The 72,089-nt window shown below is 39.3% G+C and overlaps 4 protein-coding genes, 1 non-coding gene and 1 pseudogene across 5 annotated transcripts; 3 read left to right on the forward strand and 3 right to left on the reverse strand.

Annotated features, from left to right (window-relative positions):
- The first annotated feature begins 9,730 nt into the window (after positions 1 to 9,730).
- On the forward strand, positions 9,731 to 11,307 carry LOC147525538 (uncharacterized; annotated as a pseudogene).
- Positions 11,308 to 16,681: 5,374 nt separating this feature from the next.
- On the forward strand, positions 16,682 to 17,092 carry LOC147525539 (uncharacterized). The gene has a single exon (XM_086579723.1). It carries the CDS (start codon positions 16,682 to 16,684, stop codon positions 17,090 to 17,092), a length of 411 nt encoding a protein of 136 aa, XP_086435849.1.
- Positions 17,093 to 17,264: 172 nt separating this feature from the next.
- On the reverse strand, positions 17,265 to 17,894 carry LOC147525540 (uncharacterized). Its single transcript, XM_086579729.1, has one exon. The coding sequence runs from the start codon at positions 17,892 to 17,894 to the stop codon at positions 17,265 to 17,267; it is 630 nt and encodes a 209-aa protein (XP_086435855.1).
- Positions 17,895 to 19,643: 1,749 nt separating this feature from the next.
- Positions 19,644 to 22,189, forward strand: LOC147525541 (G-type lectin S-receptor-like serine/threonine-protein kinase LECRK3). The gene is given in 5 exon segments (XM_086579736.1): positions 19,644 to 19,781; positions 20,005 to 21,614; positions 21,650 to 21,824; positions 21,827 to 21,894; positions 21,896 to 22,189. Coding segments are annotated over 5 exon segments (2,256 nt in total). The 3' UTR covers positions 22,161 to 22,189.
- Positions 22,190 to 22,530: 341 nt separating this feature from the next.
- Positions 22,531 to 23,343, reverse strand: POLD4 (polymerase delta 4). The gene is made up of 2 exons (XM_086607926.1): positions 23,031 to 23,343; positions 22,531 to 22,937 (listed from the first exon to the last, which is right to left on the reverse strand). Exons 1-2 carry the CDS (start codon positions 23,206 to 23,208, stop codon positions 22,741 to 22,743), a joined length of 375 nt encoding a protein of 124 aa, XP_086464052.1. The 5' UTR covers positions 23,209 to 23,343; the 3' UTR covers positions 22,531 to 22,740.
- Positions 23,344 to 45,208: 21,865 nt separating this feature from the next.
- Positions 45,209 to 45,312, reverse strand: LOC147525543 (small nucleolar RNA R71). Its single transcript, XR_015206646.1, has one exon. It is a non-coding gene; the product is annotated as a small nucleolar RNA R71 (small nucleolar RNA).
- Between the last annotated feature and the right edge of the window lie 26,777 nt (positions 45,313 to 72,089).

The raw sequence follows: 72,089 nt of genomic DNA on the forward strand, positions 1-72,089 counted from the left end.
AATTAGGCGCTTGGGCAATTAACCAAGATGCTGCCTTATCGGCTAAGGTGAAAGGAAACACCCTCAGTTTAATTTGTTTAGCACCAATCGTATGATGGTGGAATGTAGTAAGGACTTGGTCAATCCTACGCATGTGCTAATAAGGTTTTTCATGGTCTAACCCATGAAAAGCGGGTAACAAATTAAATATATTTGGGGGGATTCGGAAATACCCCACTGGGTCTGCTAGAATGATGCAAGATTTTGGGCTATCGTTCAAGGCTTTGTAAAAGTCAAAGAGAGGAGACTCTCTTTCTTCAGCCATTATTTCAGGTGTAGTGTGTGGTATATTAGCTAGAGGTGTAGTGAGTGGTATACTAGAAAGGCGTGTTTCTTGACGTTGCCGGTTGATTACGTTAGGTGTTTTTCTTTGACCTGACTTTAATCTCATGCAAGGCTAAAACCAATCTTAACTAAACACGACAACATTCAAAACAACCCTGATATAGTAGTATGAACCTCTAACAAGAGATGCGAGGTGTGGAAGAAAGAAGTACTTGAATGCCTCCTTGCTTCGCTTATTAATATCGTCTTGTTTATGCGAACTCAGTGTATATAACAAGTTAGAAACACTTAATAACTTGAAAAAATGAAAGTTTGAACTAACCTGTGGAAATCGGGTGTTTTCAGAGGAGGGCGCGGGGCGCGCTCTGGTTCAGCCTTGGGAGGGCGCGGGTCGCGCTTCGGTCCAGTGATTTGGGCGCGTGTGGTGCTCCAAGTTTGCCTACGAAGGCGGTCGTGCTCCATACTTCACTGATGTCCAGTTATTTGGGCGCGGGGGGCACTCCAATTTAGCCTACCAAGGGCGCGGCCACGCTCCGTGTAATCCAAAGAGGAAAATTTCAGTTCTGAAACAGACAACCACAGTTAGAATCAAACAAGGGTGCAGTGGGTGGGTTTAATGGGACTTTAGAAAAACTAATTATACTAATGAAAACAATTCTAAAGGGAACTAAGATGACAGCGGCGCTATTTGATAACGATAAAAGATAGTTTTACCAAAGTATAAGTGATTAAACTCAACGCAAGTAAAACTAAAACTACTTTTACGTGTGATGTTATCAAAGATTTATACTCTCGATTCTATCGAAATAGAGTTAGAGTAAAAGATTCGTTCTACTTCTAGTTCTTTAGAATTCGCGTTTCCTAAGATTATCAATCTATCCAAAGTTAATGAGAGTATGATGGAATTTTATACTACGATGGAAATTTAACTAACAAGATATGATTTTATACGACTACGGAATACTAAATTGATTCTATGATAAGGAATTAGGGGGGGTTGATTCCAACTTAACTCAACTTAATCAACTAACAAAGAAATGTCGCAATTCAAATCGAAATGCTTTCGCATAACAAATTGGTAATTCTAATCCCTAATTATTCATGGCAATCTCTACTAAATAATAACTAGCATGTGAATCAATCAAACCCATTCTCATGGTGAACTAATTACCATTGGAAATCTCTTTCCGATCTGGTCGTTTTGACATAAGGTAGGGATAATTCGAGGTCTGAGCCGAAAGATACGGTCTTCGAAAGTTTTGCTAACTTTTGTGTGTTGTTTCTGTCCGCATTGATTTTGACTTTTCAGCTTTTCCCGGGCTTTAGAAAGGCTTTTTCTCCTTGAATCTTGGCCTTTAATCACAGAACTTCTTAGCAACCAACCCTTGCTCCTTTATCTCGCCAAAGCGACACATTTCTGCACATAATTGACTTCAATGCCTGAAATACATAAAACACGTAATCAGCATTAACTCTTATTTATTAATCGCATAATTAGTCTAAAAATATTATTGTTAAGGGGTTAAAACTACAGTTTTGGGCTCTTATCAGATATCCCTCAACATCCGCATACAACTCTTCCATATCTGACTGGAGTTTGTTGTTCAGATCCATAGGAGTCTCCACTGGTCGTGCTCCTAGATTACCAGTCTCATCACTGAGCAGATCCAGTACATATTTTCGTTGTGAAAGATGAATTTCACCAGGATACCTTGTGACTTCAATGCCTAAGAAGTACTTCATTTCTCCAAGGACTTTGGTTTGAAAATTCTTTGGGAGATTAATTTTGAGACGAGCAATGCCTTGTTTGTCAGAACCAGAAACAACAATATCATCGACATACACAACTAAGATAATAATGCCTTGCTCGATCTTCCTATAAAATACAGAGTGATCATACTCACATTGAGTCATGCCATTAGCCATTACCACCTGACTGAATTTTGCAAACCAGGCTCTAGGAGATTGCTTGAGCCCATATAGAGACTTCTGTAGCCGACATACTTGCCCCCCTTGAGCCACAAAACCAGGAGGTTGCACCATATAAATTTCTTCTTGTAGGTCACCATGCAAAAATGTATTCTTCACATCTAACTAGTATAGAGGCCAGTTGTGATTGACTGCAAGAAAGATAACAATACGCACAGAGTCTAACTTCGCCACAGGAGAAAAAGTCTCAGAGTAATCAATACCAAATGTCTGAGTAAAATCTTTAGCAACCAGCCGAGCTTTTAAACAAGAGACAGTGCCATCTAGATTGTGTTTGACCGTGGAAACCCACTTACAAGCAACCACTGTCTTCCCAGGAGGAAGAGGAGTAAGCACCCAAGTCTGATTAGAGTACAATCCACTCAACTCCTCCTCCATAGCTTGTCTCCAGCCAGGATGAGATAAAGCATCTCTGTAATTAGTAGACACAGAGACAGAGAGCAACGAGATAGCAAATGCCTTGACAGGCGGTGGTAAATGATCATGAGAGGTAAACTGAGAAATAGAATACTGAGCATACCGACGAGGAAGACATGTGATACTAGGAGGGCGTCCAACTTTCCAGAGAGCAATAGGAATGTCAAGTGCAGAAGGAGAAGTAGGAGGATCAACAGGCAAAGGCGCAGGAGGTGGGGGTAGAGGTGAGCAAGGAGGCGATGGCACATGATCTAGTTTGGCTGCATCGAGTAGGCGTGCGCCGTCAGTTTCTTTTGCAGTAATAGGCGTGCACTCATTAGGTATATGTGCTGAACTAGTGGGCTCTTCTAGTATTGGGCCTGAAAAGTCAACAATGCACTCGTCTAGTACTGAAGTAGGAGATGGCAGTAGGCGTGCGCCCTCAGTTTGTGCTTCAGGAATAGGCACAAGCCCATCAGGCACGACCAAGTTGAAGATTATGAACAAAACATACACACCCAAACACCCTAGGAGTAAAAGAAAAAGATGGTTGACTAGGAAAGAGAACAAACATAAGAGTTTTTCCACCTAACATTGAAGAAGACATACGATTAATCAAATATATGGCAGTAAGGACTGCCTCTGCCCAATAAAACTTTGGAAGATTGCTTTGAAACATTAAACTATGGGCAATTTCAAGAAAAGGACAATTATTTCTCTCAGCAACATACCCCATTTTGTTGTGAAGTGTCAACACAAGAGGTTTGATGAGTAATACAGTTATTAACAAATAAACATTTAAACCGAGCAGAATCATAATCCCTGGCATTATCACTCCTAAAGACTTTCAACTTTGCAGAGTATTGATTAGTGATTTCGGCATAAAATTTCTGGAAAATAGGAAAGACTTGAAAATGATTCTCCATTATATAAACCCAACAAACATGAGAGAAATCATCAATGAAAGTAATAAAATACTTGGCTCCCAAGAAGCCAGTGGTTCTACATGGACCCTAAACATCAGAATGAACTAATTGAAAAGGATCACTTAAACAATTATTTAAACTAGTTTTGTAAGTAGCACGACGATGTTTAGCTAACTCACAAACTTCACACTAAAAATATTGGACACTTGCAGGAATACTAGGGACTAGACAACATAGACTCTTTAGAGGTAGATGACCAAGCCACCTTTGTCATAGAGAAGCAGAGACAGAGACTGTAAGGGCCTGTTTCTGTTGAGGCTGTCCAAAAACACTTTGAAAGTAGTAGATCCCGCCTCACTCAATACCCCCCACCAACTAGTTCCTTTGTCTACAGATCCTGAAAAATAACATGAGTGGAGGAAAACATGACAAAACAATTAAGTGATTGGGTGAGACTATGAACGGATAAGAGATTAAAAGGAAAATTTTGAATAAGCAAAGATAGAGACAAGAGACACATGAGGAGTTAGATGAATGGAGCCTTAACCAATAATCTTAGCTTTGGCACCATTTGCTAATGTAACATATGATACTTTACTGGTGTAATCAATAGTCGAAAACAACTGGGGGTTACCTATCATATGATCAAAAGCTCTTAAGTCAATGACCCAAGAGTTGGTTCCACTAGTATAAAAACATATGTTACCTGATTCGGCTAGAGTTGTTGTGGGGGCATTAGACGAACTCGAAGAACTGGCTGGAATAGCTTGTATCCTTTTCATGAGGGCTACAAGGTCGTCTTGCACCTTTTGGACTGAATATGTATCCCTGTGATAAAAAACTGTGGCATTGTTGGCTTTAGACTGTACTGGTCATCCAAATGCTTCCCAACAAAAATCAAAACCATGATTTGTGCGCCCACAATGATCACATGGTGGCCAACCGCTCATACCACAACCTCGTCCACTCCCCTGGCTTCGACCTCCTCCATGTCCACAACTAGTTCTGCCACCTCTACCTCCACTACCTCGACCAAAGGAAAATGTATTGTTGTTGTTACTTAGAGGAACTAATAAGGTTGCACTGTCAATGGATTTTAAAGGATAATTAATATGAGAAATATGAGAATAAGCTTCAGACAGAGTTGAGAGTTTTGATTTGGCTTGCACCTGAGCCTTCACATTAACAAACTCAGGACGTAGGCCAGATAGAAATTTAGAGACACGAAATTCCTCTCTTTGTTTCCTCAACTGAGTGATATCTGTAGTTAACAGATGATAAATATTGAATTCTTCCCACTTGCTGCGAAGAGATTATAATACTCATAAATAGACATATCTCCTTGATTCAAATCAAATATATCTTCATAGGATATCTGTAGTCAACAGATGATAAATATTGAATTCTTCCCACTTGCTGCGAAGAGAATTATAATATTCAGAAATAGACATATCTCCTTGATTCAAATCAAATATATCTTCATACAACTGAAAGATACGAGATGTATTTTGAGATTGAGAATATGATTATTGTAGATACTCCCAGATTTCCTTAGAAGTTTTAAAAAAATGTACAGTATTGCATACATTTTTTTCCATAGTATTCCACAAAAAATTCTTAACCAAGGCATCATCTTTTGTCCAAGTCACATTTGATTTCTCATCTGTGGTGACAGGTGAATCTGTAAGATGTGTTTCCTTACCTTTGCCAGTAAGGTATACGTTAACTGCTTCTGCCCTTTGAAGGTAATTGGCAACACCCTCCAATTTCACAAAAGTCATACCAACAGAGAAAACATATTGATAAGAGCCCAAAATTATAGTTTTAACCCCTTAATAATATTGCTGTTAGACCAATTATGCGATTAATAATATAGGTTTATCACTAATTACGTGCTTTTGAGTATTTCAGGCTTCGGAGTTGAATAAATGTAAATTCGTTACTAATTAGGCGCTAAAAGGAGTTAAAGTGATTGCTATGAAAGTTCTATGAAGAATGCCAAGTTTCATGGAGAAAAAGCCCTTAAAAAGCCCAAGTCAAAGCTGTTAAGTGAAAGTCAAACTGGATTAGAAAGCTAAAGAAAAGTCAATAGAACTTAAAAAGACCATATCTTTGGGCTCAGACCTTGGATTTGGGCCCATTTTATATCAAAATGACCGGCTCAGAAAGCTCTTTCCAATGGTTCAGACCTTGACTCGATTAGAGTAGTATAAGTTAGTGAAACTATGTGCTAATGTAATACAACTAGAATTGGAAGTCTTAGATTCAACAAATTGGGTTTTGGGCTCGATTTTTCGGCCCAAAACATGGCTCCTCAGCCCATGCACGAATTTGGGGATCTAGCTCTTCTATATCAAGGGACAAAAGCTTAACTCTTAATCTATCTAGATCTAAACCTAGTTCTAGTTCATAAAAATTTAGTTTTGTAATATAGAATTAGTTTTAATTCATTAAATTAGTTTTTATAGATTAATCTAGTTAATTGTCAATTTTATTAGTTGTTAGAACAAGAATGAATATTATTTATTAGCTAGACCTAGATTAGAAAATAAATTAGCTTAGACTCCATTAATTAGTTTTATTATCTTATTTTTAATTTAGTTATTGAATCATTGATAATTCTTTATTAGATTAATAAAAGTCAAGTTATTGTTCTTCATTATGTTTTCTTATTATTCATATATTAATGATAGTCTAATGAATTCTAGCTAAACCTTCATTAGAGGGGTTTGATGAAGCTTGGATGAAGACTTAATGTGTTAGTTAGAATTATTGCATTTAAGAGTTCACTTTAGTAGGTTAGTTGATTCGCCATGAGAATGGGTTGAACTTCCTCACATGCTAATTATTAGTTAGCAGAGATTGCCATGAATAATTAGGATCACAATTAATCTTAATTGGTTATGATTGCAATAATTTACACTAGCATATTAGGAATTTATTTAAGTGAAATCAAATTAAATCCCCCTAATCTCTTCTCCATATTCTTCTCTATATTTTATTCAATTCATATTCAATTGCTTAGTTAAATTATTATAAGTAAATTCATATAATTAGTTTCATAGTGCAAATTCATCTCTATAAATATTGCTCTCACCATTGTTCCCTTGTGTTGATTAATTGATTTCTTTATGTCTTGGTAGTTTAGGAGTGGAACGATTCCGTACTCTATATATTGCATAAATCTATATGTGAGAGTAGAAAATAAATAATTGATACTGTAAGAATAAAGTTAAAGTAATCTAGTTTAGTTTTTATGGGTTATCACATATGTGTTTCCAAACTCATCAGTCTTTGAAACAATTGTTACTTCAGCCATTGTAAAACAAACTTGAATACGAAGAGATAGATAGATAGTTGTGCAGAAGCGAGACAATGAGATTGAAAAGAAAACAAGACTCAAGCTTTATTATTTATAGGTCTTTTGATGGATCTCTAACCAGACGCTCTGATACCATGTTATGAGATGCTAGAAAAATCATAACAACATCATAGTACTAAAGGTCTATATGTATTTGATAAAGAAGAAGATTAATGGAGGCTAGAGAATTAGGGTTGTTCTTATTATCTATATTAACAATACAGAGTAGTGTAGGGCCTGTAGGGCCCCTATCCTACGCTCTAAATCTGTTCTCTCGGCTTATGACGTGGACAATCTAAGTGATAAAGGCCCGTATGCTGATTTACACAGCAACATCCGACCTCGTTGGATTTAATTGGATTTAACTCTCCCGATCGATCGTCTCTCTCTTCAAAATCATTTTAATCCTTTAAAATCATCCGAATTTAACTTTAAAACATTATCTTTAAAATCATCCAAATTAGAAGAATTACAACACTATTTATGTCTTCACTTATGAGAACATGAGGAATCTCAGGTAATCTTTTCATTAATTCATTTGGTGAAGGCGAGGAAGAATCCATGGTTGGAACCTTTTCTCATCTTAGTTTTAATTTCTAACAGTTTCTTTTGTTAATCGAGTGAGCGGAGCGAACGATTTTGGGAGAAGGGGGGGCTATGTGGACAAAAACCAACTTGGTTGGTTTCTGTCTGTCTGTCCTCATCTTCTCTCTCATTTTTTTTTTCGCCCAAATACCTTTCTCTTTCACCCATCTCTCTCCCCCGCATCACCCAACTCTCTCTCTCCCCCGCAGCTCCACTCACTCCCCACTACCACGCAGTATACTAGTACCACTATTAATGATTAGTTGAAGATTATTTGTATCATCATCTCAAACCATACCCAGCTAAAAATAATTTATTTGCTTGTAAGTTTTTTGTTCTATGCAGTCTCGATCTTTTGGAGTCTCTCATCAATTTAATCTAACTCTCCCGACCGTCTCTCTCTTCTTGCTTTCTTTAGCTTTTAGTTGTTGCCGCTCTCTCACACATCTCTACTCATCAGGTAAGACCTTTTCGGTTTACCCCCACAAGTTTGAATTTAAATTATCTTATTATTAATTTGAATTTAAAAGCTTTAGCTATTATATTTTTAATTTAGCTTTTTGGGACTGTCCTTTTTTCCTTTGTTCACCTGTAGTTATACCAAATTAATTTTTAGTTCACTTGTAACCGAATTAATTTTTCACTTTCAACAAACATTAAGATAACGTGTTTTTGTTTCACAACATCTGCCCCAGTAGCCTCTTGTTTTAGTTATGAGATATCTACAGTAATCACGAAGGAAAACTGACAGCTAGATGCTAAAATATCACGAATTGTTCTAAAGTGGATTGCTATAAAGTTTATGCATGAAAATAATAAATCAAATTCACTTGCTATCTGCAAAGGCTTTATCTTATTATTAAATTTTTTTTTAAAAAAAAAAAAACAACCTGAGTAATAGTTGGTTATCCATAATTTAGCTAATGTGGCGTCTACTGTTGTGTCTCAATAGTGGAAGCAAGCAGGGCCTACTTTGATACAACAAACTTTTGTTTTTATATTAAAACCTGCCAGATGCAAATCCTTAAAGCTTTAATATTAACTTTTTATTATTTACAGTAACTTGACAGTTTTGTGCAGTGGATTAGCTAGATATTTGGAGCTCGTTTCACTCTTACATCCAAGTACTTGTAAGAATGATGCTCTGATTGTGTACCTTAATTTGAATTATGTGATGTAAGCTGGACATATTCATGCATTTTATGTTCATGCCTTCTTCTTCACAGCTTCACAAATGGTGGACAGGGGCAAGCGCCCCATGAATCCTTGCGAGGATCTTTCAAACCATGAGAAACATAATTCTGATCCAGTCCAAGATAGGTTGACCCTTCAACCACCACCTGCCTTTCGGGTACTACTTCAACTTCTCACACTTTTCTATTATTTTGTTATGAATTTTACTACCCTTCGTACTTGTGCAATGTCCGTTGCTCCTAATTATTTATTTTTTTGCCTTCTTCTGTATTGCTTAGTATTGACTTAATCTTTTCTGATTTCTCTTTATTAAGCAACCCACCCGACCAAATGTGGATAAGGGCAAGCGCCCAATGCACCCGTCTAAGGAACCTTCAAACCAAAAAAGACGTATTTACATTCCCCCCCAAGATAGGCTGAATCTTTAGCCACCTCGTGCCTTCCAGGTCTTACTTCAGTCACCTCATGACTTACTATCTATAAATCATTGCTTTGATGCATTCCTCTTATTTTATATTTCTTAATTGTTCAGCGCCCAACGGATGACATTCCTCCCTCTCTTCAACCTTCGTTTGGTGCTCAGGTCAGCTTTGTCAATGTGTTTTATTCTACCATCGTCTACAATTATTTCTCCACCAAACTGTATTATAGTGTATATCGTGTTACTATAGAGCTCTTACTTTCTGTCTCATTTTTTTATTGATTTTATTTTTGAAATTTCATATTGTTGTCACTACTCCAACACATTTGTAGCTATTGTTATATATATTTTCATATTGTTTCCTTTGATATAGATATTAACAAAAAGAATGATGGCACGTGTTAGAAGGGAACGAGAAAAACAACTTAAACAAAACAATAACTCGCGTTGTTTTTAAATATTGTGTACATCATAAATCTGCTTATTTAGTTTTGCTATGGTAACTGTGAACGAAGAGAAATCTCTTCAGAATTACTACTGCAGTATTGCATAATGGATAATGATATTAGATCTACACATATCATTAAATTGGGAAATCTCTTTATTTTTGAATCTTACTTATTTGATGTTTATTATTGATGACTACCGCAACAGGCACACTGGAGTAGTGGTATATGGTAATGAGTACTACTTTGGAGGAGGAATTCAAAGCATGCCCCAGTTGGGACGACGCCCTACGGAAATCCAATCCAGGTAGTAGATCTGGGTTTCACACACGTACCAAAAGAACTTTTTGAAGAGTATTTGCAGGAGATCAGCCCACGTTATACTGCTGAGACCTACAGTTTACTCGAGCATAACTGCAATAACTTTAGCTATGAAGTTAACCAGTTTTTAGTTGCCACTGACATTCCAGACTACATCCTACAACTTCCTAATGAAGTCCTTAACAGCCCTATGGGTGCTTTGATTTGTGAGTATTTCTTCTCTTCACACTTTTTTGTTGGATCCTATTGACGTTATCTTATTCATGGATTTGCAATATTATCCTCGTGATGCTTGTATGTGTAACTGGGTGTTGACATCATCAATACTTTATGGGTCTTTTGTTGTTGTTGTGACAACATCCTTTCCCTGATAAACACTCTTCCTTTTCTCACTTTCATGACAATTTTGGGTAGTGACCTCTTATATTTTCTATACAGGAGATGCTATGATATTCGGACTTTAGCCCTTTTTTTCATTAGTTTAAAGAGAAAACTGTAATAAACGATTTTCATATTTTTTATGAATTTTGGGAAAGCATGAGTTTTATACAACTGATTGTGATCTACTTTTGTTTCATTACAGTGCCTATGATTCAAAGAATCGAAACGACTCTCGTGTCAAGTCTTCGTTCCTCAAGCTCCTCAGTTCAGGCCTACGCCCTTGACCCAACCGCGTCCTTTTATGTCTACAACTGTGAATTCAAATGCTGACAAAACCACTACCACGACTAGCACAACTATCATAGAATCCCGGGAAACAAAATCAGGTAGTGTTGCAGAGGTTCCAGTAAAATCTGTTGGGGATTTTGCAAAGGCGTCTGAAAAATTATCTACTTTGAATGACACAAAGACCATTACTAAAAAATCAACAGTAGGGGCACCAAAGAAAAAGGTCGATGGTGTTGCTGGTGACCCTCTTGGAAATGCAAGATCAAAAATTCAGGAATGGTCGAACGTGAGTTTGCTGCAATCATAGCAAGCGGAACACTAAGGGCAAGTGAGGCAGCAGCACTGGCTATTAGGAAAGTCATGGAAAGATACGGTCGGATGAATGCAGGCGTATAGAGTTAGGAGAGTTGAGGGAGAAAAACTCTCAAGGGTTGAGAATTTATTTATTTTATGTATGGATAAATTATGATCCAGAAGAATTGTATTCCCTTCCCGTACTTCAGAAGCAATAGGCTGTAGAACTTTTGGGGAGGGGGGTTACATCCCTTCATATCTATTGTAATTCCAAACTCGATGACACTGTTTCTGACTAATTTATTCCAATTAAATTGGTATTGGTTCCACCTAGTGCCAATGTCAAATATCTCCTGATATTGGTTACAAGAAGTTTCAACCCTCTTTCGTGTCTGGAGGGTAATCTGGTGCTTAACCATGTTATTATGGGATGATAAAAATCCAAAATATTAGTGATACCAAGTAAACATTTTCTTTTCTTAGTCGTTCTAATATTTGCAGCTTGCAAATGCTGAGATAAACTATCACTATCTACAATCCCACAGATGCAATTTTACAGGAAACTTGAGGAGTTTGGCGCTCAACTCTGACTTATCTAGACTTGGGTAATTGGGTTCAGTTTCCATCATATATACTTAAGAGTTAGGAGTCGCGTTTTACTTTCAATAATTGCATGTACAATTGTTCGAGTGTATACGGACCTGAAATGTATATCTATATATTTTTTGGAAATTGAAAGCTTACCCTATTATTTCTGTATGTTATCCTTTTCCTACATGTGGAACGAAAGAATTAATATTCAAAGACAAAATCTTCACTTTAGTCATTAGTAGATGCTATTACTCAACAAATGGATGGACTGTGGCAATGTAGCACATGTAAATATTGGATGGACTGTGGCAATGTAGCACATGCATGTAAATATTTCAAGCCTTGCACCGAAGGCGCAACGAGTTGTCGGGGTAGCATCGCAGGCGCGTCGATGTCTCATGGGCCGTAGTCACGGGCATACCCTAGTCTATTACAGTACACCTCGCTACATATAAATAAGTCTAATACACTAAAATAGGAAACATTCAACACGGTCAGTTCTGACAGACCGAATTGATAGGCGCACGCCTATAACTACCGCACAGATGATAGGTACACGCCTGTATACTTCAACAACTTTCAATTGATTATGAGTACTTGTGAATAATATTTCATATTATGAGTCATATGTTTGTTTTTCGTTTTTTAACATTTGAGTCGTACTTTATGTGATTATTGTACGCCTTCTATGCATTGTTTTCTTGGCAAAACAAGACTAATTCACAAGGGCATCTCCAATGGGGGGTGTAAAATTACACCTCCACATAGGTGCTATTAGGATTTTACAACTCTAATTGCATACTATTGTATAGTTTATAAATATCCACACTCTATACTCCTCAATGAAGAAGTGTAAAAAAATTGGATTTTAAACTCAGACATCACTTAAAGTGACGTCTCTCTTTAATTTAAACTGGGGCGTCACTTAAAGTGACTTAAAGTGACGTCTGAGTTAAAAAATTACAAATTATAATTTTAGAACTAGAAAGAGACGTGACTTAAAGTGACGTCCGAATTTTTTTTTGATCGAACGTTAGTTAAAGTGTCGCCCGAGCTATGTATCTCTGAGCTGAGCCCAGATACAGAACAAGCGTTGGTCGTGATACAAGAGCCGATACAGCAAGTAAGGACTGAGCAACCTGGAGTTGGGCAGTTTATAGCGGAAAGAAATGTGTTTGAGGAGTTAGCGGAACTGGAGGATGATGATTTGTCTGACGCAGAACCGAAACTGTTTGGAGATATGTCAAACTCTACACCGTTGAGAGTGGGTCAGGGAGATACCCCAGTCCAAACCAGAGCACAAAAGAAGAAAAACGTAGAAGAATAACAAAAAACTACACCGGCTAAGAGAGGTAGGGAAAACCCAAAGGGAGGGGAAAGAGGAGAGGGCATTAATAGCTTATTATGTCAATGGTGAAAGTAAGTAGCTGGAATGTTAGGGGACTAAATGACCCGAATAAAGCGAAAACTTTGAATAAGTATATTTTGGAGAACAAGTTAAGTTGTATATGCTTCCTAGAAACAAAGGTCAGGATGGAGAAGCATCAGGAGATAACGGGAAAAGTTTGCCCAACTTGGGGAACTATGCACAATTATGCGAGTAACGAGTATGGGAGAATATGGATTACATGGGATGTAAATTTTCTGGATATTCAGAAAGAGGTGGAAGGAGGGCAATTTATACACTGCAAAGTTACAAGTTTGCAGTATGGGTATTCCTTCTTACTCACTGTTGTGTATGCCAGTAATAAAAGTCATGAAAGGTTAATTTTGTGGGATGAGCTGAAAACCTTGAGTGTAGGTATACAAGGAGCATGGTGTGTCATGGGGGATTTTAATAATGTATTGTTTTCATATGAACGAGTTAGGGACAAAGAGGTACATCCCAGGGAAACAATACCATTTGCATCTTGTTTGAATGTAGCCGGACTGTTTGATCACACAGCTACTGGGTGTTTCTATACATGGAATAGTAGAGGGGCTAGTATCAGGACGTGGTTGAAGATAGATAGATGTTTAGTAAATGCAACTTGGGCTTCTATTCCGTAAGCATCAAAGGTGGAATTTATAACCCAAGGACTATCATACCACTCCCCCATGATCTTGACTTTTGTGAACAATTTCAGGAAGCATCCTCTGTTTAGATTCTGTAACAACTGGACTCTGGACCAGGATTTTGAGCCTTCCTTGAGAGAGTGTTGGGATATAGACGTTCATGGGAGCCCGTCTTTTATGTTAACTAAAAAGCTCAAAAATCTGAAAGGAGTGTTGAAAGGATGGGCGAGACAGTTCAGTAATGATATTCAGAGATTGGTGGTGGACACAAGAGAAGAATTAAAGGTGATTTAAGAACAACTTCACCTGAATCCCCTGGATCACTCCCTCAGTGTACAAGAATTTGCTATGAGGGACAAACTCTGTAAATATTTGAAACTAGAAGAAGCGGAGATGTATCACAAGCCAAACATAGACTGGCTTTGCTTTGGAGATAGATGTAGTAAGTTCTTCTTCAATGTCCTAAAGGAGAAGAAAACCATAAACTACATATGGAATGTAACAGATGCACAAGGAACACAGAGAGAAAGGAAGGACCAAGTGGCAGAGGCATTTCTGAGCTACTACAGAGAATTACTAGGGGTGAGATCGAGAGAAGAATGTGATGCAGAATTTCTGGATAGTTTATAGGTGAATGAAGTAGATTTGGTCACAAGACAAGCTTTAATTGAGCCGATCACTGAAATGGAAATCAAAGAAGCACTATTTGCAATGGAGGATAACAAGGCACCAGGCCCGGATGGCTTTAATGCATGCTTCTTCAAGTCAAGCTGGGAGATTATTGGGGAGGACTTTATAAAAGCCATCCAGCATATTTTTAGGCACAAGCAACTTATGGGAGGTACAAACTCCACTTTTCTCTACCTAATTCCTAAAATGAAAAATGCCTCACATGTTGCTTCATTTAGACCTATTGCATGCTGTAACATTGTGTATAAATGTGTATCAAAAGTACTAACAAACAAAATGAAGAATTGCATTGCGTCTTTGATATCATGTTCTCAGTCTGCATTTGTACCGGGGAGATCTATTCAATATAATTTGTTACTGGCTCATGAACTCCTTAGAGGGTATTCAAGGAAGAAAGGGCAGAAGAGATGTGCAATAAAGCTGGACATCCAGAAAGTGATGATTCAGTATCATGGCAAGCTCTGGAAGCAATCCTGTACAAATTCAAGTTTCCATCTATGTTCATAGAATGGTTACTTATGTGCTATACATCCCCGTATTTCTCGGTCTTGGTTAACGGGTCTCCTGAGGGATACTTCCAGGGTAAACGGGGGCTCAGGCAAGGGGACCCAGTATCACCGTATCTTTTTGTCCTTGTTATGGAAGTCCTGAGCACTCTTCTCTTACAAGGTCTACAATCTAAAAGGATCTCTGCACATTCAAAGTGCAAGAAACTGAAGATCTCTCACCTCTGTTTTGCGGATGATGTGCTTCTCTTTTGTAAAGGAAACATGGAGTCTATCATGGCAATAAAGGATATCTTGGAGTCCTTCTCTAAAGCTACAGGGTTGTATTTGAGTAATGCAAAGATGACACTATTAACTGGCAGTATGTCTGAGGCGAAAGGCTTAGAATTAGCAGCGGCTATGAATATATTGCTGGTTACTCCTCCGATGATTTATCTAGGATTGCCTCTCACAGCAACAAGACTTGGAGTAAGAGAATGTCTGCCGCTCATTGAAAAGATCACAGCAAGAATTTCAAATTGGAAGAACATAGATTTAAACAGGGTAGGAAGAGTGCAGCTGGTGAATTCTGTTTTGTCATCCTTTCAAACTTATTGGTCTAAGACTTTTGTGCTTCCAAGAACGAAAGACTCGATGGTAGCTTAAGATATGCAATGATTTATCCGGGTCGGGGCCAAAGTTAGAGAAAAAAATGCACCATGCAAGCCACTATACACTCAGGGTGGACAAAGAACAGGGCGGTCTAGGTCTGGTGGATCCGAGGATCTGGAACAAAGCTGCCTACTGTGGGTTAGTGGTTAAACTGGCCCAAAAAATTGATTGTCTATGGGTGAAATGGACATGGGAACAGCACATCAAGACCAAAAATTTCTGGACTATGAAAATCCCAACGGATTGTTCTTGGGTCTGGCGAGGAATTTTAAAGCACAGAGAAGCTACATGGAAGTATGTGATGTAATCAGATAGCGGATGGAAAAGTAACGAAGCCCGCATGATCCTTGGTGTCTGGGAGGCCGTTGATTTTGAATGCTGAAGCTAAGTCTTTTCTCTCGAACTCTGTACCAAATGATGCAGTAGTGGCAGAGGTGATTGTCAATGGAGGATGGGGAAGGTGTATAACTGACCTGCCGAATTGTGAGGTAAAAAAGATGATTCTGGAAACAGAGATAAATTCATTCATGATAGAGGACGCAGTTATTTAGACCCCCTCAAGCTCTGGGAACTTCTCTATAGCTTTATCGTATGCAGTTTTAAAGAATGTATGAAGTAAGGTTAAATGGTATAAGATTATTTGGGGAAAACTCTCAGTACCCAAGCAATAATTTACTGTTTGGCAGTTGTTCTCTGGATGTCTTCCCACTCAGAATAGATTGATGGCAAAGCAAGTTATTAGGTCCTCGAGGTGCTGTCTCTGTGACAACCAGGAAGAGAGCTCTGCCTACTTATTCTTCGACTGCCCTTTCTCAAAACTAGTGTGGCAAAGCTTTAAAAAAGCCATAGGTTTGCTAGAAGGAGTTCATAACTCACATGATGAGTGGTACTACCTAATGAGGGTAAGTAGACTAAATTCAACAGCCTCTGAAGTAATTAGAGCACTAATATGTGCAGTAGTTCAAGCAATATGGAATGAGCGAAATTGGCGCCTAAAGAAAAAGAGATTCAGGACTCCAGAAGTAGTAAGCTTGAAAGCCCTAAAATGCATGAGAGAGTACCTGGGGAAGAAACTGGATGTAGTCAAAGAAGATGTAGCAACTAGAGCTGTGTTGAGGAAGTTGGGTAAACAAAAGAATGAGAAATGGGTAAAATGGGAGAGGGCCGATTCAGATATGGCAACTTTGAACATAGATGGTTCGGTCTAACATGGGAAAGCTGGGTATGGAGGAGCATTGAGAAACCGAAATGGAGATGTCCAAATGGCCTTCAGTGGTAGCTCGAACAAGCTCTCAGTCATACATCAGGAATTACTAGGAGTCTTGAAAGGCATCAAAGGTGCAGCTGAGATGAATATCTTAGAAGTGGGAGTACAAGTAGACTCACTCAGAGTAGCACAGATTTTGAATGGAACAGAGGCTCTGCCATGGTACTGTTGGAACTTGGTAGCACAGATAAGTGTGGAGAGGATCAAGTTTGCAAAGCTAGAGGTAAGGCATGTGTTCAGGGAAGGAAACCAAGTGGCAGACTATTTGTCTAAAGTTAGTACTACTAGAAAGAGTGTAAGTGATGATGGTAGTTACAACACAATGTACTTTATTCCCCCGATGGATAAAAACTTGTCAGAGTTGATCACAGGGGATAAAGAAGGAAGGATGCACTTGAGATGTTGATATTAATGAAGGTTGGGGAACCATAAACCCTAGTTATTTCAAAAAAAAAAAAAAAATACACTAATAGCGAGATAGGGAATTCTCTACCTCCTCTATCAACTAATAGTCTATTACTTTTTTTTTTTTTTTTTTTTTTGAAAAGATGCTGGGATTTTGCAGATCCCCATCTGTATTATAACCTTTCATAAGTTAACATTACATTATCCTCTACTATAGAATTCAACTTAATACATAAAGGAGGAATAAAAACAACAAGCTCCATATTTTCGCCTAACGAGAGTTTTGCAAGGTGATTTGCAGCTCTATTTTCTTCTCGGAATACATGGATCAAAAAGACATCAACTAAGGAAAGCATAAGTTTTCTAATAGTAGCCACCAGATTCCAGCACTGCCATGGTGAAGTCTCGATATCTTTAAGAATTTGGATAGCTCTTAGTGAGTCAGATGCCACTATGATCCTCCTATAGCCAAGATCAATACATAGACTAATCCCAATCTGAATAGCCTTTAATTCTTGAAACAGGATTGAGTGCACATCTCCTCCTCTAGAAAATGCAAAAATGACATGACCTTGTTCATTTCGAGCCATACCACCATATCCTACATCCTCCATATTCATTGAACCATCACAATTCAACTTAATATAACCTGTAGGTGGGAGTAGCCATCTAACCTGTTTGGTAGTTACCTTCTTATATTTGAAAGAGAGTCCAATTTGATCAGCAAAAACTCGTAAGCTTATAGAATCCTTAAGCTCCTCCACTTGTACCTCCAAGTAGTGCTTCATATCCCTCAATAGCATGTTACTGATGACTGTGGGGTTTGAAAACATTCCATTAAACCTTTTGTTATTACGTTCAGTCCAGATGTAATCTATGGTAGCACATATATACACTTTGATCAATTCCGCCTTTTGTGATTTTCCTCGTACCATATTGATGAGATTGCACCACCCCTTATTTGAATGATCAACTTGTCTCCACAAGCCAATAGCATGCTTTACATTAGACCAAATCTCTTTAGTAAAGGAGCAATCAAAGTACAAATGCTTAGAATTTTCTCTGCTATTGTTGCAAAAACAGCATGAAGAAGTCTGCAGAACCTTCTTATATAGTCCCCAATAACTGATTTTGTCGCAGCAACCGCTCATCATTCTGTGCATCCCTCACAAACTCCTTCATCTGGCTCTTCTCCACCAATCTCTAAACCATCCACTTCAAAGCGTAACAGTCATCAGTCTCATGGTTTCGTATCTGGTGATATGCGCAGAAAGGCTTATCCGGCAGCTCTATAGGTGTATTCCGCAGTCCTTCATACCCCCACAAGTTTTTAATCAAAGGCAATATTTCTCGCAACGGTCTATTCAATGGCGTCACCTCAGTCTCCCGGTATGGCTTCCTTTCTCTATTCTCCTGTCGAATCCATTCCCGTACTCTTTCAACCCTCGAGGGGTAATGCACCCCCCCGCTTTCCTTTTTCGAGGCCCCTACCCTGCGCTGCTCCTTATCTTTCTCCAAAGACAACAGCTTTCCCTGATCTCTTCGATAAAGTGTCCTCATACTTGATGTATTTCTCTACCCGTGGATATAGTTCGTGCAATGTTGCAATCTCATTCTTCCCAACCGACTGGTGCACTCCCGTCCCTAGACGCAACCCTCGCTCAAATGCGATAACTACGGTCCTTTCATCCAAATTTTCGACCTTCAATGTCTCGGCCTTGAACCGACATAGATAGTTTCTTACTGTCTCGGCCGACCTCTGTCTCACGTTGAACAAGGCCGCGATGTCCACCGCACGCTTCTTCTGGTGTATGAAATGGTCTACAAAGGCCTGTTCCAACTCTTGGAAATTCCTTATGCTCCCCGCCGGCAATCGATAGTACCAATCCGACGCCCTGCCTTTCAAACTGGTCAGGAACATCATGCATCGCAATCCATCATACCGCAGCTCCTGCCATAGCGGCATCTGTTGCCTGAAGTGGTGGATATGATCCGCTGGGTCCCCTTTCCCATCTTACCTCTCGAATCGAGGCTGACTAAAGCGCTTTGGGACCTCCGAAGCCCAAATGCCGTCTGCCAAAGGGTTGCGATTTAGCCCCGCCACCACTTGGCTGGCCGCTTCTCCGTGACTTTTCCCCTTCTGCTGGTTTGCTTCTCTGTCCTTGTCTATCATCTCTTGCACCTGTTCGATTGTCAAGCCGGCCACTAGATTTTCCACGAGGTTCGGCTCCTCTTCTTCCTCCTCAGAGCTATCGTTTGCCTCCCCGCCCCTATCTTCTTCTTCTCTTTCCCTTTCTGTTCTCAACCCATCATTCTCCTCTCTTAGCCGCCCGATCTCTTCCCTCATAAGTCGTGTCTCCTCTATCTCCAAATCCTCTCTCCTGCCTCCTTCTTCATCAATCACCACCTCTGGTGTCAGTTCCTGCACTGCCACTCTCTTCGGTCTGCCTACTTGTTTCTTCAGTGCCATCTCTACCTTGCCTTTGTTCTCTCCCCACAGACGGCGCCAAATGTATTGACCTAAAAACTCACTGTTCAATCGCTCATAAATAATGAACTCACAACACTCCCTCTTCTCTCTAACTGTGCGGCCCCCCCTTTTCTCTTCCCATCTCCTTCCCTTTATACTAGTTTCTTCTCACTTCCTGGCCGTCCAGCTGTCCTCCCATCCGACTGATCCCCTTCCTGTTGTACACTTGCCACGTCCACGATCTAGGGTTTCTCGGCTAGGATCGCATACTTCCCAGTTTATATTACTAAGATACATCCCACTCGGTGTCCCGCTGACCTGGTCCTTTCCCTGGTTCGGTTCCTATGCTCCTGCTCTATCATATTATTCTGACTCCCATATGACGTCCGCTGACCTGGCATCCTTTTCATAATTGGGTCTATACAACACCTAATGGAACCGAGATTTGGAAAGCTCAAGCATTGAATAGTAGCCTAGTCGCCAATGCTGCACTGCTCGACACAGGAAACTTGGTGCTGACTACCGCAGAATCCACCATTTTATGGGAAAGCTTTGATAATCCAACTGACACCCTCCTGCCTAACCAAAAACTTGCCATTGGCAATAAACTTTCGTCTCGGCGAACTGAGGAGGACTTCACAGCTGGGCGATTCGAGTTTATTCTACGAGATGACGAAAACCTTTTGCTTCGTCCCATTGCTCGTCCTACAGAAGGTTATTACGATGAATACTGGTCAAGCAATACTCATGATAATTTTTCACATTTGGTATTTAACCAGTCTGGTTATATACACCAAACTCTAAAGAATGGGAGCTTGTATACTCTTTCATCAGAGGTGCCACTTTCAACAAGAGACTATTACCGAAGAGCCACCCTTGACTTTGATGGTGTTCTTAGGCAGTACACCTATCCCAAAACATTCCAAAGAAACCAAAGCTGGCCGACTTCATGGTCCTTACCACAAGACATATGCGCAGTAGTCTCAGGTCGGTACGCTCAAAGTAGTGGAGTTTGCGGCTATAACAGTTACTGCAAACTAAATCAAGACCAGAGACCTGTATGTGAGTGCCCCCCTGGTTACAGCTACTTAGATCCACAAAATCCATTTGAAGGATGTCAACCAAGCTTTGCGCCACAGAGTTGTATGACAAATATACTGGCTGTAGCAGAAGGATTTGAAATGCAAGTAATTCCAAGCACAGACTTTACAGGGGATGAGTACGAATTGTTTAAGTCGGTAGATGAGGACTGGTGTGGAGCAACTTGCCTGAATAATTGTTTCTGTGCCACGGTGAGGTTCAGCCAAGGGAACTGCTGGTTGAAGAAGTACCCACTATCACGTGGCTACATGAATCCCGGTTCTGAAGGAAAGACTCTCATCAAAGTAGGTAAATCTTCCATGGAAGTGATGGAACAAGCGCCTTCTCCAGTCTTTGGTGGAAAGAATGAAAATAAAAATCATTTGATCTTGCCTGGATCAATTGTTTTGAGCTGTTCAGGTTTTTTGAACATACTGTTTTTATTACTTGCAATTTATGGTTCAAGTCATAAGAAACGAACAAAAATACCACGAGATACTCGTACATTTGGCACGAAATTACAGTCGTTTACTTTCAAAGAACTTGAAGATGCAACTGATGGGTTCAAGGAAGCGTTAGGTAAAGGTGCTTCTTCAACCGTTTACAAAGGGGACTTAAAATCAGGTTCTGGAAGTCTGGTTGCGGTCAAGAGGTTGGACAAGGTAGTGCTAGAGAATGACAAGGAATTCAAAGCTGAAATGAGTGCAATCGGGAAAAGCCACCACAAAAACTTAGTCCGACTGCTTGGATTTTGTGAGGAGGACGCCCATCAGCTGCTGGTATATGAGTTCATGAAAAATGGATCCTTAGAGAGTTCCCTATTTAAAAGTTTAAGGTTGGACTGGTACCAAAGGATTCAAATTGCCTTGGGAATTGCTCGAGGATTGGCATACCTCCATGAAGAATGTAGCACTCAAATTATTCATTGTGATGTAAAGCCTCAAAACATATTGCTAGATGACTCTTATGAGGCAAGAATTTCTGATTTTTTTTTTTTTTGCACGCAAGGAGAATTTCTGATTTTGGATTGGCTAAGTTTTTGAAGAGTAATCAGACTAGAACTACTACAGGTATTAGAGGAACAAGAGGGTATGTGGCTCCGGAGTGGTTCAAGAACATGCCAATCACAGCTAAAGTGGATGTCTACAGTTTCGGTATCATGTTATTGGAGGTCGTTTGTTGTAGAGAAAAAATGTTGAACAAGAAATAGGGGATGAAGAAGTAGATATATTGTCAGACTGGGCATATGAATGTTGTGTACAAAGAAACTAAGACTTTGGAGAAGTTGGTCATGGTTTCTATTTGGTGTATTCAGGAGAATCCATCTTTACGGCCCTCCATGAGAAAAGTGACCCAGATGGTGGAAGGAGCTACTGAAGTTTCAATGCCTCCAAACCCTTCACAGTTGATTGAAATTTCTTTGTTTCAATCAGCGGGAACCAGATCCTCCAAAAACATCATAAGTATGCATGTCAGTTTACTACTTTGTTGTTTACTATTTTATTATTATATTGCATAATTAACAGCAATAAAATTGGAATTTGAGGAGTCAGAAGAAATATAAGGGAAAAGGGAAAGGTGATTTATAATCTTCTGTAAACTCAATATACAATAGTTCAATGAACGCAGACACTAGGTAAGAGGCGCTACAACTCCAAAAAAAACCTCCAAAAAAACCCTAGGATCCACAACAGCACAACCTACCTTTATTCCAATACGACCTTTATTCCAATACGAAATTTACTGTTTCATTTTTTTTTTCTTTCCGAACATGTCAGCACATACATCAAATAAAACACCTATCAAATTCCAATGCATACAGTCCTTGATATTTTAAATTCATAGATATATATATTTTAAATTCATAGATATATTAGCACTCATCAGTATGCCACATACTAATATTCATTCACCAAAACATTCCAAAACGCAGTAAATACAAACGAAAACAGTTAAAGAATTCAGCTTACAATTCATAAAAGCAGTAGTTCAAAAGACAAAAGTACAGCTAGAGGCTGTACAGTTACAAATCTCACATACCAGTAATACCACACATTAAAATCACAAGTTCTTTAGTAGTGTACTAGTGTTGTTATGGGTTATATACGAGCATCCCACAGGCAGCCCAGGCCAGTAGTCTTGCCTTGTGTCAAAAGACCTTCAATCTGTTTGGGCGGATTCAATCCTAATTTATTAGCCCGTTCCCATCGACCCAATCTACTCATACCCACACACGGTCCATACGCCATGTTCATGTCGAATTGTCTCAATACTTCCTCTTCTTCACTATAATCATCTGCCCTTACAAAATAAATAAAAACACAAATTAGTACAAGGGTCTACTTTAATAATCTAAATTTAAAAATAATAACAAATTAAAAATGTGGACCTTTGAGATCGGGGGAGCCGTGAGAGATAAGAGCGGGTGGCTGAGTCACATTAGAACCAAAAGCGGCGCTGCTTGATTTCTTGTTTGTGGTGCTGCTTGATTTCTTTGAAACGCCGACGCCGCTGTTCTTCTTCTGTCTGTAGAAATCTTTGACACCTGCTGCTCTTGGTGGTGCCATCGTCTCTTCTTGCTTCTTCAGTTCTTCCTTTGGGCTTGTTTCGAATTTCGAATTTTGAATTTCTTTTTTTTTTTTTTTCTTTCGGTTGTTCTCTGGTCTTCTTGTTGTCTTCCTATTTATGAGTGAGGATGATTGATTACGTGTCTTTCGAAGCAGAGGCCCAACTGTAAGCTAAAAAGCCCAGCCTATGTTGTACTTATACTCATACTCTGAGCCCGCCCAGCTTAAATATTGTTGGCGAGGAGAGGGAAAATTTATGCCAACACCAAACATATAACAGGGAAAAACTCTCAAAGACAAAAATACTGAAAAAATAACTCTCAAGGACACCTTTTTATTTTTGTAACTCTCAAGGACCGGGTAGATGAAAGTTCAAGTATACTCTTGACGCGAAATAAAAAACGGATCGGGTAGATGAAATGTCAAATTTACCCCTGATGTGAAATAATTAACGGCTCGGCCCAGACGAAACCACCTGGTGTATTTAGTATGAACATTGAATGTTCATAGTCTTTGGGTATGAACATTGATTGGGTCTGAACATTCGATGTTAATAGTCCTTGGGTATGAACATTCAATGTTCATAGTCCTTGGGTATGAATATTGATTGGGTATGAATATTGATTGGGTATGAACATTCAATGTTCGTAGTCTTTTAGGTATGAACATTCGATGTTCATAGTCCTTGGATATAAACATTCAATGTTCATAGTCCTTGGGTATGAACATTGATTAGGTATGAACATTCAATGTTCATAATTCTTTGGGTATGAACATTCGATGTTCATAGTCCTTGGTCATTTGGGTATGAACATTGATTGGGTATTGATAAGAGCCCAAAACTGTAGTTTTAACCTCTTAACAATCATACTTTTAGACCAATTATGTGAGTAATAAATAAGAGTTAACACTGATTACGTATTTTTATGTATTTCCGGCAAAGAAAGTCAATTACATGCGAAATGTGCTACTTTGGCGAGATAAAGGAGCAATGATTGGTTGCTAAGAAATTCTGTGATAAAGGCCAAAATTCAAGGAGACAAAGCCTTCGTAATGCCCGGTCAAAAGCTGAAAAGTCAACACGGGCGAAACTTGACAAGTGAAGTCGTGAGAACTTAGAAGACCATATCTTTAGACTCAGACTTCGGAATTGGGCCTACCTTATGCCAAAACGACCGGCTCGGAAAGAGATTTCCAATGGTCCAAGCTTTGGCCAAATTAGAGGAGCAGAAGTGGACGAAAAGTCTGTTGAAGCCAAATCCAACTGAAGAGCTCTTTCCGGACTGAAATAATTGGGTTTTGGGCCCGATTTTCCGGCCCAAAACATGGCTCCAAGCCCATACACGATTTTTGGATCTGAAGCATATAAAAACAAAAGTTTAGCTCTTTGTAAATGGTAGATAATTAGACCTAAAATATAGATAATTCTAGATCTAGTTTTAATTGTTTTTAATTAAGTTTAGTTTCATTTCATTCCTTGTTTTAGATTAAACCTTGAAAATATTGTTATTGCTTGATTAGATAAATAAAATAGTAGATTCTTGTTCATTTTGATTTTTGTCATTTACAATTGTTTAGATCTAAATTCCTTTATTACTTGTTATTCATTTCCTATTTATTACCTGAGATTTCAATTATTGTTTAGTAAAATTGCATAAGATAGAAGTTTTATATGATGTCTAGTTTTAATTCAATGGGAAATAATAGTAGTATGACTTAAGGCTAAACCTCCATTAGAGGGGGTTGAAAAAGCCTTGATGAATCTTGATCCTTGTTAACTTAGAAATCGTCGTGAGAGTTTATTCCACTATAGAAGGTCGTTGATTCGCCATGAGAATGGGTGGACGACCTCACATGCTAATTATTGATTGGTAGAGATGTCATGTATAATTAGGGATTAGAATTACTATTTTGATATGCGAAGCATTCAATTTGGATCCAATGACGAAGTCTTTGTTAGTTGCTTAACTTTCGAAGTTAAAGGTGGATTCAATTCCCTTTAATTCTTTATCTAGATTCAAACCCTTAGCATTCTATCATTTCGTTATTCATAACTTGTTAATTGAATTCACCTCGTAGTATAGAATTCCCCTCGTAAATCTCTCATTAGACTTTGGACTGCTTAGTTGACACGAAACCATCACATGCTAAAGAACTAGGAGTGGAACGAACCATTTACTCCCCTATATCTCAATAAGATTGAGAGTAAAAATATATTTGATAAATCTAGTAACAATCAGTTTTAGTTTTACTTTCGTTTAGAGTTTCATCGCTTTATTCATTAGTAGAATTATTCATTTTACGATTATCAGGTATGAACATTGAATGTTCATAGTCCTTTTGGTATCAACATTCAATGTTCACTATGAACATTCAATGTTCATAGTCCTTTGGGTATGAACATTCAATGTTCATATATCAATATATTGTATAAGGTACATTCACCTATTTGGATATGAACAATCATTGTTCATACACCAACAGAAGGTATGAACACTCATTGTTCATAGTAAAATGACAGAAAGGGTAAAATTGGAAAATATTTATTTTAAATCCAGGCCATTTGTCCTTGAGGGTGGTATAACTGGCATTTAAAAAAAGTAAAATGGCCAGGCCAATGATAAGCACCCAAAACTGTAATATTAAACCCCGAGAGACATAGCATTTTGGTCGATTATGTGTTTAATAATCATATAATAATTATATTTTCGTACTTTTGCAGGATTCCGCAGTTAAAATAAATATAGTGATAAAACATGCATCGAAGTACGGGAATACGGAAATAATTGAAGTTTCCCACTCGACCCCCGTGAAGCCCAACAAAGCCTGATTAAAGCCAAAGTTTCCAAAATAACAAAACTAGTGCGGAACGGGCCCACATATAAAGAAGCAGCAAACTTCCGAAGCTCAAATCGGATAAATCTAGATGCCGACGTTGGCTAGTGAAGTCGCCAATCTGAGAATACGGGAATATTTGGAATTCCCACTCAATCCCCCGTGAAGCCCAACAAAGCCCCGAGAGCCGAAGTTTCCAAAAGAACAAAACCAGTGCAGAACGGGCCCACATATAAAGAAGCAGGAAACTTCTGAAGCTCAAATCGGATAAATCTAGGTGCTGATGTTGGCTAGTGGACACACTAAGTGGACACACTCTGCATGAACTCGAAGGCATGATGAGTCAAAGATAAGCGGTGGCAAAGGATGGTTTCAAATTGATACCACGGCGAGAAAGAAGAGAAGAAACTAGGTGGTTTGACATAAGCTAAAACAAAACCTTAAATCACAAAAGGACAAAAATTAAAAGCAGTTGAAAACAAAATTTTGTTTGAACCATTCAATTAGCATAAAACAAAATCTTAAATATTCACGGATCACTCTTGTATCCTATATATATGAAAGGGTCGCCTTCATTAGAAGGCCTTCAAAGATATTAATGCTTTAGCTAACGCTTTTAGTTTTTTCTTCTTCAAGACTTACATTCCGCCATTTCCATTTTCAGACTTAATATCGTAAGTCATTTTACCCTTAATAATGGTCATTTCTTTTCTAGTTTAATTTACGTTCCGCATTTATTTACTTAATGTATACGAAGAAGTTTTATTATTCCTTCTATGACCATGAGCTAATCCCCCTCGGGAGGGTTATCGCCGCTTCGTGTGAAAATCCGGATTGACTCGTTAATATGCTAGAATCACTACTTAGGAATTAGGCATAGAATTGACATTCGGTCCCAAAATGGTCGAGGACAGTACAAAGTTGGATCGGTTGATGCTCCAGACGGTCTAGCCAAAATGTCTGTGGCGTGACTCCCAGTGTCATGCGACTCTCCAATTCGTCCGGTGATGAATTGTGCGAGAGTGAAATAATATACCAGAGATGAGGTATTATTGAAACTCCTTATGCTAGTGAAATGCGACCTAGAGATGTGGGCATGCACTAGGGATCAATACTCGACGTCGTCTTCGAAAACGAGACGAACTAGAGATGTAGTGATTTGGTAATAAAAACTGTTGAAAAATGATTCTTGCATGAGCATGATTAACTCTTTCCCTGTTTCTCCATCTTGTTTACCTACATATAATCGCCGTAATAATTTACATTATTTGCATTACCGTTATTTTAATTAAACCAACTAAAAAGAAACCTAAAAATCCTACTCACTAAAATTTGTAATTCCAGTTGTGAACCTATCCGAGCCCTAAGGTTTGGACGATCCCTTACTCAACCTATCCTACCAAACCCACGTGAGTAAGGTAGCTTGACTAAAACGTACGACTATACGGACGTTGGACTTTGGACTTCGGACTTTGGACTGTGGACCTCGGACTTAAGAAAACAAGTAACTGAAAACAAATAAACGTTCGAATAAAAAAGCGTTTATCAAATGGCACCGCTGCACGCCGAAGGACTCTGGACTTAACGTAATAACTGTAATACATCCATAAAAACCCCCTCCCTTACCTCCTCATCTTTTTAATTTTCATTTCTGTTACAATATTAACGAGTTACGGAATAGTTTACCTCAACTTTTTCTACTAACAAATATCTGTGAACCAAGTTTGTTTATTTTCATTAGCACAGTCTAAGTACTCCGTAGGAATTTGAAGTACTGAACAGACAAAAGAGTCTCGGACGAGACTGAATTAGTAACACGCTTGAGACTAACCCGAGTATCAACACTCCGGTTTTCGTGTCTGAGCCACTTTTCTTTTCAATTACTCTTTTGGGCTCTTTTGGTCTGTTTTACTAGTAAGAATAAGCTCGGGGAGTAAGTCGATCGCTATCTGAGGAATTGCGGGACGCCGTGTTTCAAAACACTTAAACTCCTCAAACTTTGTCGAGGATATTATTTGCTATAACCTGTTTTACCTCGTATATTTGTATGTTGGCATGAGAACTCTTTGCATGTAAAGGTGGTTCGTCATCACATATTTACGTAACACAATAAATATGATTCGAATATATTTTGATATATGCGTAGCGCCAAACCACCTGCTTAGAATATTTTTGTATGTGTATGTTACATCAATTCACGTACACGGTATTCAATTGCATGAGTTCGTTCTCGATATCCCCCTAGCTCACATATAACTTACAAATAGTTGCACGTATAAGTAATATAGATTTGCATGGGTAGACTTTCTGCGTAAACTAGTATATGTTAGTTAGTTTCTATTTTGGCATCTATCGTTTTTAATTGCATATTTCATAATCACGGCTCCACAATACACTAATTACGTAAAAAAAAAAAAATAAAAAAAACCAAAAAAATAAAAAAATAAAAAAATCATAGTAATTAAAAATTTCATCTAAATCATCTTAATAACACCCCGCATAATACACCATCATAAATCATCATCCTATTCCATCAGTGCCTAGGAAACTTGGGAAAAAAAAAATTGAGGTTGCCTAATTAAGGAACGTGCTAGCACGAACAACCTCCCTCAATTCTCTCGGTGACACGGGTCTTTGGAATATTCACATCGTTATCCTAGCTTCCCCGCCGAAGTTAGCAATTTCGAAGAAGGCGTGCTTTAACTCCCTCCTTCCTAACTTCTAAAACCTCCAGTCGTTATTCGTTCCTTATGAGCACTAAATTAAAAATTATATTTGTATGAGACTACGGTTTGGCAAACATAAGGAATTAGAACTTACATATCATCGTCAAAAATACAAGAAACAACTGTTTATGTTATCTCCTAGGCATAGTTCCTCTTCCGTAAATCAACCTCGTCAAACATTTCCGTTTCCATTATCTCCTTTAATTATGGCTGAAGAAAATCTCACAGTCGAGAAACCCCTTTCGGATTTCTATACTGCCTTACAGGAAGGACCTGCTTCCTACATTAAACTCGATGCGATTGTAGGTGATTTTCGTATTCCGCCAAACATTTTCGGTTTGTTACCTGTTTACCATGGTTTAGACCATGAAAAACCGTACAATCATCTTCGTCGGATGCAACAAGTAGTCACCACTTTCCGCCATCCGACCATTACCAACGAACAAGTCTTGCTTAGGTTGTTTCCCTTCACCTTAGCTGATAAAGCTTCAGTTTGGCTCGCCGGACAAGCGCCGTAATCCATTGACACATGGGCCAAACTTGTTCAAGCATTCATGATAAAGTTCTATACTCAGAAGAAAACTACAGAAATGCTTCAAAAGATTCAATTCTTTTGCCAGCACCCCCAGGAATCCTTTTCGGAAGTGTGGAGCAGATTTACTGATCTACTTCTCGAATGTCCCCATCATCAACTCAACACCGCTGTATTAGTCCGTTCATTCTTTAATGGTCTCTCTGACCATCAAAAGGAAACATTAGATATCATGAACGACGGTTGTTTCATGGACAAGGGCGCTACTGAAGCATACACTTTTCTTGAGAAATAGGCCTCACGAAGCACCCATTGGGGAAACACTAATTCTTCTAGATCTTCTAAAGACACTCCTACCAAAGTTACGTCTATGTTCGAGGTCAAACCCGATCCGGAATTAAAAACTCTAATCGAGTCCCTAAACAAAAAGGTCGATGCTCTTTCGAAACAAGTAAATGAACAAAAACCCAAACAGTCATGGTCGCCAACGCTTCCCCATGCCCCTTTGCTTAAGTCCCCGAAAGGCGATTCTTATTGTCCTTTGGTATACGAAAGTGTCCTCCCCAACCTTCGAAGAGGCTTGTGCTTTCAACATCCCTAATGCACCTTGGCGACAACATCCAAATTTAGCTTGGGCACCCCCTGTCCAACAACAAGCTCCTTCAGGTGGCAACAACGTTCTTGTACGACCACCCGCGAACTACAATTCCTATCGTCAAGGAAATCCTCCACAATTTCAGCAAGGGCAAAGTAATTTTCCCAACAACGCAAATATGGGGTACCAAAACAACCGCAACCTTGTTCCCGCTAACCAAGGATATGACTACCAAAATCAACCCGTGCATAATAACCGTGAACTAGTTCCTGCTGCTCCTTTGGTACAAGCCACAGCCGATAAAACGGCTGAAACTTTCCTGACATACATGAATCAACAGAATCAAATCCTAGCTTCTATCCAAGAGTCTCTTCAGCTGTTAGCTCAGGATAAAAGTCAAAAGGGCGTGTTCCCTGGCCAAGCAGTTCCAAACCCTAAGCTTACAAACACTGCCTTTGAACTCAACAATGCACCAGGACCTAGTAATCCAAGCCAGGGTGACGTAAATGCCATCACCACTCTTCGTTCTGGCTGAACCATCGACAATAATATACGTATGCCAGACGAGGAATTGACGGAAGTCACGACTGACGTCCTTCCAACTCCTACCTCGCAACCTATAACGAACGAAGTTGTACCTTCAAAATCTACACCTACGCCCCTAGAAAAGATACCATCGATCCTTATCGCGATTCGTCCAAAAGCTCCGTTCCTGCCCGTTTGGTAAAGAACAAACATGGCCGAACATTTTGATGAGATCCGTGAAACCTTCAAAAATTTGACCATAAACTTACCTTTCCTAGATGCGCTAAAGCATTTGCCCAAGCATGCCAAGTTTTTGAAGGACATGTGCACCACCAAACGACGCGTCTGAATGTACCTCAACAAAAGCGTTCCTCATTGAAGCGGTTTCCCTCGATTACCACTACCAATGGTGTGGTAAAAGTACAAGGACCGTGTCGATTAACCGTACCATGCACGCCATGCGACAAGTATACCGCCATCTTGCACTTTTTAGACCTAAGTGCGGTGTTAACCTACTTCCCTACTACTTATTTAAGCGGTTAGGTCTTCATGAATTGAAACCTACTAATATGACTCTGCAACTTCGCGGATCGCTCCATCAAGTACCCAAAAGGCATAGTATAGAACGTTATAGTAAAGGTCCAAGATTTTTACTACCCAGTTGACTTTGTCATTCTAGATACTGAAGTAGCATGTGACTCCATCCCTATCATCTTGGGACGCCCTTTCCTTGCAATTGCCAACGCCTCATAAATTGTCGGACGGTTCAATGACATTATCTTTTCGAAACCTTTCTCGTCGAACTCAACGTGTTCAAATTAATGAAACAGGTTTCGATCCTATAATGGAGGGCTTAGATTAGCTTGGTTGATAGTCCGGAACATGATTATTTCACAAACTCTTTCCCCCGCATCGAGATACACCAATTTCTTTCTTTTGATAATCCGGAGTTTGACGATGACTCGCATTACATAAGGGATGTCCATGCATTATTAGAGTCAGTACCACTATTTGACCCTAATGCTTCGGTGCAAACTAATTCAGAAAAACTGGATTCACTCTTTTCCATTGAAGAGATGATCCCTCACGAATCCTTGATCCCCAATCCCCCAACTCCAGATTTAAAACCTCTACCCCCTGATTTGAAGTACGTGCATCTCGATCCCGATGGTAGTCACCATATAATAATTTCTGCTCACTTGACTACAGACGAAGAGACACGTTTGATTCATGTCATTCGTGAACACCGCTCCGCTATCGGATGGTCCTTAGATGATATCAAGGGGATAGACCCTAGCATATGCACACATCGTATACATCTTGATGACGGCACAAAGACATCGCGAGAACCACAACGCTGCCTTAACCCCGCCATGAAGGAAGTAGTGAGAGAGGAAGTTTTACGTTTACTTGATGCGGGTATCATATACCCTATCTCAGATAGTGACTGGATTAGTCCTGTCCATGTTGTTCCCAAAAAGTCCGGCATTCAAGTTGTACAAAATGAAAATGGTGAGTGCATCTCCACTCGCATTCCTTTGAAATGGAGAATTTGCATTGACTATCGCAAACTTAATGCCAGAACCCGTAAAGATCACTTCCCTCTCCCATTTATTGACCCCAGATGCTAGAACGTAGATTATGAGCTTACTGATTCAAAGCTCTCATGAGATCTCGTTGGGATGCCCTTAGCCGGTCATGCTTACTACTGTTTTCTTGATGGCTATTCCGGATACTTCCAAATTGTCATCGATCCCGCCGATAAAAAAAAAGACAACTTTCACATGTCCCTTTGGAACCTTTGCATACAGACGAATGCCTTTTGGTCTTTGTAATGCCCTAGGCACTTTCCAACGCTGCATGCTTCACATTTTTAGTGATATGGTGGAACGTTATATGGAAGTCTTCATGGACGACTTTTCCATTTACGGAAATTCCTTTAACGACTATTTATCCAACCTTTCTAAAGTATTAACGCGTTGCGAAGAGAAAAATCTGGTACTCAATTGGGAGAAGTGTCATTTCATGGTTACCAAAGGACTTGTTCTAGGTCATATTGTTTCAAAAGACGTGATAGAGGTCGATAAAGCTAAAATTGTTAAAATTTATTCGCTACCTTTCCCACGTACAGTTCGTGATATCCGTGCCTTTTTAGGCCACGCTGGGTTTTATAGGAGATTCATTCAGAATTTTTCTAAAGTTGCTCGACCCTTAACCAATCTCCTGCTTAAGGATGCAGTATTCGACTTCAATTTCAATTGCAAACAAGCTTTTGATACTCTAAAAACCGCTCTGACTACCGCTCCTATCATTCAACCCCCTGATTGGTCTCAACCATTCGAATTGATGTGTGACGCTAGCGACTTTGCTATTGGTGCCATGCTAGGCCAACGACGTGACGACAAACCCGTTGTCATTTACTACACTAGTAAAACTCTTAACGACGCTCAACATAATTATACCACAACTGAGAAAGAGTTCCTAGCTGTTGTCTATGCTTTGGATAAGTTTCGCTCCTACCTAGTTGGAACATCGACCATCGTATATACTGACCATGCCACAATTTAGTACTTACTTGCGAAAAAGGATGCAAAACAACGATTGTTCTGCTGGATCATTCTCTTACAAGAATTCACCCTGGAAATCAAAGACAAGAAAGGAACCGAAAATGTCGTAGCCGACCATTTATCAAGGCTGGTTGGTGACATCGATAGTGATTCTGAAGCTATCAGTGATTCCTTCCTGCATCGAATACTTGTACTCTATTTTCTCATCTCCATGGTGCGCGGATATCGTTAACTACCTAGTTACCGAGGAAGTCCCTCCTTTTGGCCACGCCCCGATCATAAAAGTTCTTATCCATCGTAAAATATTATTTACGGGATGAACCCAACCTCTTTTAAGTATTATTGTTCGACCAACTCATTCGTCATTTGCATTCCCGACCGGGAACACACCGACGTATTATCCTTTGCCATGAACAATCTTATGGAGGTCATTTCGAAGTGGAAAAAACTGCGCCAAGGTGTTACAATGTGGTTTTTACTGGCCTACCCTTTTTCGCGATGCACAAGAACATTGCGTAGGTTGCATTCGTTGTCAACACCTAGGTCGAATTACCAAACGAAATATGATGCCCCTAAATCCTATCTTAATTGTGGAAATTTTTTATGTTTGGGGCATTGATTTTATGGGACCCTTCCCTATTTCTCAAGGTTTTCTATACATTTTAGTCAGTTGTAGACTATGTGTCCAAATGGATTGAGGCACTTTCGATGTCGCTCAAATGACCATAAGACTGTCGTGAGATTTGTAAAAGAAAACATTTTCTCTCGTTTTGGTGTCCCCAAAGCTATCATCAGTGATGGGGGTACACATTTTTGTAACAAAATTTTTGGGTTTTTAATGAAGAAATATGGAGTTACTCACAAGATTGCTACTCCATACCACCCACAAACAAGTGGCCAAGTGGAAGTCTCCAACAGAGAAATAAAGTCTATTCAGGAGAAAACTGTCAACCCCTCAAGGAAGGACTGGTCTCTCCGCTTATCGGATGCCTTGTGGGCATACCGAATAGCATTTAAGACACCTATAGGGATGTCTCCTTACCTCATTGTTTTTGGAAAACCTTGTCATATGCCAGTTGAACTTGAGCATTGTGCCTTTTGGGCCATCAAAAGCCTCAATTACAATATCATCGAGGCAAAGCAGAAGTTTAAAACCGCAATTAAAATGAGTGGAGGAGATTCGAGTGATGCTTATGATCTCTCGAAATCCTACAAAGCTAATATGAAAAGAGTGCACGACAAGCACATTTTGCGTAAGGATTTCAAAATTGGCCAAAAAGTTTTACTGTACAACTCCAAATTACACATCTTTCCTGGTAAATTGAAAACACGATGGTCTGGTCCTTTCATTGTGTCACCGTGAAACATTATGGGGCAATCTCTTTGCTTAATCCAAAAGATAACAGCGAATTTCAAGTCAATGGACAACGCGCCTAAAACATTACCCACCTAATTACGCCACCGGATGTTGAACAGACTCTTCTTCAGAATCCAGTATACACAGACTAGATGTTTCGTTTTGCGTACTCAATCTTGTTTCTATAGAGGGTATGCCATTTTGGTAGCCGGGCCATCTTCTATCTTATGATCTCCAAAGTTCTTTGAAGTGTGTGGTTGCAAGCGCTGGAACCTTAGTCCACGAAAACTCTTTTACAGAACTGAGTATAAATGTCTTCTGCAACACGAGCAAACGTGCTTTTCGGTAAACGATGGGTACCTAAAACTTCACCTCCTTCCTTCTCTTCCCTTTTCTACTCTCTACCTCACGAACTTCAGCTAATCATTTGGTGTAAGTCTCACTCATCACGAATAGGAAATGGTCGTAGTTCTTTTGCTCGTAAACGACGTGCGCGAAGGATGGGCTGGTGTATGCATTGCCAAACACCCTTCTCTCTAGGCCCAGACTTCCTATCCGATACTAGCCAGTTTAAGGTATACTTTTGTCTAACACCAGCTGCGCAGGATAATCTTCGTCGTCTCGCCGTTTCTCCCACAGGTTGGGGTTCGTTTTGAGAATCTGACGTTAAAAGACTCGATTCGTCTTAAGAATCTGACGTTAAAAGACTCGATTCGTCTTGAGGATCTGACGTTAAAAGACTCACCTTGTAAATATGTTTATATTGTTGCCTTTTCCCTTTGCATTAAGTTTTGCACATGGGATTCCACCAGACCAACCCTAGAATTGGTTACTTTGAGTCCCTTGGGGCGGTTTGAGGATAGCCGTATGTAATAAGGGCAATTTTATTAGGATCAGTAGCGAGCCGCGACGGTCCGGGATGGTACCGTCCGCCCCTAACCCCATAATACATAGAGGTGAAGCCACACCGGGCATTTGGATTGGGTTCACTCCAGAGCCGCATACATGACAGCGGTTGTCTATGATTTAAGATGGTGACTCCCCCGGACATCCGGTGTTTTTCACGATATCTCCCTTGTATGTAAATAAAACCTTTACACTCTCCTTTTAAAAAAAAAAAAAAAAAATGGCACTCCTTGTCACATGCCCCAATCTTCTCATCCACACTACACCCATTTTTGCGCATATCTTAGAAGATACACGTGGCCTAACTACCCTGTGACACCTCGAAACGTATCTTTTACACTTTTGGATGGGTGCCTATTTATAACAAGGATAGACACCTCAAAAATTTAACTTCCCTTTTCCAAAATAATTTTTCACCACTCCATCTTTAATGGCCCTCACTAGAAGTTTAGATTGCACGAGCAAAATTTTATGGAAAATTTCCAAAATGGTCTTTTTTCATCCTTTTTTTACAATGAAATATTACGTCGAGGATGGTACCCTCTTTTACACCATAATCAAACATTTTATTCCAGAGAATTGGTCTTGTTATTTTATAAAAGCGGTTATTTCCAAAGCGGACAATTCTTTGTCCGTGTTAACGGATGCGAGCATGAATTGACTATGGAAATCATCTCTCGAGGTACTTCAAATTCCTATTACAAACCAAGGAGTACACCTTCGAGGATTCACCTTTCGATAATATCCGCATCCGATGTTTGCAACTATCCTTCACGGCTAATACAACCGGAAAAACCGTATTGTTTATCAACGATCTTTGCAAAAGAACCAATTATCTGTGATCCAATGGGTAGCTCATAATGTCATCGGACGCCCAAGACTTCGAAATAACCAAACCCTCCTCCATTTACTCGGGTGTTGCGGACTAACCGCAATGATTTTTGCATTATTAAATTTCTCGGAATCGATCGATCGCGACGTGCGGGGAAAAAGGCAGCCCTTTACCAACCATTGTGACACTTATCATGATACATTGGGGTTTTTCTAGTACTTCTCCTCACATACCTCTTGAAGCGGCTAACATTCTTACCATTCACTCAGTATGTAGGAACGGATTCTGGAACCCCGACGTTGCAAAGAACCATGTCGGTGCAGGAACCAACGAAGATTGTTCCACTGACAACATCTTTCATGAAAATGCATTATGCAACGTATTTAATCCCATGGAAGGGCATCGCTTAATTCAACAAGGACTGATGACATTATTCAAACATCAGAACATTATTATCACCAGCCTTCTTGAATTTCAGGACCTACGGACAATAAACGAAGATGAACAAGCACAATTCTTGCACAGCCACAACCAATTCTTGGCAAATCACACTCTCATAATGGAGAACCACGCCGAGATTTACCAGACAGAAAGCAAAATGTTGCAACAGGCTGTTGCAAGGATTGACGGCATAGAAAATCTTATAAACGAATCCCTCCCACAAAAGGATCCTCGCCGTTACTTGGGCTAATGAAACCATTTAAATTTTGCAATTTTATATTATTTATCATTTTCTTTTTATTTTTTTAATTTTCGTATGGTAATTTGTTTTTACTTAATTATTCTCATCATACTCTAATTTTTGTTTTTCCCTGTCTAAACAGGTCACATTTTTTCACACAATGGAAGCTCCAAAGATGATTCCAAAACAATCTTTCCATTCATTGCTGAATTCTCCGGCATATGGACATTTTTTTGAGACTACATCACTTTCAAGTTGGTTGGAACTCTCTCATTCTACACCCGAGCGGACATACTCCCCCAGGTTTGGCGGTTTATTTTTATGATAACATGGAAGATCTACCGGTATCCGGGGTTTCCCTTTGAATGGGTTTACACTCACGTATTGGTAACACCCGACACGCTTTTTATGAGCCAACGGTGGCTATGGCTCTAGACCTTCCTCCTCTTCAGCCGGATCTCCTATTCAATACATGATAGAGAATGACCTTAATGACTATTCTAGGGAAGATTTTTGCCCGGTATGGCGATGGCCTTGCCCACGCCAAAGAACGCGTCGGCGAAGGCCGATGGCGGAATTCACTATTCCACTAGCCAGTATGACCATGAATGTTGAAGCGCCATATTATTTATTCTTCTCAACATCATGGGGATTGGCATTTTTCCATGCATCAAAGTCGGCATGTAAGACATTCCATGCATTGGCCGAGTAACATACCACCTTCGACATTACAGAACTAGTAATTGAGAATCTTAAGAAGGCTCGGTCTTTTCGGCAACACTATATCACCCGCGATTCTAAAGATGCGGGATAGTGAGGACATATTCTTCGAGTTTGCAGCCACCTTTCAGGACTGGGTAAAGGTCGACTCTATGTGTCCAACAAACAAGATAATTCGTTCTTTGTGATTTCAGACATGGACACGCCCTGCAAGGTATCTTAAGAAAGTTCCTTCTTTCCCTGATGATGATAAAATGATAGCTCATCTAGACAATGCAAATAAGAGGAAGTGGAGTGAAGTCGGAAAGCTATGATAGATTGGCGAGATCTTGAAGGAATGACATTTCTCTGAGGGGCGAGGCAAGGAGGGACTATCCCGGTTCAAGGATGGGGCAATGTGAGTTAATGCATGTACATATTTGTTTTACGTTTTGATGTGAAATAAATAAATAACCTAACGGTGTGCTACTAACAAGCAGGCTTCTACTTTTATGATGTATAATATATAGTGTGTTACAATAAATTTCTATGGAAGATGTCAGCTATATTTTTGCTCAAGCCTCTCAGGTAAACTCTTTCTTCCTCTTAACACTTTGAGGACACAGTGTCCGACTGTTTGGGAGTGGTGAGAACCTTTTGCAAAAATTAGGCATGCATAGTTGTATATAGTTACTTAATGTCTAAATAAACGTATTTAGTGACAAATTCTCTTTTTTCTTTCTATGATGAAAAATATTTAGAAATCTCACCCTAGCATCAAAATTAGGACTTGTTCTTAGAAACTTAATTTAATACGTATGCAATAGTTTTTACATCTTTTCATGAGCATTCATGCACTGACTATCATTAAATGTACGCAGCAGTAAGTTTCTGGGACCCACGGTTAGACAACTTAATTTTCATATCCTGTAAGAATCTAACCAAAAGCCTCAAAATGTATGATATATGAGTAATGACACAGATGAGTAGTTCTTCCGAATAGAGAAGTTCACACGTCTACTTACTTTATCACTTCCCAAATCCTAGGCTAGAATTTAGGCCTTCTTTGGATCGATATAGCCAAAAATTCGCACCTGTAAAAAAAAAAAAAAAAATTACCACTAGTCGCCCCACTGAACCTTTAATTAATCCTTTCTACTTCACCAAAAAAAAAAAAAAAAAAAAAAATCATTACCCATCTAGTAACCACAAATAAATAAGCCTACCTAGATGATGAGTATGAGAAATAGGATGAAGTGCAGAAAAATGAAGAGAAAAACCTTGTCACAAATCAAAATCAGTTACCTGTTTCAAAAGAAAAAGAAAATAGAAATATATTTCCAAAAATCAAAAGAAATATCAAGGTTAGAATTCCCCCCAAAGATCAAATCAAAAGGGAATACAAAAGCTTGAAAAATCCAAGTATGGAAACCATGTTAGAAGCAAGGAAAAAAAAAAAAAAAAAAGGATTTCTCTAGTATAAATATCTCGAAGACCTTATTCTCTCATACTTATCATTTTTGAATTTTCCATTCCAGTTTCTTTTACACTACCACCTAAGCCCCATAACACCTAATAAAGACCTCTAGCTCAATTAAGAATAGGATAGTATGATAATAAGTAGTAGTTGTGACTTCTCGACCTCGGCTCCTCTGATTGTCATTGAGGATGTGAGGAAACGTGTGCCCACTACACACTGGAGATAGCAAAGCTTGAGTGGAAAAATAAGAGAGAAATTGTGTTTCGACACATACCTGTGAGAACCTACTTAAGGACGCTATCCAAAGGATCCAGAAACGGCCCTGCTCGTACATTTCATTATTAGATCACTGCATACATGCTCATACGTAGATGTTTCGATTATTGTATGTATATTAACTTGAATTTTGAAAGAATAAAATCCTTGTTTCCCTTGCTAGTGAGATGTCTAGATACCTGAGATTAATTAAGGAAACAAGCCTTTGTTACTGAGTCGTTGTAGTATAAATGAAGTTTGTGAGTATCTTCTCTGGAAAACTCTCACGAGGATATAACTCGTCCACTAGGGAATTCCTAGTGGTCCAAGGCCTTGTTGCATACGGTCAATGCAACCGCACTCTGCGAAATGAGATTTAGCTTAGGAGAACACATTTTTGACCACTTATCGTTTTAATGTCTCTTCTTTGCTTGAGGACAAGCAAAGTCCTGTTTGGGGGTGGTGTGATAAGCACCCAAAACTATAATATTAAACCCCGAGAGACATAGCATTTTGGTCGATTATGTGTTTAATAATTATTAATCATGTAATAATTATATTTTCGTACTTTTGCAGGATTCCGCAGTTAAAATAAATATAGTGATAAAACATGCATCGAAGTACGGGAATACGGGAATAATTGAAGTTTCCCACTCGACCCCCGTGAAGCCCAACAAAGGCTGACTAAAGCCAAAGTTTCCAAAAGAACAGAACCAGTGCGGAACGGGCCCACATATAAAGAAGCAGCAAACTTCCGAAGCTCAAATCGGATAAATATAGATGCCGACGTTGGCTAGTGAAGCTGCCAAGTACAGGAATATGGGAATATTTGGAATTCCCACTCAATCCCCCCGCGGAAGCCCAACAAAGCCGACTAGAGCGAAGTTTCCAAAAGAACAAAACCGGTCGCGTAACGGGCCCACATATAAAGAAGCGAGGAAACTTCCGAAGCTCAAATCGGATAAATCTAGGTGCCGACGCGTTGGCTAGTGAAGCTGCCATAGCGACCGGCTAATTTAACTCTGCGCAAAGGACAAAAGTCGTAAAAACGCCAAAATCGGCGCCACCACTGGATACACTAAGTGGACACACTCTGCGGGCCCAGAAGGCATGATGAGTCAGCATAAGCAGGTGGCAAAGGATGGTTTCAAATTGATACCACCTGGCAAGAGAAAAGACACGTACCAATTCAAACCAGGTGGTTTGAATTGACATAAGCTAAAAACAAAACCTTAAATCAGCAAAAGGACAAAAATTAAAACAGTTGTAAACAAAGTTTTGTTTCGAACCATTCAATTAGCATAAAAACAAAATCTTAAATATTCACGGATCACTCTTGTATCAGCCTATATATATGAAGGGGTCGCCTTCATTAGAAGGCCTTTAGCATATTAATGCTTTAGCTACGCTTAGTTTTTTTCTTCTTCAGTACTTACATTCCGCCATTTCCATTTCAGCAGCTTAATACTGTAAGTCATTTTACCCTTAATAACAGTCATTTCTTTTCTAGTTTAATTTCGTCCGCATTTATTTACTTAATGTATACAAAGAAGTTTTATTATTCATTTTATGACCATGAGCTAATCCCCCTCGTGGGGAGTGGTTACCGCCGTGGTGAAAAACCGGATTGACTTCGTTAATATTCTAGAATCACTACTTAGGAATTAGGCATATAATTGACATCCGGTCCCAAAATGATCGATCGTACAAAGTTGGATCGTTGATGCTCCAGATCTTTGCGCTAGCGAATCAAAATGTCTGTAGCGACTACACTGTGTCGCACGACTCTCCAATTCGCCCGGTGATGTGAAATTGTGCCAGGAGCTGAAATAATATACCAGAGATGAGGTATTATTGAAACTCCTTATGCTAGTGAAATGCGACCTAGAGATGTGGGCATGCACTAGGGATCAATACTTCGACGCCGTCGTCTAAAACGGAGACGAACTAGAGATCTAGTGATTTGGTAATAAAAACTGTTGAAAAATGATTCTTGCATGAGCATGATTAACTCTCTCCCTGTTTCTCCATCTTGTTTACCTACATATAATCGCCGTAATAATTTACATTATTTGCATTACCGTTATTTTAATTAAACCAACTAAAAAGAAACCTAAAAATCCTACTCACTAAAATTTGTAATTCCAGTTGTGAACCTATCCGAGCCCTAAGGTTTGGACGATCCCTTACTCGACCTATCCTACCAAACCCACGTGAGTAAGGTAACTTGACTAAAACCTACAACTATACGGACGTTGGACTTTGGACTTTGGACTTTGGACTGTGGACCTCGGACTTTGGACTGTGGACCTCGGACTTAAGAAAACAAGTAACTGAAAACAAATAAACGTTCGAATAAAAAAGCGTTTATCAGCCAACTTATTTTGTTCTTGAGGGTTACTAAATTTGAAATCGTGGGTTCGTGAGTTACTAATTGCTAGAATTTGTCCTTATGAGTTACTCACCAAAAACCGTGTCCTCTAGACTTTATTTTCTCCAAAATTAGGTATTAGGCCCAATTTCTTGAACATATAATACCAGGTTTTACGATAAATCTCCCTGAGTGCATAATCAGATCTATAAAAACTCCTCCCCAGCGAGAGAACTCATAAAACCTTCCTATTTTGTCAAAAACAAAACCACAACTTAAATGGACACAAATACCCCTGTAACTTAGCTCCTGAACAGATAACTAGGTTCTTATCTTTTTCTACGTCCTTTTTACTATTGAAAAATAAAAAGAAATAATAAACTCAATAAAAATATCTAACTTTTTTCTTGCAAAAAATCTCAAAAAATAAAAATAAAAACTGAAGATGAAGATTGTAGTGGCCCAATGAAGAGAGGTGGACTAAGTCAACATGAGAAGAAATAGGAGGCAACATAATAGGTAAAGTTGAGGAGCATGGGATCGTGACCGCGGAACCCTAAACCGCGGACGTGGCATGGATACGGCAACAAGAGGGACCGAGAGATGGAAGGACAGGTGGACGAGCCATATGAAGGGGAGAAGGGGTATTGTAGTGACCCAATAAAGAGAGGGGGACTATGTCAACAGGAGAAGGAAGGGGATGTAACCTAATAGGGGAAGACGAGGAGTATGGGATCGTGACTGCGGAACCCTAAACCGTGGATGTGGCATAGGTACGCCAACAAAAGGGACCGAGGGATGGAAAGATAGGTGGAGGAACCAGATGAAGTGGAGAAGAGATATAAAAAGAAGAGGATGGAGAGAAGAAGGTTTGATAAGAGCCCAAAACTGTAGTTTTAACCCTGTAACAGTCATACTTTTAGACCAATTATGTGAGTAATAATTAAGAGTTAACACTGATTACATGTTTTTATGCATTTCAGGCTTCAAAGTCCATTATGTGCAGAAATGTGCTACTTTAGCGAGATAAAGGAGCAAAGGTCGGTTACTAAGGAGTTCCGTGACTAAAGGCCAAGATTCAAGAAGACAAAGCCTTTCTAAAGCCCGATCAAAAGCCCGATCAAACCCCTCATAAACGTTTAAAAAAAAAAAAGTCAGATTCTCGAGACTTCCTAAAAAAAAAAAAAGAAGCTGAAAAGTCGACACGGGCAGAAACAGCACACAAGTCAGCAAAACTTCTGAAGGCCGTATATTTGAACTCAGACCTCGGAATAGGGCCTACCTTATGTCAAAACGACCGACTCGGAAAGAGCTTTCCAATGGTCCAAGCCTTGACCGAATCAGAGGAGTAGAAGTGGACGAAAAGTCTGTTGAAGCCAACTACAGCTGAAGAAGCCTTTTTGAACTGAAAGAATTGGGTTTTGGGCCTGATTCTCTGGCCCAAAACATGGCTCCAAGCCCATACACGATTTTTAGATCTGAAAGTATAAAAATAAAAACTTAGTTCTTTGTTAATGGTAGATAGTTAATGGTAGCTAGTTAGATCTAAAACTATAGATAATTATAGATCTAGTTTTCATGTAATAAAATTAAGTTTAGTTTTAAATTCAATTCTTGTTTTAGATTAAACTCTTAGAATCATTATTCTTAATTAGTTTGATAAATAAAATAGTTATTTTTATCAATTTTGATTTTTGTCATTTCAATTTATAGATCTAATTTTATGTTAAATTAATTACTTTAGAACAAGTAGATTATGAATTTAGTATTTGAATCATTGTTTTATTATTCATTAGATTAAGAAAATAGTGTTCTCCATAAGTTAGTTTCATTTCCATTAATTGTTTAGTTTCAATTCGCAGATTCAAGTAATTGTCATTATTAGTTTAATTCAATTATTGCATTAGTAGTTTTGAATTGGGTTTAAACAAGCAAAGTTTCAATCTTTATATCATGTCTTGTTTGAATTCCATTGGGAATAATAGCGTGATGATTCTCGGCTAAACCTCCATTTAGGGGGTTGAGAAGCCTTGATGAAAGCTTGATTCCGATTATCGTAGAGTCGTCGTAATTTCCTTTCCACTCTAGAAACGATTAGTTCACCATGAGAATGGGTTTAATCGTTCACATACTAGTTATGAATTGGAAGGAATGCCATGTGTAATTAGGGATTAGGAGTAACCATATTGTTCTGCGAAGCAGTTCAATTCGGATTATGACGATTCGTCGTTAGTAGGATTAAGTCGAGTTAAGGTGGAATCAATCCCCCTCTAACTCCTTATCATAGAATCAACGTAGCATTCCATAGTTGTTCTAATAGTCGACTAGTTGCATCTTGTGGGTAGTTGCATCGTAGTCTAGTTGCCATTTCATAAATCTCTCATTAGACTTTAGAGTTAAGAGTATTTATACGTAGAAAACACAGCATGCGGAAGGACTAGGAGTGGAACGAATTTGTTACTCCACTCTATTTCGATAGAATTGAAAGTAGAAAACTTTGATAAACTAGGCACATAACATAGTTTTAGTTTACTTACGTTTTGAGTTTTATCGTTCATTTCGTAGGTAAATTATTCAATTTTATGTTTATCAAATGGCACCGCTGCCATCTTAGTTTCACTTTCGCATTGTTTTTGTAGTATAAGTACTTTTCTTAAAGTCCCATTAAACCCACCCACCCTTGTTTGATTCATACTGTGGTTTTTCGAGTCAGCATTGGAAAGTTCCACAAAAATATACCGGAACCGGCTAGCTTCTAACCGAAAGCACTGCGCTTCAAAAGATCAACAACAAGCTGACCGCCGCCCTATGTGGAGCTGACCCGCCTAAAACACTGTCACTTCAAGTTACACGAGCACGACCGCGCTTCTAAGTTTTTGCACTCGCCTCTAAGCTAGAGTTTTTCGGATTTCTACGGTTTTGATTGAATTTTGATTTTTCAAGTTTTTCAGTGTTCTAACTTGTTATATACACCGAATGAACACGCGTAAACAAGACGCTATTCATAAAAGCGAAGCAAGGACTTAATCAGGTATTCCTTTCTTCCACACCTCGCGATCTCACGTTAGAGGTTTATACTAGTATATCATAATTGTTTGGAGTGTTGATGGTTTAGCTAAATTTGGTCTTAGCCTTGTATGAGATTAAGGTCTGGTCGAACAAAAACAATAAACGTAAGCACACAACAACGTCAACAAACAATTCTATCTAGTATACCACCCACTACACCTCTAGCTACTATTTCACACACACCACCTGACACAATGCCCGACGAAGGAGAAACTCCTCTCTCGGACTTTTATAAAGCCTTGAGCGATAGCCCCAAATCTTGCATCGTTCTAGCAGACCCTGTGGGGGATTTCCGAATCCCCCCAAATATTTTTAATTTGTTACCCGTTTTTCATGGATTAGACCATGAAAAACCTTATCAGCACATGCGTAGGATTGAACAAGTCCTAACAACATTCCACCATCCTACGGTTGGTGCGGAACAAATTAAACTAAGGGTATTCCCTTTCACCTTAGCCGATAAGGCGGCGTCTTGGTTAACTGCCCAAGCGCCTAATTCTGTGGACTCGTGGGCTAAACTTGTTCAACTGTTTATGAAACATTTTTACCCACCCCTAAAGACGGATGAGATGCTTTCCAAGATTTATTTCTTTCGACAAAATCCTCATGAATCATTTTCAGAGGCTTGGAATCGTTTAATCGATCTCCTTATAGAGTGTCCACATCATAACTTAGCGAAAGACACGTTAGTTCGTGCCTTTTTCAAAGGACTTCTACACCACCATAAAGAAGTCCTTGACATAATGAATGGGGATAGTTTCTTAAGCAAAGGAGCCTCGGAGGCTTATAAATTTTTAGAGGATCAAACTAAGCGAAATAACAACTGGGGGGGTAGTGACGATATCCACCGCTCCGCTAGTTCATCAAATACAGTTAAGGCCGCCGGTATGTTTGAAATTAAACACGATCCCGAGCTTAAAACTCTAATCGAATCACTCACTAAAAAGGTAGAGGCCATTTCTGTTCAACAAAAGCCTATCCCCGTCATGAATGTAAATTCAAATCCATGTAGTTTCTGTTGGAGCCCTGAGCATCCCGACTTCCACTGTCCTATAGCCTATGAACAGGCTTGTTCCATTAATAGTGAACCTAACGCCCCTTGGAGACAAAATCCCAACTTCGGTTGGAGAAATAACCAACACGCCACACCTCCGTGGTACAATAATCAATATGTTAGGCCAACGCACGGTTTTAACCAAGCTCCACCACGACAAGGGTGGGTCGTGGGGTAATTTTAATAATTATAACAACCAAAGCGCAACCTCAACAAGGACAAGCACAAGGTCAAGGTAGTTATAATAATTATAATGCTAATAGAGGTATCGTTAGGTAAATAATAATTATCAAAATCCACCCATAAATAATTCACGCGAAATAGTTCGATCAAATACACACCACCCGTGACTACTACACCCACACAACCGGATCGTCTTGACACCTTCATACAAGTGAGCTAAAAACTTTTCCAAACCATGGCTCAATCTAACCAACAGCTTCTACAATCCGTTAATAATTTAAGCCAATAGTTGGCCCAAGATAAATCCCAACCCAAAGGTGTGTTTCTAGGTCACGAAATACCTAATCCTAAAACAACAAACACAGCCTTTGAGGTAACCAATAATACTAGTAATGAATATGAAAATGTAGGTGAGCTAAAGGCCATCACCACTCTCCGTTCTGGTAGAGTGGTTGATAACAAAGTAACTATGCCTATAGTTACCCCACCAAGACCCCTACACCTGCTATTTTACTAGATACCGAAAAGAAACCGAAGAGCCTACCAGCGTAGAGGTACCGATTTACAACACAACCTAAGAAACAGAAAGCCACGGTTAAACATCCAGGTGATACCATTGCTAAATATAGACAGAAACCACCGTTTCCACAAAAATTAGCCGTGTTAACTAGGGATATTAATTATGAGGAGATTAGGGACGTTTTCAAGAATCTAACTATAAATCTTCCCTTCCTCGAAGCTATTAAAAAGTTACCACACCATGCTAAGTTTCTTAAGGAGTTGTGTACTACTAGGCGTATGACCAATATACCAAAGACGCCTTTTTAACAGAACAATTCCCAACTTTATCTGAACATAATGGAATTGTTAAGTACAAGGACCCTGGTCGTCCTACTGTACAATGCACCTTAGGAGATTCCTATATGACGACCACGTTATTAGACCTGGGGGCTAGTGTTAACTTACTCCCATTTTATTTGTATAGACAAATAGGCCTAGACGAAATGCAACCCACTAAAATGACATTGCAATTACCTGATCGGTCTATTAAGTATCCTAAGGGTGTGGTCGAAAATGTTCTGGTAAAAATTCAGGATTTCTACTATCCGGCTGATTTTGTCATCCTCGATCTGAAGTCGATTAGCGACTCTGTCCCGATCATCTTAGGGCATCCTTTCACAAGCACCGGGCAATGCGCTCATTAATTGCCGTGATGGTTCAATGTCCATGTCTTTTTGGTCATCTTCTTTGTTGAAGTCAATGTTTTTAAAACAAAGACACCAGTTACCCGATTAAGCTATGGATGGAGAGGTTAGCATGATCGAGAGCTTTGCTCGAGATTATTTCAACAACACGTTCCCTGATAATCATATGCCCAAATTTCTTTCCTTTGGAAGTTCAGACTCCAACATTTTCATCCCTACACTAGTCGATACAGATATTACGGATGAGAATGAGATAGATGACTTTCTCAAAGATGTAGAGGACTATCATAGTAACGTGGATATGACCAATCTAGATGAGGAATTCGATGAGTTTCTTAGAGGAGGTGATGATTCACCCTATCAAGAACTACTTTGCACAACAACCATCTTGACTCCCCTCCTTCCACCCTTTCAAAGGAATCTCGAGTTTGCACTCGATCCTTTTGTTTCTTCTGTGCTTCATAATTTTTTAAATCCACCTAGTAAACAAATACTTCAGAAAGACAAGCCATTTGACACCTGCATTTTCAGACTTGAGACAGTCCCTACCTACACTATGAATGAGTTTTGTGCTAAACCCACATCCTCATTTTTTCCATGCTTTCCTTCTACAACTTATCCATATCCACCATATTCTCCACAACCATTCACCTTCCCACACTTATTTACTAGAACATCCACTCATTCAAAAATGAAAAAGAAGGTGCATGCTAGGTTAAGTAATAGGGTTATCCGACTTCGCTTCCATTTTACTAGGTTGCGTCATAGGAAATCTTGGTGCTTGATTGTGTTTGGATATATTTTCTGTGATATTTATTTATGGAATGATCCACAACTATTTCGGTTGTTAATATATGATAAACTGCATGTTCATACATATGTTTAGATAAAGTCTCGAAAGTATCGACTATATAAGCGACTCAACTTTTATGTTTGGTGCATTTTCTTTCATTTCCATATATTGGTGAGTGCACCATTAAGGTAACGGGCCCTCCCTACGGAGTGTGTGGCTATAAGTACGGATCCTAAGTCCACGTTTAACATAATTCACATTTTCCACTATTGCATGTTTTCGGATTTTTGAGTCATGTTTCTCTATGGGGTGAATTATGTCTTTCTTGTTTATTATTTTTCATTATAAAAGTAAAAAAAAAAATATATATATATATATATATATATATATATATATATATATATATATTTTAAAGAATAAACATAGTAATCTAGGAAGTCTCGGGAATCTGACTTTAAAAGACCCACTGCTAAAAAACAAATTTTCTAAGCTTCGTTGTAAAAAAAAATTTTGTTTGGGGGTGGGGTGTTCGTGTTTCTGTCCTAGAATGTTTTATGTCCCATTAGAATTGCTTAGGCCGTTGAATTGTATTACGATTCGGGTTGACATAATCCATGAATTTAGAGTTCAGTCGTTCGCATAACGTACATCATGCACGCACTTTAAGGTGTTTTCCACTATCTTATATGTCATCCACTGTCAGAATAGAGTGTTTTATGGATTATTAGATTGGAAATTCTCTCCTGATCATTTCCATATCTCATTCACAAAAATCGGACCGGTAACGAAGCGGCAATTTTGATTTGAAGTTTCGCGAAAAAATCGAAAAATTCAAAAAATTCGAATTGGGCTTGGGCCCAACCCGCGCCCACCGGCAGCGCACCCACGCCCTTACCTTTCCCCAAACAGTCACGTTCATCTTCCAAATCGCCATTAACGACCACCAAGCTCCAAACCTAAAAAAAAAAAAATTTAAAAAGAAACCTAATTAAACCCACGCCCACAATCAAATCAACTTCAAATCTTCTATAAATCCATCCACCACCACCTCCACCAAGTAGAAAAAAGCCAAAAACCACCGGAAATCTCAAAAATTGTGAACTGTCGCGCCACCACCACGGTTTGTTTCAGTCGGTCGACTCAAATTCCAACACCACATCCCTTTTAAACCCCCACTACATTCCAAACTCCAAAATGGCTCAACAACGTCGAATCTTGCCGGAGCAAGCATTTACTGGCGACCACTTTGCGCCGTTTTACGGTGACGAAATGATCAGTAGAGACTGGAATAGCTTGTGGTACTTTCGGTGAAGCCTTTTACCATGAAGACTTAGTCCGACGGTTTTACAACACGAAGGAGGTGGAGGGACTAGAATTTTTTGTTATGGTGGCGAAGAGGAGGAAGGAAGTAACTCTTGGGTTGTTGGTGAGATTCTAGGCATTCGCCTAGAATCCATCCGATGTCACGTTGAAGGAGTCCCAATATAATGGGGTAGAGCCATTGATGAGCGTGGCAGATTACGAAGGAACTACAATGCGAGATCGCATTATGTTCGCCAGCATCCTAAGAACCAAACCAACCGGTAGCTTTCGATGGATTGGTCGGAACGTCCCGGGAAGGAGAAGGTCGGCGACATCGGTCCGAACTGCCTCCACATTTTATGGATACTCTAGGAGCAGAAATACGAAGTTCTCGTATCTTGGAGTTTTTGCTTAGCATGATTAAGGGAGTAGGGAAGTGCGTTGCACCTCTCCCCGTGTTGATAACCAAGATCATCTTTGAAGTTGAGAAGCGGCTCAAAGGCGTCGATAGGTCTTACATCACCTACACGAAATCCTCGCGATCTATAAGGAGTGTGTCCAACTAGTTTGGAGGTTGCCTGAGGATAGGATAGAGGACGAGGAGTATGGTGGAAATAAGAATGCCGAGGAGGATGGGGGAAATGAGAATGCCTCGGAGGATGAGGAGGACTTAACTTGTTTTGATGCGGATGCCCTGGAGAGGTGTTGGTCAGATGCAGAACGCATGGCCGTAATTCATCGTGGCATGCGTTCACTCAACACTATCTGCGAAGACCTCCGGAATCGACATGCTACTATCCATCATAACTTCGAGATCCGATCCCAGCGGGAGGACGAGCGGTGGGAACAGATGAGGGCCGAGTTAGAAGCTCAGCGCCAGTTCCGGGCCGACATGCTTGCACGATTCCCACCTCACGGGGATTCTCCTTCTGAGGACACACCATCGAGGCACGAGCGTCGTCGCTGAAAGACGAATGGTGCTGGCCCATCGGGAGCTCAGGAGCTATCTCCTGACCGTGTGCCCTCCGCTACCAGTACCGAAGTAGTTAGGGATAGTATCATTTGATGTTTATTTGTAGTTTCATTATTGTTGTTTATTTTAATGTAAGTTTAATTTCGTAATTTGAATTTTGTAGTGAAATATACTTCGAATGAAAATTTTAATATAATGAGGTTATTTTCATTGTGCGTGGTTGTTTAATATTGATCCCACCTTCCCAAATTGTTTGGGGGTGGTGTTATCTATTCCAGCATGATTTTTATATGACCCTTGTTTTAGAATTTATTGCGGAGTCAAGGTGAAAATATGGCCGTTTAGGCAAATCTATGAATAAGTATATGAAATCTCGATTAAATAGGTAGATTCTATCCTAAATTCAACCTAAAAGATACTAGGTTTGTTTTAAAATCAAGGAAATGAGTTGTTTCCGTTTTCGGGTTTGGAAAGTTTAGGATTTCCGGAAACTGCCGTAAAAACTTTTTGGTAACTTCCCAATCCGTTTTAGCAACTTTAAACCTATATAAACTTCATTCATTCTACACTCACAACTCACACTAGACCTAATCTTCATCACTCACCTTTCACTCCCACGATTCCCACGTTTCGTCTCAATTTCGATCTTTGGCACCTCGGGGCGCTGCATACCGCAATTTTTTCAGAATTTTTGTCGAGGCGACTTTCGGCTAAAGGTGAGCGACCAGCGCTCAAACACTGGAATTCAAAATCTTCATAGCGACTCGGCATACGACTTCCGTGGACCAGAAAAATTCCAGTTTTCTACGGGTAGTTTCCGGATCATTCACAGCTATTCCAGAGCGTAATTTTGAGATGACATCTCCTACCTTGATACCGGAACAGTCTTTCGAAGATTTGTTCCAAAGCACTACTTATGGTGCTTGGTTTCGCGAGGCGATCACATACGTTGGCTGGGAACCGCTTATGGTAAGACCTGATGCACTTTATTCTCCAACACTAGCATCTTATTTTTACGATAACTGCATTTTCTTTGAGAGACCAGCCCACACTTGTTCTCCATCAACATTGATAATGAACCAATGGAAATTACTAGGTTCTTGCTAGCATTTATTCTTGGACTTGCTATGCCCGCTGAAATACAAGACCCATGGTGCTATTGGGTAGATAATATGTATGTCTACACTTACGAGTTTTTGCATGAGTCGTATGGCGCGGGCATTTTCCGTATCGAGGACCAAGGGGAATATAACGTCGCCTTTGGTAGCCTGTCCATGAACATAGGAACTGTTATGTTTTGGATCATGCTAAACATTTTAGGGGAATGGCGTTTTTTACGTGAATGAGAGGCCACTTGCAGCGTCTTCCTTGCTTTAGCCACGGGACGTATGTGTCATGACCTTCCCCGAACCTTGATGTCTAGTTTAGCTCGATCCCATAGCATGAGGCATAAGTACCTTCTTATGCCTGTTCTAATTTCCCGTATTATGCTATGTTTATTTCCTATTTTTTGTACACGTTTCACGGATTGGATTACGGTCGACACTGTACGACCCACCAATAGTATTATTCGATCTTTCCGTGCAATGACTTGGCAAGGGTGGAGGATACAACCTCATTAGGTTGCACCCTACACCCCGTCAGACCAAGTGGCTCTTAATAGGTTAGCAATAATAGATGATAAATGGCGGGAAGCCTGGCAAATTATCATGGCATGGCAGGATGCGAAGGAACCTCACTTCTTTATAGAAGAAGAGGATGAGGAAGATTATGAGTAAAGCGGGAGATAAGGTAAGTTTTAATTCTAGTTAGTGTCTGCTTATGTCCCAAGCAATTTCATTCTTGTTAACCCCATAATGGGTAGAACTCGTATAGAGTTGAGTCAGTTTTTATTTCCTATATTAGTACGTTCTAACCTTGTTTTGCATATGTTCCTAAATTTCACGCGATTCAATGGTATTTTTCCTACCCTCTTTATTTAAAATGCTTTAAGGACAAAGCATGTTTCTTGTTTGGGGGCATAGAAACACGTGTAATTAAGGCATCTGTTAGGATATAGATAGAGATAATATGCATTTGTTTTCTAGTTAAAAATTCAAAAAAATAAATAAATAAGTTTATGCTATACACTTAGGAATATTGGTATTGTTTTCCTTCTCTATGCTCTTAATAATCTAGAAGTCTCAAGTAGATTTTGCATTAGAATAATTTTTAGAAACTTAGGTTAATATATAGGTAATAATCTTTGCATCTATCTATAAATATATTACATGAGTATCGATGATTGTTAGCAGTAAGTTTCTGAAATCTAGGCTAGAGTACTTATTCTACAAATCCTGTGAGAATATAGCCTAAAGCCTTATATGAGCGAAACATTTGAGAAATGACACAAGGGAGAAGTAAAATCCGGATAGAGAAATCACACGTCCACTTGCTTGATCACTATGCCATATCCTAAGCGAGAATTTAGGCCCTCTTTGGATCGATATAGCCAGAAATTCAAACCTATGAATTATTTTCCGCTAATTAAGCCCCTCGAGCCTTTCTTTAGCCTTTCATAAACCACAAATCCTTTACCCTGTTACAAAACAAAACAAAATAAAAAATTCAACCTACCCAATTTAGATAAGTCTGAAAATAGAATGAGGAAGAAAGAAGAAGAGAAAAACTTGTGTAAACAAAGTTAGTTAATGGCTTCAGAAAATAAAGAAAAGAAGTTTCCATCCAAAGAAAAGAAAAATAAAAATAGAAATAAAATAAAAACTCCAAAAATAGAATAAAAGGGAGTCAAAAGCCAAAGAAAAGAAAAAGAAAAAGAAAATATATGGCTAAGGATGGAAACAAAGTGTAGAAGCAAAAGTAAATAACAAGGTTTTCTCTAGTTACATAATCTGAAGACTCTATTATCTCAGACTTGTCCTTTTGAATATCCATTTCCTTCCTTCTTAAACCATCTCCTAATCCCCGTAACACCTAATAAAGACCTCTAGCTCAATTAGGAATAGGTTAGTGTGATAGTAAGTGGCAGATGTGTTTGATTGACTCAGGCTTCCTTGTTGTCATTGAGATTGTAAGGTAAAGTGTGCCCTTCGCACACACGGAGTATGAAACTTGACTTGAGTGGAAAAATCAGTGTTGTATCTTGACTATTATTTTGAGAACCTACTTAGGGACGCTTATTCGAAGTTTCAGAAAACTTAACACGCTAGGCATTTCATAGTATTACTCATTGTATATATGTTTATTGTAGATGATTGATTATTATGCATATATTAGCTTAGGTTTCGACTTGATTACTCTATATGCATTGCTAGTGAGATGAATAGTTAATTTAGAGCATGGATAAAGGAAACAATAGTTTTATTTCTTAGTCGTTTTAGTATAGATAAAGTTTGTGAGTACCTTCACTTTGGAAAACTCTCATGAGGCTATAACTTCGTCCATTAGGGAATTCCTAGTGGTTTAAGGCCTTGTTGCATATGGTCAATGCAATCGCACTTTCAAATAAAGCGAGTAGTTAGAACTCCATTTTTGGTCACTTATTCTAATTTCTCATCTTTGCTTGAGGACAAGCAAAATGCTGTTTGGGGTGGTTTGATAAGAGCCCAAAACTGTAGTTTTAACCCTATAACTTGATCATACTTTTAGACCAATTATGTGAGTAATAATTAAGAGTTAACACTGATTACGTGTTTTTATGCATTCCAGGCTTCAAAGTCCATTATGTGCAGAAATGTGCCACTTTAGCGAGATAAAGGAGCAAAGGTCGGTTACTAAGGAGTTCCGTGACTAAAGGCCAAGATTCAAGAAGACAAAGCCTTTCTAAAGCCCGATCAAAAGTTGAAAAGTCGACGCGGGCAGAAACATCACACAAGTCAGCAGAATTTCCGAAGGCCGTATCTTTGGACTCAGACCTCAGAATGGGGCCTACCATATGTCAAAACGACCGGCTCGGAAAGAGATTTCCAATGGTCTAAGCCTTGACCCAATCAGAGGAGTAGAAGTGGACGAAAAGTCTGTTGAAGCCAACTGCAGCTGAAGAGGCCTTTTTGGACTGAAAGAATTGGGTTTTGGGCCTGATTCTCTGGCCCAAAACATGGCTCCAAGCCCATGCACGATTTTTGGATCTGAAAGTATAAAAACAAAAGCTTAGCTCTTTGTTAATGGTAGCTAGTTAGACCCAAAACTATAGATAATTATAGATCTAGTTTTCATGTAATAAAATTAAGTTTAGTTTTAAATTCAATTCTTGTTTTAGATTAAACTCTTAGAATCGTTATTCTTAATTAGTTTGATAAATAAAATAGTTATTTTTATCAATTTCGATTTTTGTCATTACAATTTATAGATCTAATTTTATGTTAAATTAATTACTTTAGAACAAGTAGATTATGAATTTAGTATTTGAATCATTGTTTTATTATTCATTAGATTAAGAAAATAGTGTTCTCCATAAGTTAGTTTCATTTCCATTAATTGTTTAGTTTCAATTCGCAGATTCAAGTAATTGTCATTATTAGTTTAATTCAATTATTGCATTAGTAGTTTTGAATTGGGTTTAAACAAGCAAAGTTTCAATCTTTATATCATGTCTTGTTTGAATTCCATTGGGAATAATAGCGTGATGATTCTCGGCTAAACCTCCATTTAGGGGGTTGAGAAGCCTTGATGAAAGCTTGATTCCGATTATCATAGAGTCGTCGTAATTTCCTTTCCACTCTAGAAACGATTAGTTCACCATGAGAATGGGTTTAATCGTTCACATACTAGTTATGAATTGGTAGGAATGTCATGTGTAATTAGGGATTAGGAGTAACCCATACCGTGAAGGCGGGGCGATTCAATCGGATTATGGCGACGATTAAGTTAGTAGGATTAAGTCGAGTTAAGGTGGAATCAATCCCCCTCTAACTCCTTATCATAGAATCAACGTAGCATTCCATAGTTGTTCTAATAGTCGACTAGTTGCATCTTGTGGGTAGTTGCATCGTAGTCTAGTTGCCATTTTGTAAATCTCTCATTAGACTTTAGAGTTAAGAGTATTTATACATAGAAAACACAGCATGCGGAAGGACTAGGAGTGGAACGAATTTGTTACTCCACTCTATTTCGATAGAATTGAGAGTAGAAAACTTTGATAAACTAGGCACATAACATAGTTTTAGTTTACTTACGTTTTTAGTTTTATCGTTCATTTCGTAGGTAAACTATTCAATTTTATGTTTATCAAAGGAGATGCCGCACAATGTGAGAAAAAAGAGGAGAGAAAGATAGAGAGAAGAAGAAGAGTGGACTAGACCTAGCTTGAGGAGTGAGTTCTTTGGTTCCCTTTCGATTTCTTATTTCTAGGTTCTAGGTTCATACATTTGGCGCCATTTGTGGGGACCGAAGAGAGTGTAGAAGGTAGAAATGACACCAAAAGTGAAGAAAGGGGTAGGCAGACCGAAGAAGGCAGTGGTGCAAGATCCAACACCAGAGGCGGTGGTTGATGAGGAGGGAGATTAAGAAGTGGAGCGTGAAACAGAAGAGCCCCGACTTATACGAAAGGAGATCGGGAAACTAAGAGAGGAGAAAGACGAACTGAGGAGAGAAAAAGAAAGAGCAGAGAAGGAAGAAGGGGAATAAGTAGGTGAGGAATTTGACGATGAGGAGGGTGGGCCGAACCTTGTCGAGAATCCTGTAGCTGGCTTGACCATGGAACAAGTTCAGGAGATGATATATAACGACAGAGAGGCAACAGGCAAAGGGTCGTGGGGGAGCGGCTATCCAAGTGGTAGCCGGACTGAATCGCAACCCATTAGTGGATGACATTGGGGTGCTAGAGGTGCCGAAGCGATTCAACCAACCTAGGTTCGAAAGGTACGACGGGCAAAGGAGACCCAGCTTACCACATCCATCATTTCCGACAACAAATGCCTCTCTGGCAAGAGGCTCGGTATGTTGGACTACGGTGTGTGATGTTCCGAGCTAGTCTGAAAGGAGGGGCGTCGGACTGGTATTACCGGTTGCCAGCAGGAAGCATAAGGAACTTTCAAGAGTTGGAACAGGCGTTTATAAATCACTTCATACACTAGAAAAAGCGAGTGGTGGATATCGCAACATTATTTAATGTTCGACAAAGATCTGCGGAGTCAATGAGGGAGTATTTGTGTCGGTTCAAGGCCGAGACATTGAAGGTCGAAAATCTAGATGAGAGAACCACAGTGATCGCATTTGAAAGAGGGCTGCGGCCAGGAACATGAGTACACCATTTAGTGGCGAAGAACGAGATTGCAACCTTGCATGAACTATATCCGCGAGTGGAAAAATATATTAGGTATGAGGACAGTATACAAAAAGAGTCTAAGAGGTCAGGGAAAGCAGTGCTATCGTTGGAGAAAGACAGGGAACACCGAAGAGCGGGGCCGGCCAAAAAGGAAAGCGGTGGGTACTGCGGATACCCACCAAGGGCAGAAAGAAGCCGAGAGGGAATTTGAAGGGAAAACAAAGAAAGGAAGCCATACAGCGAGATAGAAGTGACGCCGTTGAATAGATCCCTGAGCAAAATATTGTCGTTGATTAAGAACCTGCCGGGATATGAAGGGCCGCGGAACACCCTAGTAGAACTACCTGATAAACCTTTCTGCGCCTATCACCAGATACAAAATCATGAGACAAACGACTGTTTTGCACTAAAGTGGATGGTTCAACGATTGGTGGAAAAAGGGATGGTGAGGGAGTTTGTAAGGGGAGTACAAAATAAGGAGCATATGCCGCGCTAGGATCGTATACTAGGATCTATTAATGTGATTTTTAGTGGAGAGGTACTAAGTCATAATGCTCATAGAGATAGGGTAAGGAGAACCGCGAGCATCCAATAGATCAATGATGTGACAGACAGACCGCGACTAAGAGTAGGGACATCAGAAGACAGAGATATGATCGTCTTTAGAAGTGCGGACTTACGGGCAGTGGATTCTCCCCATGAAGACGCGTTGGTCATCACAGTAGCAATGGGCAATTACATGGTGAAGAGGGTGTTGATCGATTGTGGTGGTGTAGTGAACTTGTTGTTTAAAGGAGCTTTGGAAGAAATGGGGATTGATCCGGGGAAATTGAGGCCTCTGCGGACTAATTTGTATGGGTTCAATGGGAGTATGGCGGAGCCTATGGGAGAACTCTTATTGCTTGTAACCACGGGTCTAGTGACGGTATTTGCGTGGTTTATGGTGGTAGATTCTTCTTCTCAGTACAACGCAATTTTAGGTAGGCGGTGATTCACGAGATGAAGGCCGTCCCATCGACATACTATCAACTGATATGGTTTCCCACCCCAACGGGTATGTATGAAGTTTGCAGAGATCAGATGACGGCCAAGAACAGTCACAGAGGTACAGTGAAACGGTTGATCCACGGACCGGAAGAAGAGAACTCAAACCCTAGGAAGAGGCAGACATAGCATTTATAATGTGCCTCAATGGAGGAGGAGGCGTACTCAACGGTGGGTCCGAAGACACTTGACGAGATTGAAGTAGTGAATATTGGGGAAGGGGAGGAAGAGAGGTTCACCGTGGTAGGGTCCAGTTTGCCGAAGGAATGGAAAAGTAAGTTAATACAATTCTTGTCAGAAAACAAAGACGTGTTTGCGTGGGTAATTGAAGATGTTACGGGGTTAGACCCGGAGTTCGCGTGTCATCGGCTACACATGAAAGAGGGCATTCGCGAGAAGGTTGCGCGGTTGAAAGGAGCTGGAATAATACGAGAAGTGGAATTTACAGATTGGTTGTCTAATATGGTCGTGGTACCAAAAAAGAATGGCAAGGTGCGTATGTGGGTCGATTTTACAGATGTGAATGCAGAGTGTCCGAAGGATAGCTATCCCATGCCACGGGTGGATGAATTGGTGGATAGGACAGCAGGATTCAAAATATTTTCATTCATGGATGCATTTATGGGGTATAACCAGGTTGTGATGTACGGATCGGATCAGGAGAGGACAACATTTGTTGTAGAAGGCAGCACATATTGTTATACCAGGATGCCATTTGGATTAAAGAATGCAAGAGCCACTTTCCAGTGTCTGGGTGAGAAAATATTTGAAAGTAAGATTCGGAAGGGGATTGAAATTTACATAGATGACATGGTGGAGAAAAACATGTTGGAGGAGGAGCATTTAGAGGGATTAAGAGAGACATTCGGGATATTGCAAAAGTACAATTTGAAGTTGAACCCGGAGAAATGCACATTCGGAGTGACCACAGGAAAGTTTTTGAGCTACATTGTTACTCAGCGGGGAATAGAGGCTAATCCGGAACAGATAAGAGCTTTGGTGAAGATGCCGTCACTGCAGAATGTCAAGGAAGTGCAGCAGTTGGCGGGTAAGGTTGCGGCTTTGAATAGGTTCATTTCCAAATCATCTGATAAATGTAGACCGTTGTATCGGTTACTGAGAAGCACCCCAGATTTCTTGTGGACATCAGAATGCGAGGAGGCGTTTCAAGAGTTGAAGAGGTATTTGGGTAAGGCTCCCTTGCTATCTCGGCCAGAGCAGGGGGAGAAGTTGTACTTGTATTTGGGGGCCACCGAGTATGCAGTTAGTTAAGTTCTTGTCCTCTAGTTAACATAATAGAGAAGCCGGTGTATTTTCAAAGCAAAACATTGTTGGATGCAGAGACGCGATATAGTAGAATTGAGAAGTATGCCCTTGCATTAATCTTCTCGGCTCTAAAGCTGAAACCTTACTTCGAGTCACACTCGGTGGTGGTGGTGACTAACTTGCCTCTCAAACAAGCAATAAGGACAGAGAAGTCAGGAAGAATATTGAAATAGGCAGTGATGCTTAGTTCGTATGAGATACAATATCAAATAAGAACTGCGGAGAAGGCGTAGGCGGTAGCGGAGTTTCTGGCTGAGTTCCCCGCAAAAGATCCCACTTGGGGAGAAGAGATGGTCATGGAACTGGAGAGGGAGGTGGAGCCGGACCTACTAGACCCTTGGGATAAGAGGAATGGGTGGAAAGTATTTGCAGATGGATCCACCACGGACGCATGCAGCGGCATAGGAGTTGTGTTGGTCACGCCTGATAATAACAGAGTAGAACAGACCATGAAACTAGGGTTCGTAGCATCAAGCAACGAAGCAGAGTATGAGGCAGTGATAGCGGGATTGAGAATGGCCGAGGACTTGGGGGTGAAGGAATTGATTGTGTATTCCGACTCTAATCTAGTGGTGTGTCAGGCTAATGGGGGGTTCGCTGCTCGATGTCCGCAAATGGCTAGGTATTGAAGGTGTTGCATGAAAGGTCCAACAAGGTTGTGAAGCTCAGATTTGTACACTTGGGGCTTGGGGAGAATAGACATGCGGACGCCTTGGCGTATGTGGCTATAGCCATACTTGGGTCTGAGGAAAGAACGATAAGGGTAGGAAGACTAGAGAAGCCAAGCACAGAGAAGGTGATAGAGGTGTGTCAGATTGCAGAAGAAGAAGGGGGATGGATGGATCCCATAAAGCATTTTTTAGAGGGAAAGGAGATGGCCGATAAAAAAGAAAGAAGAAGGTTAGAACAGGCTTCTTAGAGATATGTCTTGTTGGAAGGTGAACTGTACTGAAAGAACTTTAATGGGTGATAAGTGCTCAAAGTGCAATTTAACCCTCGATTATGCCTCTTGTTTAGCCATCTTAGTGGACTAATAGTGTTTGTAAGTTATGTTTTATGACTCTACAGGAGAAAAAGTGAGTTTTGTGGAATATTAGAGAAAAAGGGGTAAAACAGAGCAATTCGGAGCATTAAAGATCACATGGGAGGCCCGTGGACAATCATGGAGAAGGTCAAGGAATTGGAGCTATTAAAGATGCAACATGGACCTATTTTAAAGCCTATTTGGAAGCCCAAGGCCAAAGGATTCGTTGCTTGGACCAAAGCCCGCAAAAAAAGGATAGAAAGATAGAACAGAAGAGACAAAATAGACTTACGTGTCTGGGACGCATGGATCGAGCGTCCAGATGCATTGATCGCGTCTGAGACGCATGAATAGTGCGTCCAGACGCATGAATCAGCACTGTAGCCAATTCCTTCTCAGTTTTGGAGATGAAGTTGGACTCTGAAAGAAGTCTGTTTGTATTAGGAAACAAATGACAATTTGGAATGCTTCTAGAGCTCATTGTAATCTCTATAAATAAAGGACCTAAGTGCCTCATGTAATTGGCCAATTCACTTATACTCTTGTCTCCAGAACTTGAGATAGAGAGAGATTAATAATAAAAAATCGGTTTTAACTAGCTGAGTCTTAATAAATTAGTCTTTCTAGTCTTATGTTCTTCGACTCTTCTTCTTCTCGTTCTTCGTGTTCTTCCTTCTTTATGGAAGGCTAATCTTCTCCTTCAAGGGAGAAGATGAAGCCGGTGCTTAAGGTTTAATGATTCTTCTGGTTCATGGTGTTCTTCCATCAGGTTAGTTCTTTATGTTTCTAGTTATTCGTTCCATTGCCCAGACCAGCGGATGGAAGTATAGATTAAGGTTTTTATTTATTGCAATCGAATATCATGCTAGTTTAGGGTTTTATTTATTGCAATTGAATATTTGCTAGTGACATGCTTTTATTTATTGCAATTGAATATAATGCTATAATAGGGTTTTATTTATTGTAATTGAATATTATATTATTATTCTCTACTTTTCTTCTAGTTGTGTAGTGTTTTAGAGTAAGGGAAGTATTCCTTGTGTTTGCCTTAGATGGTGATTCATTGAATAGCTGCCCAAGCTCACATAAAAGGAAAAAAGATACTAGTAACATGAACATAGGAACAACCTTAAGTAGAGTTATTCGTTAACGATGTTTCATCTAAGAGGGCATCGGCACTCGCTCGATTGCCTAATTGTAGTCTACTTGTGAGAATAACCATGAAGCAGAAGGTTATAGATCAAAAGTATTGGTGGATTCTAATCTCTTGACTTCCCTTTCTTATAAATTCCTAATAGTTTAGTTTAGTTTAGTTTAGCATTAGAATCTATAATATCTATAATCATATTTTTTAATCCCTCAAACCCCCTTTCCAGTCCTGTCCTTCATATAAACATACACTTAAAAGTGGAACGATACCCTACTCATCCTTTACTTATTCAGGGATAATTAGGTTTTGATACGCTTCTATTTTGTTCAATGATCATCATCTATCTAAATCATCCATCTACCATCTCACACACAAAAAGAGGCAAGGTCAAATGGCGCTGTTGCCGGGGATATAATTAATTGTAGCCCTGGAAGAAGGTCAAATGGCGGAGCTGCCGGTTTAAGTTGTTTATGTTTAACGTTTTCTTTCAAGATTAGAATTTTGGATCTTGAGGTAATTTTAGCCGCATAATCCATCCTTTTGAGAAAGAGAGAAACTTGAAGGACATCTTAAAGACAAGATCTACCATCCAGGTTAGTCAAATCTTCATTCTTTTTATTTCATTCTTAGTATAGTTGCATCGTAGTTTAGTTTTATTGCTTTCTAGTATAATTGCATTTAGAACCTTTTCAACAATTGAAGTTGTAAGCCAACACAGTGAAACATCAAACTCTAGTGTTTCTTGTCTGAATCTTGACAAACGAACTATCGTCTGTGGGTCGTGGTACTTAAGCAATCCAAGTGATTCACCATAACCCTAGAAGAGACAACTTTAGACAACGGGAGAGATACTAGCTGCATAGCCCAACCCAGTTGAAGGAAAGTAGTTTTGCATATTAGTATAATTTAGAATTGTTGCATATTAGTTTAATTGCATTCAAGCATAGTAGGATAGTTTTTCATCATCTTCGCATAGCAAGAATACTAGACAAGATTGATACAATGGTCGCATGTAATGATGGAGGTGTTGTGGACACCAATAATCCTGAAGCTATCCCACCCATGCAAGCACAATAGAGGAAGAAGCTGAGTGATTTCTATTCGCCAATCATTGGAAACCCACCCATCAGTATTGTTTTTCTAGAGACAGAAGCTAACCAGTTTGAACTTAGAGCATCAGTAATCTCTATGCTTCCAAAGTTCAATGGTTCAGACAATGTTCAGCCTTATGTCCACATGAACAAATTTCTATCAGTCCTCAGAACTTTCAAGAACCAGAATATCAAAGATGAGAGTATCAAGTTAATTCTTTTTCCACTTTCACTCGAAGGTAAAGCATCCGAATGGTTTACTGCAAAGCCGATCAATTCAATAGACAACTGGGAGAAGTTGAGAACAAAGTTTATGAACAAGTTCTACCCACCCCAGAAGACAGATGCCATGTAGCAAGCCATCAGCAATTTCAAAGGGAAAGTGACTGAAGAATATCATCAAAGCTGGGAGAAATTCAATAATCTGCTAGTCTCGTGCCCACATCATGGATACGACAAGAGCACACTAGCTCATTTTTTCTATCGAGGACTCTCGATGATGAACAAGCAGATGATACAGTCAATGCATAAAGGCAAGTTTACATCAATGGATGGAGAGGAAGCTTACAACTTTCTTGAGAATTTAGCTGAAGAAACACAATAATGGACTACTAGCAACGAGGATGTAGCTAGAATGGAGGGGGAGCCAAAGCAATTTGGTTACCAAGCACATGAACAATCAGATAAAGAACTGAAGTCTACATTGGACAGCCTGGCCACCAGCATTGAAACTCTGAGTAAGAAATTTAACCAGTTCTTTATGAATCCCTCCAAGATCAACAAGTCTCAAGCTAAATCTTTCCTAATCATGCAAGCTAGCCAATATTGCAAAGTCTGTTTGGACACTTCCCATGCAACTCTAGATTGTCCTGGTTACTGTCAACATGCATAAGTTGGAGAGTACAATGTGAACTCATTTTAGAGGCCCAATCAAGGTGGTAATAACTTTCAAGGCAATTTTTGGAGACAGAACGCTGGACCCCCAGGTTCTCAAGATCAAAGTTATATTCCACAGACAAGTCAAGCTTCACAGTTGGTTCCTCAACAATAATTATACTCTCAACAGAATTCCAATACAAGTGGAGAGTTAGTGCCTGATCCTAGGAGAAATTATGCTGCACCTTCCAACCTGGAGAATACTATTACTTTGCTATCACAGAAAAATCAGAAGTTTGAAAGTGTTTAAGAGCTTATTGCACAGTCTCAGCTCAATCTCCAGCAATCTCAGGCAAGTTAATGTTCTAGAATGGAGTCTCTAGAGGCTAAGGTCGACCAATTCACCACTGCTTTGTCTGTAAAGACACAAGCCACTCAACGTAGCTTATTGGAACCAATATCGAAGAGTGAAGATATATGCCACATTGGGACAACTTCTAGTACTGATCACCTCCATGATTAGGTCAGCTCAGTTACTACTCTCAGATCAAGATTGAAGATAGACAACAAGGTTGACTTACTTTCTCATGATGACATTGCTACAGAGCAATCGGTCAAGATTTCAAATGAAGTTCAAAAGGAAGAGGGGGAAATCCTTTCTACTCCCATTTGTCAAGATGACCAAGACAAGATATGCAAGAATGTCAAAGAGAAAGAAAAGTAGACACATGTTGATGTGTTTGTACCAAAGGCACCTTTTCCTATGTTTTTTGCTCAAAGCAAAAAGGACAAGCAATTTTTAGAGATGAAGGAGGCATTTGAGAAAGATAACATTAATATCCCATTTCTCAAAGTGATCAAGCAGTTGCCATCATATGCCAAATTCTTGAAAGATGCATGCAACATAATGAGAAGTACTCATGTTCCAAAACGAGCATTTCTAGCTGGACAAACAACATCTATTATCCATCAGCAAGCTCTAGTCAAGCTCAAAGATCTAGGAAGTCTTACAATATCATGCAAGATAGGAGAAAAATTCACGGGTAATGTTGTTTTAGACCTTGGTGCTAGTGTTAATCTCTTGCCATATCATGTGTACCAAGCGTTGGGTCTGGAGAACCTAAAGCCTACAAAAGTCAAATTGAAGTTAGCTGACCGTTCTACCAAGATTCCCAGAGGCATAGTTGAGGATGTTCTTGTTCAAGTAGCCGATTTCTACTATCTAGTGGATTTCATTGTGATAGACACCTAGGAGGCCTTTGATAAAATTCCAATTATTCTAGGCCGACCTTTCCTCGCTACTGCAAAAGCTTTGATAAATTGTCACAACGGTGAAATGAAGATCAACTTTGGTAAGATGTCCATGGACACAAATATCTTTCACCTGTTGCATAAGGATTGTGATGACGCTAAAGGTGGAGAGGTGTACTTCCTTGATATCATGATACAAGAATCCTTCCCATTCGAAGATACAATTGAGGGTGCTCAATCTACAGGAAATTGTGATGAGCTTGAGAACCCCACCATAGAGGCGTTGCTAGCCATGTTCTTGGAATCTCTGCAGAAAATTCAGGATTTAAGTGAGCATAATGGAAAATTGGCAGAGAGAGTATCATACCTTGAGAAGATGAACTCTACATTTCAGGATGAATAACAGACTTCTGCCTAGAAAAATCAGTTACTAGAGAATCAACTTAAAGAAGTTTTGGAAAAACAACAGAATCTAGAAACTGAAATGAGTCTTCTGAAGCAGAAAGTGGACCATATTGATAAGAAGCATTGCACTATTGAAGCCTTTCTACACCATTATTGCCTGAACGAGAGAAGTATGTGAACCAGTCTACCGGCCACCCTGAGCGCAGCCAACCAGACATCCATTATCATTACTGTGGTGGTAAAGGGCACATAAGATACTATTGTCCTATTAGAAAGAAAGATTTTCATCAATCTTCTACACAGAGGAACCACAAGGCCTATCACACAATCATCAGACCTGAAATAGTTCAAGGTAGAGAAGCAACTTCACCAGCAATCTTTCTGACATATCAAGGAGTATTTTTGACAACCCACAAGGTGAGACCTCCTCATCCTCCAAACATTCGTCAGATTTGGATAAGAAAATCTGATCTCCTCACTCCAAATTGATAATGCATGATATATAGTCTTAGGAATCTGACTTAAAAAGACCTAAAAAAAAAAAAAATTGGTAAAAGGAAATGTTCTTATTTTTAGAATTAATTTTGATATTCGGCATCAATGGTAACATCTTCCCTTTTTCTTATTCATTTCATTTACTTAATTTCTATACATTGAGGACAATGCATATGTTAAGTTGGGGGAGGGTGTACTTGAGAAATGAATTTCGAAAAGTAGTTTTCAAAAACAAAAATATTTTTGTTTCTATATCAGTAGCATGAGAAAAATGAATTTTAATGATGAGTCTGGGATATAGATTCTATACTGCTTAGTGTTGAGTTTGATAGATAGTTGATATTATTGATTTCATTACCACTTAGACTATTTATTATGCTTGGACATAGTTCTTGTTGATAGAATTCTTTATCAAGGCACCACTACCATAATACTTGGTCAGTTTTGTGTACTTTTGATAGAAGAGAGATTTAAACCCCCTAGTAAACTGGAAGTAGAATTTTTAGACTTAGCTCGTGAGACTTGAGCTTTATACCCATTCTTTGGAGAGTTCTTACGAAAAATCCGAGTCTTAGTGACTCAACATCTTTCAGTTTTTTATGTCGTTGTAATATAGTCTCATTATTTGTTGATTTAGTTAATCACGAAGTGACATCAACTGGGGAGATAGCCATTAGGTCTTGTAGTCTATTCGAAACAGAGTATCATACTGATAAGTCAAGTAGTGAACCCATTCAGCCTTTATCCCACCTAGTAGGACCATCATGTTAAGCCCTTTTGAGCCTTACAATAAGCCATTTTCTTTTATAAAACCCTTTACCCTTTACCCAACTCCAGACAAAGAGTATAGCCAAAATATTTATCAGCCATACCCATATGTTTCTGAGAATATGAGGGGCACAAAGAGGAAGAAATAGCACAAAAGGAAGATTACAAGGAAATACCAGAGAGATACAATGAAGACCATCATTCTGTTCTAAGTGAAAGAAGCTAGTGGAAAACAAACATATCCAATACTAATCAAGGATATACCACTGAGCTAAAGAAAAAAAAAAAAAAAAAGTTGAACAGAATGGATGGAAAAGCTAAGACAAAAGAAGAATTTTCTCTGTAATACAGAATTTGAAGAAATCTTCCAAATAATGAAGCAAAACCCTTAGTGTTTTTCAGAAACAACCTTTGAATCCTTTTTACCTTTCCTTCATAAACTAATACCCAAGCCAAGTTACAACCCATGACTTATCATTACAGTATGGTACATAGTCTAGATAAGGTGAGAGGATGCTAAAGTGAAGGACCCGACACTTCATATTTGATTGACATTCTTTCCATGAGACTAATTTCATCCAGAAGTCCGTTTTTCAAGGTAGCATGTGGGATGTTCGTATTCATTTCCCCACATACATGAGGTAAAATAGTAGACCATCTTCTGAGAGATTCTTTTATGAGAGTATGACCGGTGAGGATTGAAAGTCGAGATTATCTGTCTAATTGTAAACTAGGGATTCCGTTTCTTGGATAAGAGAGTATGGGAGATTGACTGAGTACACACATAAGCCTTGATTGAGAATTTTGTCAATTTTTACTATCTCCCATCATAATCTATGAGTCTTTGTAGCAATGTAGTTAGCAAAGGAGATTGTCTGTTGGAGTAAGCACTAAGTGGGTAAGGAATTTCTCTCTCTGAAAAATACTATCATTCTTGAACATGCTATTGATTGATTTTGTGGATATATCACCTGAAAACCCTCACGAGACTATAACTCGTCCTTTTTGGGGAACTTAAAGGTTTAAAGCCTTATTGCATATGGTAAATGCAATCGCGATGCCTGCGAAAATGAGTTAGGATTTTATTTTTGTTATTAGGATGTGATTTTGATCACTTATCTATTTTTTTTTTTATCTTATTTGCTAAGAGACTAGCAAAAGGTTAGTTGGGAGTTGTGATAAGTGCTCAAAAAGTGCAATTTAACACTCGATTATGCCTCTTATTTAGCCATCTTAGTGGACTAATAGTGTTTGTAAGTTATGTTTTATGATTCTACAGAAGAAAAAGTGAGTTTTGTGGAATATTAGAGAAAAAGGGGTAAAACGGAGCAATTCGAAGCATTAAAGATAACATGGGAGGCCTGTGGACAATCATGGAGAAGGCCAAGGAATTGGAGCTATTAAAGATGCAACTTGGACCTATTTTAAAGCCTATTTGGAAGCCTAAGGCCAAAGGATTCGTTGCTTGGACCAAAGCCCGCAAAAGAGGATAGAAGGATAGAACAGAAGAGACAAAATAGACTTACGCGTCTGGGACGCATGGATCGAGCGTCCAGACGCATTGATCGCATCTGAGACGCATGAATAGTGCATCCAGACGCATGAATCGACACTGTAGCCAATTCCTTCTCACTTTTGGAGACGAAGTTGGACTATGAAAGAAGTCTATTTGTATTAGGAAACAAATGACGGTTTGGAATGCTTCTAGAGCTCATTGTAATCTCTATAAATAGAAGACCTAAGTGCATCATGTAATTGGCCAATTTACTTATACTCTTGTCTCCAGAACTTGAGGCAGAGAGAGATTAATAATAAAAGATCGGTTTTAGCTAGCTGAGTCTTAATAAATTAGTCTTTCTAGTCTTATGTTCTTCGACTCTTCTTCTTCTCGTTCTATATGTTCTTCCTTTTTTATGGAAGGCTAATCTTCTCCTTCAAGGGAGAAGATGAACCCGTTGCTTAAGGTTTAATGATTCTTCTGGTTCATGGTGTTCTTCCATTAGGTTAGTTCTTTATATTTCTAGTTATTAGTTTCATTGCCTAGACCAGGGAATGGAAGTATAGATTAAGGTTTTTATTTATTGCAATCGAATATATATCATGCTAGTTTAGGGTTTTATTTATTGCAATTGAATATAATGCTATAATAGGGTTTTATTTATTGTAATTGAATATTATACTATTATTCTCTACTTTTCTTCTAGTTGTGTAATGTTTTATAGTAAGGGAAGTATTCCTTGTGTTTGCCTTAGATGGTGATTCATTGAATAGCTCCTCAAGCTCACATAAAATGAAAGAAGATACTAGTAACATGAACATAGGAACAACCTTAAGTAGAGTTATTCGTTAACGATGTTTCATCCAAGAGGGCATCGACACTCACTCGATTGCCTAATTGTAATCTACTTGTGAGAACAACCATGAAGTAGAAGGTCATAGATCAAAAGTATTGATGGATTCTAATCTCTTGAATTCCTTTTCTTATAAATTCTCAATAGTTTAGTTTCATTTAGTTTAGTTTAGTTTAGTTTAGCATTAGAATCTATAATATCTATAATCATAGTTTTTAATCCCTCAAACCCCTTTTCCAGTCCTGTCCTTCATATAAACATACACTTAAAAGTGGAACGATACCCTACTCATCCTTTACTTATTGAGGGATAATTAGGTTTTAATACGTTTCTATTTTGTTCAATGACCATCATCTATCTATATCATCCATCTACCATCTCACACACAAAAAGAGGCAAGGTCAATGGGCCATTGTTGAAATGTCTAGGGTCGCGGTTAGCCTTAGAGGTGCTGGCAGAATTGCACGAAGGGGACTATGGGAGTCATTCCACTGGGAGAACTACGGCACACCGATTATTGACACAGGACTATTTCTGGCCCCACATGAAAAGGAATGCAGTGGAATTCGCCAAGAAGTGTGACAAGTGCTAGAGATTTTCATAGCTGATATTCACTCCCGTGGAACCTCTGCATAATGTCTCAAGTTCGTGGGCTTTCGCCATGTGGGCGATGGATATCGTAGGACCACTGCCCATGTCTAGCGGCAAAAAGAGTTATATGTTGGCGGCCACGGACTACTTCACCAAATGGATAGAAGCCATACCATTGCAACAGGTGAAGGAGACGCAAGTGATTAAATTTCTCTGGGAGAACATCATATGCCGGTTTGGGTTGCCATATGCAATCATTGTGGACAATGGGACACAGTTCACGGGAGCAAAAGTGACGGAATTTCTGCAGGCATACAAGGTGAAACAAGGGTTCTCTGCCCCCTACAACCCCTAGGGCAACGAATAGGCAAAATCTTCAAACAAAACGATAATGAACAACTTGAAAAGGAAGTTGGAAGACAAGAAGGGTGCGTGGGCAGACGAGTTGAACCATGTTCTGTGGGCTTATCGAACCACACCTCAGACAACCACCAAGGAGACTCCATTTGCCTTAACATACGGCATCGAGGCCGTGATTCCTTCAGAGATGGTGGCAGCTACTATGAGAACCAAGGCCGTGGAGGAGGGATTGAATTGGCACATCTTAGCAGGGGATTTGAATTTGGCAGAGGAGAAAAGAGACTCAGCTCGCATTCGATTAGAAGAATATCACAAGCGATTATAAAGGCAATACAACAAACGGGTCAAGCCGCGGCAATTCAAGATAGGAGAGTTGGTGCTCCGTCGAGTTACTCCAAGCACAAAGAAACAAAAGGATGGGAAGTTGGGTCCAAATTGGGACGGGTCATACACCGTGGTGGAAGTAGGAGGGTCTGGTACTTATAAGCTACGAACAATGGAGGACAAACTGATAGAAAATCCTTGGAATGTAAGAATGTTGAAATTTTTTTACAATTGAATGTAATGAAGTTACAAAGCAATGTAAGGAAGGTCCAGTGCAAAGGACTAGAGCTGTTTGTAAATTTATAAAACCACAGCACTTTTGTGAAAGGAAATTTGTTTTCTATGTATGATGTCTAAACAAGAATGTGAATCACGGACAGGAGATGCGAGAGACACATGGGGCAAGGAGAGTGACCCCATCAGCCTTCCACACCTACCGGAGGGAGTGGCAGCAGAAGGGATGAGCCTTTCGCTGATGCTAGAGTTAGAGCGAACCTGGGACAAGATGAGTTGTTCCAGCAGGCTTCATGGCTTTATCGAGCCCGTGGAGTGGGATGAGTCCTCCGTGGATCAGAGATGCAAAAGACACATTGGGCAAGGAGAGTAACTCCATTAGGCTTCCACGCCTATCAGAAGGAGAGGTAACGGAGGGGATGAGCCCTTTGCTGACTCTAGAGCTGGAGCGAGCCTAGAACAAGATGAGTTGTTCTAGCAAGCTTTATGGCCTGATCGAGCACGTAGAGTGGGATGATCCCTCCGTGGATCAGAGATGCAAAGGATACATGGGGCAAGGAGAGTGACTGATAAAATATAAAATGATTAGTTTTACCTACGAATAAGCAATGAGACTCAAATGCAAGTAAAGCTAAAAATGATTTACGCTTAATATTATCAAAGTTTTCTACTCTCGATGCTATTGCAATATAGTTAGAATAGAAAATTCGTTCCACTCCTAGTTCTTTAGAATTCAATGTTAACTACGATAATCAGTTCTACCAAAGTCAATGAGAGTAATGGAATTGAATTTTAACTACTATGGTGAATCAACAATCAAGATGATATAAATCAAACTACGGAAGTACTAGCTTGACAATATGAGGAAGAATTAGGGGAATTTGATTCCACCTTAACTCGACTTAATTTACTAACGAAGAATTATCATAATCCGAATTGTAATGCTTCCGCATAACAACTGGGTGTTTCTAATCCCTAATTGTTCATGGTAATCTCTACCAACTAACAACTAGCATGTGAAGCAATCAAACCCATTTTCATGGTGAAATAATTACTTTCTATAATGGAATAAAACATTACGAACTACTCTACGCTACTCGAAATCAAGTTTCATTAAGACTTCCTCAAACCCCTCTAATGGAGGTTTTAGCCTTGAATCATTATACTATCATTTTTTAAACAAAAACAAATATAACAACTCATTATTGAATAAATGATTAAAGTTTATAATCTAATTTAACAATAGTTTAAGATTCAAAATAGATTAAACTGAATTTAAAACTAATTTAGAACTAAGATTATGAATACTAATTATCAAATTAAAACAAACTAATTATGAATTTAAGACAACTAAATCTAAATAAGAATTGAATCAATAAACTAAATTGAAATGAAAAACTAATACTTTATTATAAAACTAAATATGATTCTAAATAATAATCTACTTTGTTCTAAAACTAATTAATTGAATATAAAAACTAGATCTCCACAAGATATTGGATAATTGCTAGCTAAAAAACTAGATGCTTCAGAGCTAAGTCTTGTGTCTTCAAAATGGAGGAGACAAGATCCACTTTTTCTTGCATAGGCTGAGGAGCCATGTGTTGGCCCCGAAAATTGAGCCCAAAACCCAATTTTTTCAGTCCACAGAGGCCTTTTCAGCTGGATTTGACTTTAATAGATTTTTCATCTACTTTTGCTCTCCTAATTGGGTCAAGGCTTGTACTATTAGAAATCTCATTCCGAGCTGGTCGTTTTGACATAAGGTAGGCCCAATTCCAAGGTCTGAGTCCAAAGATACAGCTTTTAGAAGTTCAATTGACTTTTGTTCTGCCCGCGTTGACTTTGACTTTTTAACTTTGACCGGGCTTTTTCTCCTTGGATCTTGGCCTTTAATCATAGAACTTCTTAACAACCAACCCTTGCTCCATTATCTAGCAAAAAGGGTGCATTTCCGCACATATTCGACTCCAATGCCTGAAATACATAATAACACGATAACAATAATAACTCTTACTTATTAATCACATAATTGGTCAAAAAGCAATATTGTTAAAGGGTTAAAACTACAGTTTTGGGCTCTTATCAAACCACCCCCAAACAGCATTTTGCTTGTCCTCAAGCAAATATGAGAAATTAGAATAAGTGACTAAAAATGGAGTTCTAACTAATCTCGTTTCGCCGAGTGCGATTACATTGACCATATGCAACAAGGCCTTAAACCACTAGAAATTCCCTAGTGGACGAGTTATAGCCTCATGAGAGTTTTTCAATGAATGTACTCACAAACTTCATCTATACTATAACGACTAAGAAATAAAACTATTGTTTCCTTATTTATTGTATCAATTATCTATACATCTCACTAGCAATGAATACAGAATA

Source organism: Coptis chinensis, chromosome 1 (assembly GCF_015680905.1).
Source record: "Coptis chinensis isolate HL-2020 chromosome 1, ASM1568090v1, whole genome shotgun sequence".
NCBI lineage: Eukaryota > Viridiplantae > Streptophyta > Magnoliopsida > Ranunculales > Ranunculaceae > Coptis > Coptis chinensis.

Bases quoted from the DNA above. Each gene is read 5' to 3' on its own strand.
- LOC147525539 (XM_086579723.1), top strand. From the start codon at position 16,682: ATGGCCTTCAGTGGTAGCTCGAACAAGCTCTCAGTCATACATCAGGAA.
- LOC147525540 (XM_086579729.1), bottom strand. From the start codon at position 17,894: ATGCTATTGAGGGATATGAAGCACTACTTGGAGGTACAAGTGGAGGAG.
- POLD4 (XM_086607926.1), bottom strand. From the start codon at position 23,208: ATGGCACCACCAAGAGCAGCAGGTGTCAAAGATTTCTACAGACAGAAG. The intron at 22,938-23,030 runs GTCCACATTTTT...TTGTAAGGGCAG, and splicing joins CGGCTCCCCCGATCTCAAAG to ATGATTATAGTGAAGAAGAG.